Here is a 72,089-nt window from a genome sequence, read left to right as displayed (position 1 = left end):
TGAGATCAAAAGACAGTTAATCAACTGAGTAACCAATTAAAACCAATCGCAGTTGTTTGAGCTACTCATAAAACCTTCTCTGGTAAATGCATTGCTGTTGACACTTTCAGCCTGATGAGAGATGATTCATTACTTTTGGGCTGGCAGCTTCAAGAATCTATTCCCATATGCTTTCTCCATATGGGGGCCAATATAAATTATTAAGGTTTTGTAGATGTTCCAGTTTTAAGCTTTCTTTTCTGAAGTCAGATTTCAGACCTCATACTTTCCATTTCATATTGTGATATAGCTCTTATTATGTCTGGAGACAATGAACAAGTGACATGAGGACCTTTGACTTCCCAACCAAAGGTCAAGAAGCAAGAGTCTCATCAGGCAGAGATGGACAGGCTGTGTCTTCTGCTAAGTACCTCTTAGCTTGATTTTAGGGTTCAGATTCTCTGAGTCATGTGATCACATTCTCAATTATATGCAGATTTTATTTGTTATACTCCAATTTTGTTTTCTTTTTTTCTGGTTAATATCTGAAGCTTTACTTAAGAGCCCTGGTGAGACTGTGATCTCAAACTAGCATATAAAGAACAAAACTTTGATTTTAGGCTACGCCAGCAAAAAACATGCTGGGAGTCCTTTAATACAGGAAATATCATTGGAGACACTGGCTCTTCAATTTGCTGTAATTATTCCTTGTAGTATAAGCCAAGACATATATCTCTCTCTTATCCTGCTGTGGTTACAGCCCATAAGTTTATATGTTTTCATTTTGATTTAGGTTTTGAGTATTTTCTATATTCTAAAGTGTCTTTTTTAGCTTTTATTATCCTTTTATTTTTAACTTTTTTATATACTTAATATTAGACTGTTTGTAGTGAATAGCATGCAATATTTTTAAAATGCAATTGATTACTCAGACTTTTTTCTATATTTTAATATATATATATGTGCTGCTCATTTACAGTTAATGGAATTAATGATACAATTAATTTTGAATATGATCTTATGCTGTGAGTCTTACCTGTTTTCTATCAATTTTTCTTCCTAACTTGATTATATTGATCATTTTCCTTTTCATTCCTCTGTGGAATGAAAAGCATGATTTACTTATCAAATACAAAATGATCTTTCCTTTCTCTTGCATAACACCAGAAACTAGAACACTTTTAACAATCGTTTCTTCTTTTCCTGGTTAATAATTATTTATTGTATGTTTAAAACTTCTTTAATCTAATGAAGTATTACTCTGTACCATTAATATTCCTTCAAAATTGCCTACATATTTATCACCTTTTTTGACTGCCCTGTTTTCTTGCACCTTAGACCTTCTATCTGCTCATCAGAAGTTATACTCCTTCAAAGACATTTTACATGTTTTTATTTCTGCATATAATACTACCCAGCAATCAATCTAGGAGTATTTTATATTAATTTCATAGACTTTTCCTTTATGACAAATTCCCAGCCATGGATTCTCATAGATTTTATTTAAGACCCAGACATCATCTTAAGACCCACCCCTGATTTCTTATGTGTATATGCCCTAGTATGCCAAACTCCCTGATTACTGAAGCTAGCAGTCCATCATGGGGCAGCTCAAGACAGTACCTTTAGTAGCTCTCGTTTTTGAGTTTTTTGTCTCAAGCGCTCAGCTATGTATTGGGGGACTTACTTCTATCTTATTATTTTACATATCATGTTTAACTTTTTCTGGGGTCCAAATTATTTTTTGCCTTTAAGTCATCCAAAATGATAGACTTATAAATTGATGCTTTTAAAAATTATAATAGTTTTATGAGGAGGAAGTTGCAGTCTTCATTATTTAAATTACTGCTATTTTTTCTTAAATATCCTCTCCATGACATACTCAGTAACAGAATATACAGGAGGAGACAATGCAGATCCTCATAATTTTCATAATTGGAAAGCAGTTTTGAAAGAATCACAACAATTTTCAGGGCCCTGTGCTGTTGAATCCTACATTCATAGAGCATTCTATGCACTGTAAATATTTTGTGACTTTGATTTGCTTTTTCACAGCCTATGTAGAATTACTTTATCAAGAAAGCAACAAAATGAGTATCTGATTCGATACCTCCTAACTCTAATTTTATGATGATTTGTCATTACAATTTTTCTGAAATTGGCATGTCATTAGCTTTAAAATGAAAGTCATTTAATAAATGGGGTTAACATACCATTTTTTTATTCCTCTACCAAGACAGAAACATACTTTTTGGCAATGTAAGAAAATGGTAAGGTGGAAATCGTGATGTCTTGAAAGTATGGGAAAGGAGATTCAGTTCCCAGTGCGTAGAGCTTCGTGAGCTTTCAGCTACTCATTCACTTCCTGAACGTTGGTTGGGCATTCCATGCAAAATAGGCCAATGTTAGTTCTTAAATTACTATGTTATTTTACATGGTGACGTTACTTTATATTGACAGTAGCAATACATCGTTTTCACAGTGACTCTTTGCCAGTTGTTATTCTGTATCATTCACTCATCTTCTCTTCAAGAATATAAGTGTATCAGAAGTGCTGCATGGCGCTAGAAATATTGCTATACCCTTGGCATTGACCGCTAACCTTGCTTACTACTTTGACTTAAAATTTGAGCATTGTAGATCGTGTGCTTACATGCTGAGTCACTTCCGTTGTGGGTGACTCTTTGAGACTCTAGCCCATCAGGCTCCTCTGTCCATGGGATTCTCCAGGCACAAATACCAGATTGGGTTGTCATGCCATTCTCCGGGGGATAGAGGGATGACCCAGGGATGGAACCCATGTCTTTTACATCTCCTCTATTGGAAGCCCGCCTGGGAATGCTCTTGTAGATCATGCGATGATCCTTTAATCCTATTTTCCCTTAGACTGCCCCCTAATGCAATACTAAGATTCATACATAACTTTCAATCTTATACCTTTAAAACTCTATTTAATTACTTAGAGGAAATTAAAACACCAATATTAATGTCTTACCATCTTAGTGTCAAACAAAATTTAATACAGTAAATAACTTAAAAATATTACCCTACCCCTTAAATTCCCAGGCTTCCCTGGTGGCTCAGACAGTAAAGAATCTTCCTGTAATGCAGGAGACCCAGGTTTGATCCCTAGGTCAGAAAGAGTCCATGAAGAAGGAAATGGCAACCCACTCCAGTCTTCTTGCCTGGAAAAATCCCATGGACAGAGGAGCCTGGTGGGCTACAGTCCATGGGGTTACGAAGAGTCGGACATGACTGAGTGATTAACACACACACACACACACACACACAATTATTCCACACTTTCCATGAAGTCCTGGAAATAAAAAACTAATCTCTATAACTTTTATTTCTTTTGAAATCATTCTTACCCTATATTCATTGTTTTCAGTGGAAGATATATGTCTGCCCTCCTGAACTGAATGAGTGTAAAGTTGAAAGACTATAGACGCAGAGTTGATGAATGAACACCTGCTGATTGTAGGTGGACAGCACAGTGGAGGGGATTCTCACGTGAATTACCTGAAATCTCTATCACTAGGGAGCTTTACATCTAGTGAAGGGAGATAAACACACAGAAATAGATGTATAGCAGAGAAGTATTGAGATTAGTCTATGGAAGGAGAAGTTGATTTAGAGTCCTTTTGTCTAGTCTGAGAGCTGAACAAAAGTATTTAAAACAGATGGCAATGGATTCAATGCAGACTTGTTGAGTGTAGGCAGAATATGGTTTCTGTTTTCAAGAGTATATGACATGGTTGTATCTAAATATTTCTATTTTTTTTCTTTTTTTTGTTGTTGTTTTTTTTTTCTTTTTTTTTTTTAGTTTTTTATTTTTTAAATTTTAAAATCTTTAATTCTTACATGCGTTCCCAAACATGAACCCCCCTCCCACCTCCCTCCCCATAACATCTCTCTGGGTCATCCCCATGCACCAGCCCCAAGCATGCTGTATCCTGCATCAGACATAGACTGGCGATTCAATTCTTACATGATAGTATACATGTTAGAATGCCATTCTCCCAAATCATCCCACCCTCTCCCTCTCCCTCTGAGTCCAAAAGTCCGTTATACACATCTGTGTCTTTTTTCCTGTCTTGCATACAGGGTCGTCATTGCCATCTTCCTAAATTCCATATATACTGTATTGGTGTTTTTCTTTCTGGCTTACTTCACTCTGTATAATTGGCTCCAGTTTCATCCATCTCATCAGAACTGATTCAAATGAATTCTTTTTTACGGCTGAGTAATACTCCATTGTGTATATGTACCACAGCTTTCTTATCCATTCATCTGCTGATGGACATCTAGGTTGTTTCCATGTCCTGGCTATTATAAACAGTGCTGCGATGAACATTGGGGTACATGTGTCTCTTTCAATTCTGGTTTCCTCAGTGTGTATGCCCAGCAGTGGGATTGCTGGGTCATAAGGTAGTTCTATTTGCAATTTTTTAAGGAATCTCCACACTGTTCTCCATAGTGGCTGTACTAGTTTGCATTCCCACCAACAGTGTAGGAGGGTTCCCTTTTCTCCACACCCTCTCCAGCATTTATTGTTGCAGATTTTTGGATCGCAACCATTCTGACTGGTGTGAAGTGGTACCTCATTGTGGTTTTGATTTGCATTTCTCTGATAATGAGTGATGTTGAGCATCTTTTCATGTGTTTGTTAGCCATCCGCATGTCTTCTTTGGAGAAATGTCTATTTAGTTCTTTGGCCCATTTTTTGATTGGGTCATTTATTTTTCTGGAATTGAGCTGCATAAGTTGCTTGTATATTTTTGAGATTAGTTGTTTGTCAGTTGCTTCATTTGCTATTATTTTCTCCCATTCAGAAGGCTGTCTTTTCACCTTGCTTATATTTTCCTTTGTTGTGCAGAAGCTTTTAATTTTAATTAGACCCCATTTGTTTATTTTTGCTTTTATTTCCAGAATTCTGGGAGGTGGATCATAGAGGATCCTGCTGTGATTTATGTCGGAGAGTGTTTTGCCTATGTTCTCCTCTAGGAATTTTATAGTTTCTGGTCTTACATTTAGATCTTTAATCCATTTTGAGTTTATTTTTGTGTGTGGTGTTAGAAAGTGATCTAGTTTCATTCTTTTACAAGTGGTTTAAAATACTTAGGAATATATCTACCTAAAGAAACTAAAGACCTATATATAGAAAACTATAAAACACTGGTGAAAGAAATCAAAGAGGACACTAATAGATGGAGAAATATACCATGTTCATGGATTGGAAGAATCAATATAGTGAAGATGAGTATACTACCCAAAGCAATTTACAAATTCAATGCAATCCCTATCAAGCTACCAGCCATATTTTTCACAGAACTAGAACAAATAATTTCAAGATTTGTATGGAAATACAAAAAAACCTCGAATAGCCAAAGCAATCTTGAGAAAGAAGAATGGAACTGGAGGAATCAACTTGCCTGACTTCAGGCTCTACTACAAAGCCACAGTCATCAAGACAGTATGGTACTGGCACAAAGGCAGACATATAGATCAATGGAACAAAATAGAAAGCCCAGAGATAAATCCACACACATATGGACACCTTATCTTTGACAAAGGAGGCAAGAATATACAATGGAGTAAAGACAATCTCTTTAACAAGTGGTGCTGGGAAAACTGGTCAACCACTTGTAAAAGAATGAAACTAGATCACTTTCTAACACCGCACACAAAAGTAAACTCAAAATGGATTAAAGATCTAAATGTAAGATCAGAAACTATTTTTTTCTTAATTGAAGTAATATTTAAAATATATACAGATATTTCCAGTTTTGGGGAGCATAAGAACTGTATCAGAAAAAGCTTTAGGCTTTTTAGCTAAAGGGAATGATGGGACATCTGTGAAGTCCTAGGACTGGAAATACTTGGCACACACAATTAGGGTGGTATTTATATCAAATGCGTCAAATACACTTTAACCTACATCTCTGAGATTTTGTAATAGGAAAATAAAGTAATCCACATGGTATTGCTTGTGTGTGATAAGTCACTTTAGTCGTGTCCAACTCTTTGTGACTCTATGGAAGGTAGCCCACTAGGCTCCTCTGTCCATGAGATTCTCCAGGCAAGTATACTGAAGTGGGTTGCCAGTTTCTCCTCCAGAGATCTTCCTGACCCAGGGATCAGCCCTGCATCTATTACATCTCTTGCCTTGGAAGGGGGATTCTTCATAATTAGCACCACCTGGGAAGTCCATGATAGTGCATAGCATAGAATAAAAGGGCTTTCATCACGGGTCAGATGGTAAATAATCTGCTTTAAAAAAATCTGGGAGAAATACAGTTATGCTGTGAGTAAAGAGTATCATTCAACTTGCAGATCAATAAAACCACGGGTATCTTGGTACTTTTATCTGGAGTTGTCATTGAGGGAGAGGGTAAAGCAAGGCTCAGATTTCTCTACAAAACAACAAAGTATAGTAGTATGATAGTTCATTAAAACTTAATTAGCATCCCTCCTGTAATCCAGACGTATATGTGATAGATACAGGTATAAATGAACACAGTGATGCAAAGAGATAACACTGATTTATTGGAAATTTCCCTTTTCTGAAGGCAATCAGCTTAGCTGTCTCTATAAGTAAAACTTGTTGTGTAAACAGATATTCTAGAGGTGTATGTGTGCAGCTTCTGTGTGGTCCTTGTACATGTGTGTCCCATGACATTAGTTGCCATAATTGAGGGCTATCTTCTGAATCATGAAGATAATCTTAGCAACTTAAAACCACTTCCACTTTATAAGTAGAAGAGATCAAGTGCTACAGAGGAAAATATTTTTTCTAGCATGGGAAGGGAATTAATCAACTTGCTATTCATATAAAATCCTATGATAGTTCAGAAGGAAGAGCAATTTGAACATACTGAGAAAATTTAATTGAAACTAGACATAGTAAAAATTTTGGTGATGACTCTTCTAAAATGGCAATCAGCATTTAATTCATAACTTTCAGGTAATACCTTTATTTTGATTATCTGAGGTCTTCACAGTTAAGAAATTGTAATAAAGAGGTCAAGATGTGAAATGCATACTACAAAATTACAGTTACTAGCACAGCACCACATATACCTAGGATCTAAATAAATATTTCTGGATAGAATCTTGATAGATTGCCATTGCTTAATATTGTCATTTATTAAAAGAGAATGTAGGAGTGTAAACAAAAGTAGGTTCATAACAGATTTGAAACAATTTTGTTGTTGTTCAAGTTCAAATGAAAGATTTTGAATAACACAGTAATCAGAAGCTGAATGCAGACTTGATTATTCAAACAATTTAGGGCTTTGTCAATTCTCTTCAAGAACACTCTGATGTGATCGTGAAATGCAATTCAACTTACAATGTTAAATATAAATAGAATATGTTTACAGGTATAAAAAATATGACAGTGTCTCAGTTGGGGTGCTATTTACATGAATGTGTTTGCTTTTGACAATTAATCAGTCTATGCTACATGTTCCTTATTGCCAAATTAAGACTTGAATAAAGTAGGGGAAAGCACTAGACAATTCAGGTATGACCTAAATCAAATCCCTTATGATTATACAGTGGAAGGGAGAAATAGATTCAAGAGATTAGATCTGATAGACAGACTGCCTGAACAAATATGGAGAGTGGTTCATTGTAGAGGAGGCTGTGATTAAGACCATCCCCAAGAAAAAGGAACGCAAAAGGGCAAACGGGCTGTCTGAAGAGGCTTTACAAATAGCTGAGAAAAGAAAAGAAGCTACAGGCAAAGGAGAAAGGAAAGATATACCGATTTGAATGCAGAGTTCCAAAAAATAACAAGGAGAGATAAGACAGCCTTCCTCAGGGAAAGATGCAAAGAAATAGAGGAGAGTTCCATAAAAATATCTATTTCTGCTTTACTGATTATGCCAAAGCCTTTGATTGTGTGAATCACAATAAACTGTGGAAAATTCTGAAAGAGATGGGAATATCAGACCACCTGACCTGCCTCTTGAGAAACCTATATGCAGGTCAGGAAGCAACAGATAGAATTGGACATGGAACAACAGACTGGTTCCAAATAGGAAAAGGAGTACGTCAAGGCTGTATGTTGTCACCCTGCTTATTTAACTTCTATGCAAAGTACATCATGAGAAACACTGGGCTGGAAGAAAAACAAGCTGGAATCAAGATTGCCAGGAAAAATATCATTAACCTCAGATATGCAGATGACACCACGCTTATGGCAGAAAGTGAAGATGAACTCAAGAGCCTCTTGATGAAAGTGAAAGAGGAGAGTGAAAAAGTTGGCTTAATGCTTAACATTCAGAAAATGAAGATCATGGCATCTGGTCCCATCACTGCATGGCAAATAGATGGGGAAACAGTGTCAGACTGTATTTTGGGGTCTTCAAAATCACTGCAGATGGTGATTGCAGCCATGAAATTAAAAGACGTTTACTCTTTGGAAGGAAAATTATGACCAACCTAGATAGCATATTCAAAAGCAGAGATATTACTTTGCCAACAAAGGTCCATCTAGTCAAGGCTATGGTTTTTCCTGTGGTCATGTATGGATGTGAGAGTTGGACTGTGAAAAAAGCTGAATGCCGAAGAATTGATGCGTTTCAACTGTGGTGTTGGAGAAGACTCTTGAGAGTCCCTTGGACTGCAAAGAGATCCAACCAGTCCATTCTAAAAGAGATCAGTCCTGGGTGTTCTTTGGAAGGAATGATGTTAAAGCTGAAACTCCAATCCTTTGGCTACCTCATGCGAAGAGTTGACTCATTGGAAAAGACTCTGATGCTGGAAGGGATTGGGAGCAGGAGGAGAAGGGGACGACAGAGGATGAGATGGCTGGATGGCATCACTGACTCAATGGACATGAGTTTGGGTGAACTCCATTAGTGGGTAATGGATAGGCAGGCCTGGCGTACTGTGATTCATGGGGTTGCAAAGAGTCAGACACGACTGAGCAAAGAAAGTGACTGACTGACTGAGAGATCTCTTTAAGAAAATCAGAGATACCTATGGAAAATGTCATGCAAAGATGAGCACAATAAAGGACAGAAATGATACGGACCTAACAGAAGCAGAAGATATTAAGAAGAGGTGGAAAGAATACACAGAAGAACTATGCAAAAAAGATCTTCATGACCCAGATAACCACGATGATGTGATCACTCACCTAGAGCCAGACATTCTTAGGAATGCATCACTACGAACAAAGCTAGTGGAGATGATGGAATTCCAGTTGAGCTGTTTCAAATCCTGAAAGATGTTGCTGTGATAGTGCTGCACTCAATGTGACAGCAAATTTGGAAAACTCAGCAATGACCACAGGACTGGAAGAGGTCAGTTTTCATCCCAATCCCAAAAAAGACAATGTCAAAGAATGCTCAAACTACCACACAATTGCACTCATCTCAGGCACAAGCAAAGTAATCCTCAAAATTCTTCAAGCCAGGCTTCAATAGTATGTGAACTGTGATTTTCCAGATGTTCAAACTGGATTTAGAAAAGGCAGAGAAACCAGAGATAAAATTGCCAACATCCACTGGATCATTGAAAAAGCAAGGGAATTCCAGAAAAACGTCTACTTTTCTTTATTGACTACACCAAAGGCTTTAACTCTGTGGATCACAACAGACTGTAGAAAATCCTTAAAGAGATGGAAATAACAGACCACCTGACCTGTCTCCTGAGAAATTTGATTGCAGGTCAAGAAGCAACAGTTAGAACTCGACATTGAACAACAGACTGGTTCCAAATTGGGAAAGGAGTATGTCAAGGCTGTATATTGTCACATTGCTTATTTAAACTTCTGTGCACACTACATCATGTGAAATGCCAGACGGGATGAAAAACAAGCTGGTGTATGGCTGATTCATGTCAATGCATGGCAAAAACCACTACAATATTGTAAAGCAATTAGCCTCCAATTAAAATGAATTAATTAATAAAAAAAAAACAAGATGGAATCAAGATTGCCAGTAGAAATGTCAATAACCTCAGAAAGACAGATGACACCACCCTTATTTCAGAAAGCAAAGTAAAACTAAAGAGCCGCTCAATGAAAGTGAAAGAGGACAGTGAAAAATTTGGCTTGAAACAATGCTCAGAAAACTAAAATCGTGGCATCCCGTCACATCACTTCATGGCAAATAGATAGTGAAACAATGGACACAGTGAAAGACTTTATTTTGGGGGCTCCAAAATCACTGCAAATGGTGACTTCAGCTATGAAATTAAAAGACACTTGCTCCTTGGAAGAAAAGCTATGACCAACCTAGACAGCACGTTAAAAAGCAGAGACATTACTTTACCAACAAAAGTCCATTTTGTCAAAGGTATGGTTTTTCCAATAGTCATGTATGGATGTGAAAGTTGGACTATAAAGAAAGCTAAGTGCCAAAGAATTGATGCTTTTGAACTGTGATGTTGGAGAAGACTCTTGAGAGTCCCTTTGACTACAAGGAAATTCAACCAGTCCATCCTAAACAAGATCAGTCCTGAATATTCACTGGAAGGACTGATGCTGAAGCTGAAACTCCAGTACTTTGGCCACCTCATGCGAAGAGTTGACTCATTGGAGAAGACTTTGATGCTGGGAGGGATTGGGGGCAAGAGGAGAAGGGGACAACCGAGGGTGAGACGGCTGGATGGCATCACTGATTCGATGGACGCGAATCTGAGTGAACTCCGGGAGATGGTGATGGACAGGGAGGCCTGGAGTGCTGCGATTCATGGGGTCGCAAAGAGTCAGACACGACTGAGCGACTGAACTGAACTGAACTGAACCATCACTTCATGATAAATAGATGGTGACAAATGGAAACAGTGACAGACTCCATTTTCTGGGGCTCCAAAATCACCATGGGAGAAGGCAATGGCAACCCACTCCAGTCCTCTTGCCTGGAAAATCCCATGGACGGAGGAGCCTGGTGGACTGCACTCCATGGGGTCGCGAAGAGTCGGACACAACTAAGCTACTTCACTTTCACTTTTCACTTTCATGCATTGGAGAAGGAAGTGGCAACCCACTCCAGTGTTCTTGCCTGGAGAATCCCAGGGATGGGGGAGCCCGGTGGGCTGCCATCTATGGGGTCACACAGAGTCGGACACGAGTGAAACGACTCAGCAGCAGCAGCAGCAGCAGAATCACCACGGATGTAGCCTGCAGCCATGATATTAAAAGACACATGCTCTTCAGAAGAAAAGCTATGATGAGCCTAGGCAGTGTATTAAAAAATACAGGGACATCACTTTACCAACAAAGGTCCATAGAGTCAAGGCTATGGTTTTTCCAGTAGTCATATTGTAGACTTATGTCCAGTAGACATTTTCCAGTGGACTGGTTTCTCCAGTAGAGATGTGAGAACTAGACCATAAAGAAGGCTGGGCACTGAAGAAATGATGCTTTCGAATTGTTGTGCTAGAGAAGACTCTCAAGAGTCCCTTAAACAGCAAGGAGATCCAACCAGTCAATTCTAAAGGAATTCAACCTTGAATATTCATTGGAAGGACTGATGCTGAAGCTGAAGCTTCAATACTTTGGCCACGTGATGCAAAGAGCTAACTCACTTGAAAAGACCCCGATGCTGGGAAAGATTGAAGGCAGAAGAGGACAAGAGAGGATAAGATGTTTGGATGACATCACCAACTCAACAGACATGAGTTTGAGCCAACTCTGGGAGATAGTGAAGGACAGGGAAGGCTGGAGTGCTTCAGTCCATGGGCTCGCAAAGAGACAGACACAATTGAGCAACTTAACAACAACTCTAATTATGGGATGGGTCTCTGGCTTTCTCTAGCATCTCTCTCTTCAAAGTAGAAGTGCTTCAGGTAGACACCAAGATTCTGTTTGCAGAATGTTTTTAATCATTTGTAACTTTTATCTAAGGTTGACCCATTGCTTCAGACCTGATGGATGTTCTCATTCCTTGCATTGGATTGAAAGGGCAGACAGCAAGTCATGCTGAGTATTCAGGTCAGGTATACTATTTGGCTTCCCTCTGAGAAAGGTGCTTTTTTTTCAAGATGAATACAAACTCTGTGCTCACACTAATTGTGCCCTACTATTTATGACCCTTTGGACTGCAGCCCGCAGGCTCCTCTGTCCATGGAATTTTCCAGACAAGAATAAAGGAGTGGGTTGCCATTTGCTTCCCCAGGGACTCTTCCTCACCAGGGGATCAAACATGCTTCTCCTTTGTCTCCTGCATTGCAGGCAGATTCTTCACCCTCTGAGCCATTGGGGAAACCCGCCCAACTAGGTACTCTTAAAAATATTATCTATTTATTTAGGTAGATGATATTAAATAATAGATGATATTAGATAAGTAATATTAATTTAGATGCTGCTGCTGCTAAGTCACGTCAGTAGTTTCCGACTCTGTGCGACCCCATAGACAGCAGCCCGCCAGGCTCCTCTGTCCCTGGGATTCTCCAGGCAAGGACACTGGAGTGGGTTGCCATTTCCTTCTCCAGTGCATAAACTGAAAAGTGAAACTGAAGTCGCTCAGTTGCGTCCACTCTTAGAGACCCCATGGACTGTAGCCTAACAGGCTCCTCCATCCATGGGATTCTCCAGGCAAGAGTACTGGAGTGGGGTGCCTTTAGGTGACATCTGTCTAAATACATAGACATGGAAGAGTTGTTGGAAATATTTGAACTTTCATAGATGCTTTGAAATCAAGTGGTTGATACTTATTAAAACATGGCTACTATGTGTTATACACTGGTTTCAACAACTGAACATAAAAGGAAGAAAATAGGAATTGTATACAGGGCCACCATATCCAGTTAATTTTCAGGGGTTACAACATTTTCCTTAGGACACTCGTTATATAGCCTAAGCTCAGATGCCATCAGTGGTGGCACGTGGAAGAGTAATACTCTGTGTGATAAAGGATACCCAGGGTGATAAAGGACAAACTGAAGACCCTAAAGAGCAGATTCAATATTTTGGGTAGATCAAGGTGCCCACTTAGAAGATATAGCAGGTCAGATTCAGTGTGTTGAATAGAAAGAAGCTGGTGTCCAGGCAGGTCAAGACACAAGGAGAAAACAGAAATATAAATCCAAGTATGTGCCACCACCCAGGTCCATATTATAAGCTTTCTCTATGATCTTCCATACTCCGGGTTCATACCAATATCCCCCCTCACTTGTCCTCTCTCTGTTCAGCTCAGGAGACCTCTGAATTTCAACTGAACAAAGGCATTGTTTTTCATACACATTGGACTGTCTGAACTTTTGAAGATATCCATGTGAATATTTCATTAGGGAGTTGGATCTTCAGGCCAGGTGGTCAGGAGGGAGATATTAATTGAAGTTAGACATGAGATGCCTCTAGGAATTGAGGTAGTTAAAAACATGGATGTAAATGTGTTCTCACAGGTCTGTAGATTGTAGGGCAGGAAGATAAAAATTTAAAAAAATATATTGCCTATTCATTCTTTCCCTATGACTATGCTAGACTTCAACCTGTGGACAATTCAAACTAATAAATCAAAGGTCATTAGAAAACTGATTGTCAATAACGTTGGAAAAAAGTTATAAAGCCAGAATTAAAAAAAAAAAAAGTTATCACACCTCTGTTTCAATGTTCAAATCACAGGTCAGAAAAGTCAATGACTACTAACACCTCTACTAATTCCAAAATGTAGATTTTTCTTAGGCTGGTTTGCTAGTTGAGAGCTGGTAAAATTCAGAAAGAAAGGGCAAATGCCAAAACTTGTGAAGCTGACTAGTCCCGTTACACTTTAATTTAGGCAACATTCCAAGCATAATAGACATCACATTAGCAAAATTCTTTTCTTGATTTCCCAGAATACATTTGCAACTCCTAATGGGCTGGATTATTCGGATTAGCAGGGATCAGACTACAAACTTTACAAAGCTTTTGTAAAGTAGGCCCAACCTGGAAGCTTAATAATTCATAATGCAAAATGTTTTGAATTTACACTTGCAAACGGCTATTGTGTGTAATGAGGCATGCATTACAATATAATTTTATACCATTGTTCATATAAGAATGGATTATAACTGATTATAGCAGTATTGAAAATTCAATTCTCCTCAGTAAGACACAGTTCAGTGCCTCCATGGTGTGGGAAGAGGTTCACGGGAATGGGGCCAGGTGGACAAGACAGAAGAACCATGCTCATGATGCTGACGGCTGAGAAACGAAACCAAATGACACAGTGACAAGTTTCCTGAACAATTCCGAAGCACTGCAGTTTCAGGGGCCAATTTTCATTTATTTATTTATTAAATTTAACCAAGATGCAGGGGTGGAGATCACAAATCTCTTAGAAACATTCAATCATGCTGGTTATATCAAGAACATAGGACTTTATATTGACCTTTGGGAGGAGTTCCTCTGCCACAAAGAAAGGTGATAAAGACATCGGTGTGCAGGCCATCTCTGTTCGTCTCCAAGGCAAACCATTCAATATCACGGTAATCCAGGGCTATGCCCCATCAGTAACGCTGAAGAAGCTGAAGTTGAATGGTTCTATGAAGACCTCCAAGAACTTTTAGAACTAACACCTTAAAAAGATGTCCTTTTCATTATAGGGGACTGGAATGCAAAAGTAGGAAGTCAAGAAACACCTGCAGTAACAGGCAAATTTGGCTTTGGAGTACAGAATCAAGCAGGGCAAAGGCTAATAGAGTTTTGCCAAGAGAACGCACTGGTCATAGCAAACACCCTCTTTCAACAATACAAGAGAAGACTCTACACATGGACATCACCAGATGGTCAACACCGAAATCAGATTGATTATATTCTTTGCAGCCAAAGATGGAAAAGCTCTATACAGTCAGCAAAAACAAGACCAGGAGTTGACTGTGGCTCAGATCATGAGCTCCTTATTGCCAAATTCAGACTTAAATTTAAGAAGTAGGGAAAACCACTAGACCATTCAGGTATGACCTAAATCAAATCCCTTATGATTATTGAGTGGAAGTCAGAAATAGACTTTAGGGCCTAGATATGATAGATACAGTGCCTGATGAACTATGGACTGAGGTTCGTGGTGTTGTACAGGAGACAGGAATCAAGACCATCTCCATGAAAAAGAAATGCAAAAAACAAAAATGGTTATCTGGGGAGGCCTTACAAATAGCTGTGAGAAGAAGAGAAGCGAAAAGCCAAGGAGAAAAGGAAAGATATAAGCATCTGAATGCAGAGTTCCAGAGAATAGCAAGAAGAGATAGGAAAGCCTTCTTCAGCGATCAATGCAAAGAAATAGAGGAAAAGAACAGAATGGGAAAGACTAGAGATCTCTTCAAGAAAATTAAAGATAACAAGGGAACATTTCATGCAAAGATGGGCTAGATATGGATAGAAATGGTATGGACCTAACAGAAGCAGAAGATATTAAGAAGAGGTGGCAAGAATACACAGAAGAACTGTACAAAAAAGACCTTCACCACCCAGATAATCACAATGGTGTGATCACTCACCTAGAGCCAGACATCCTGGAATGGGAAGTCAAGTGGGCCTTAGAAAGCATCACTATGAACAAAGCTAGTGGAGGTGATGGAATTCCAGGTGAGCTATTTCAAATCCTGAAAGATGACGCTGTGAAAGTGCTGCACTCAATATGCCAGCAAATTTGGAAAACTCAGCAGTGGCCACAGGACTGGAAAATGTCAGTTTTCATTCCAATCCAAAGAAAGGCAATGCCAAAGAATGCTCAAACTACTGCACAATTGCACTCATCTCACACGCTAGTAAAGTAATGTTCAAAATTCTTCAAGCCAGGCTTCAGCAATACATGAACCATGAACTTCCAGATGTTCAAGCTGGTTTTAGAAAAGGCAGAGGAACCAGAGATCAAATTGCCAACATCCACTGGATCATCAAAAAAGCAAGAGAGTTCCAGAAAAATATCTATTTCTGCTTTATTGAGTATGCCAAAGCCTTGGACTGTGTGGATCATAATAAACTGTAGAAAATTCTGAAAGAGATGGGAATACCAGACCACCTAACCTGCCTCTTGAGAAATCTGTATGCAGGTCAGGAAGCAACAGTTAGAACTGGACATGGAACAACAGACTTGTTCCAAATAGGAAAAGGAGTATGTCAAGGCTTGATATTGTCACCCTGCTTATTTAACTTATATGCAAAGTACATCATGAGATACGCTGGGCTGGAAGAAGCACAAGCTGGAATCAAGATTGCTGGGAGAAATATGAATAACCTCAGAAATGCAGATGACACCACCCTTATGGCAGAAAGGGAAGAGGAACTAAAAAGCCTCTCGATGAAAGTGAAAGTGGAGAGTGAAAAAGTTGGCTTAAAGCTCAACATTCAGAAAACGAAGATCATGGCATCCGGTCCCATCACTTCATGGGAAATAGATGGGGCAACAGTGGAAACAGTGTCAGACTTTAATTTTTTCACCTCCAAAATCACTGCAGATGGTGACTGCAGCCATGAAATTAAAAGAGGCTTACTCCTTTGAAGCAAAGTGATGACCAACTTCGAAAGCACATTCAAAAGCAGAGACATTACTTTGCCAACAAAGGTTGGTCTGGTCAAGGTTATGGTTTTTCCAGTAGTCATGTTTGGATGTGAGAGTTAGAATATAAAAAAGGCTGAGTGCTTAAGAATTGATGCTTTTGAACTGTGGTGTTGGAGAAGACTCTTGAGAGTCCCTTGGACTGCAAGGAGATCCAACCCGTCCATCCTAAAGGAAATTGGTCCTCAATGTTCTTTGGAAGGACTGATTCTGAAGCTGAAACTCCAATCTTTTGGCCACTTGATATGAAGAGCTGACTCATTGTAAAAGACCCTGATGGTGGGAAAGATTGAAGGTAGGAAGAGAAGGGGACGCCAGAGGATAAGATGGCTGGATGGCATCACCAACTCAACAGAAGTGAGTTTGAGTGAACTCCAGGAGTTGGTGATGGACAGGGAGGCCTGATGTGCTGCAGTCCATGGCATCACAAAGCGTTGGACATGACTGAGCACCTGAACTGAGCTGAATTGAACTGATAGGGAAAAACCAAGGCTAGTAACAGGTACACAAAATCCTAAAAGATTTTTTCTTAAGGATTATATCATTCCTATCTTTGGTTATCATGAGGCTCCAAAAATCTTAACTTAGTTTGAGGTGTGTTCCTGTTACCTTTAACCATAAAATTCCTAAATAACAAAAGGAGTGAAAATGTTAGTTGCTCTGTCATGTCCCACTCTTTGTGACTCCACGGACGGTAGCCCACCAAGTTCCTCTCTCCATGGAATTCTCCAAGCAAGAGTACTGGGGTGGTTTGTCATTTCCTTCTCCAGGGGATCTTCCTGACCCAGGGATCAAACCCAGGTCTCCTGAATTGGCAGGCAGATTCTTTACTGTCCAAGCTGCCAGGGAAGCTCCAATATGAGGAGTGGGTGGGGATAAACAGAGACTTTCCAGTTAGAACTCACCAGGTTGCAAATATATCCTCTTCACATGAGTTTATATAAAGATGTGTCTAATTAGAAAATTAATGAGCAGCTCATGGAAATCCAAGAACAGAAATCCTGATACAGGTAGGTCATGTGACAACTGAAAGGAAACTAAATTATCATCAGGCAGCCCTCTCTAGGAGGATCATTTCTCATGGCGCCTGTGTGTCTTTCTGTACATTGAATCCCCTTTCCTTTCTCTCTCAGTTCACTTTTGCTTACTACTTATGGCCCCTGCTCTACTAAACTGTTGGATTGCCTGTGGTCTCCATAAGGCAGCAAGTCCCTTGCTTGTACCTGATACCAGGGATAACAGGAACACAACAGCAACCGCTTACACACACAGCACTTGCCACTATCCCGGCATCCTTTACAGGGGAGACACAGAGACACGACCGAGGCTCCACAGGTCATGCAAATCCACTGGAAATCAGTTACGAGAAAGAACAGAGGAATCCAATCTGCAATCCATTTTGATTAGGATTGTAGGGAGAAGTTGCCCCTGGTTCTATTCAGCATTTTCTGTTTCCAATTGCAGTTCCAGGAATGGTGTCAGCTGATGATAGAATGGAGGGGACAGGCGGTGGTATCTGCGCCTCACTATGTAAACAGCAGACAGGTCTTCATGGGCAAATTCTACCACATGATTCAAAGTTGCTCTAACCCAGAGTTGTCAGTCTTGGTTTACAAAGTCACTCCCAGAGTGCATGTATGTTGCCTGGCCTTTGTAATAATTTCCTTAGATTACCTAGACGTGGTTGCTTTCTGCATTACAAGTGCCCTTAGGCCAAGAGTCGGCAAACTTTACTGTGAGTGGTCAGATAGTAAATATTTTAGGCTTTGCAGGTCATGTGCAGGCAGATTCTTTGTTATCGCTGCTGTCGGTGACTGTTTGGCTGGGCCAAGCGCATGTTTTGTTTTCTACAACCTTATGCTCATGTGTTACGCACTGAAAATAGTTTGCAGTTTACAATCTCTGCTCGAAGCTTGATGTCCTGCTGCTCCTTACCTCAGTGTCTTACTTACTCAATTTCAGGTTGCAGAGAAATTGACTTCGTGTGATCAATGGAGCAAGCTGTTCCTAAAGATGACTTCACAAGCGGAGGAAGGACACTGACGCCAAGAGTTATTACTTGTTTAAGTGCATCACCCAGGGAAAACTTGGACTTTCGTCAGCCTGACTACCTCTAATGACCCAAATTGAGTTTATCCTGCACATCATGTGATGCCTTTGGTCCCCAAGCATACAACTCTGCTTTTGGGACCAAAGTGGAATAACCAGTGACATAAAGTTTGAACATACTTATCCTATCTTTTAAACTAATGAAATAATCCTCAAAGGCCACATTTATAATTTAGTATATGTCCACTAGGTTGGCCAAAAACTTTGTTCGGATGTAAGACACTACAGAAAAACTGGAAGAAACTTTCTGGCCAAAATATTTTATGTCAATGGATATGAAATCAAGCCTAATCAAGGACGTTATAAAATGGAATAGAATTGAAAATAAACAAAAACAAAAAAACAACCTGTACTTGCCAGGAGAAGTTATCAGTGGCTACTGCCGCTAAGTCGCTTCAGTCGTGTCCGACTCTGTGCGACCAACTAACTCTAAAACATTTTTTCCAAGGAATAAGTGTCTTTTAATTTCATGGCTGTGGTCACCATCTGCAGTGATTCAGGAGTCTCAAAAAATAAAGTCTGCCACTGTTTCTACTGTTTCCCCACTTATTTGCCATGAAGTGATGGGACCAGATGCCATGATCCTGGTTTTCTGAATGTTGGGCTTTAAGCCAACTTTTTCGCTCTCTTCTTTCACTTTCATCAAGAGGCTTTTTAGTTCCTCTTCATTTTCTGCCATAAGGGTGGTGTCATCTGCATATGTGAGGTTATTGATATTTCTCCTGGCAATCTTGATTCCAGCTTGTGCTTCTTCCAGCACAGCATTTCTCATGATGTACTTTGCATATAAGCTAAATAAGCAGGGAGACAATATACAGCCTTGACATAATCCTTTCCTAATTTGGAACCAGTCTGTTGTTCCATATCCAATTTTAACTGTTGCTTCCTGACCTGCACACAGATTTCTCAAGAGCAAGGTCAGGTGGTCTGGCATTCCCATCTCTTCAAGAATTTTCCAAAGTTTGTTGTGATCCACACAAAGACTTTGGCATAGTCAATAAAGCAGAAGTAGACGTTTTTCTGGAACTATTCTTGCTTTTTCGATGATCCAATGGATGTTGGCAATTTGATCACTTACTCCTTGGAAGAAAAGTTATGACAAACCTAGACAGCATATTAAAAAGCAGAGACATTCTTTGGCAAACAAAGGTCCATCTGGTCAAGGCTATGGTTTTTCCAGTGGTCATCTATGGATATGAGAGTTGGACTATAAATAAAGTTGACCACTGAAGAATTGATGCTTTTGAACTGTAGTGTTGGAGAAGACTTTTGAGAGTCCCTTGAACTGCAAGGAAGCCAAAGATGGAGAAGCTCTATACAGTTAACAAAAACAAGACCAGAGGTGACTGTGGCTCAGATCATGAACTCCTTATTGCCAAATTCAGACTTAAATTGAAGAAAGTAGGGAAAACTGCTAGACCATTCAGGTATGACCTAAATCAAATTCCTTATGATTTTACAGTGGAAGTGAGAAATAGATTTAAGGGCCTAGATCTGATAGATAGAATGCCTGATGAACTATGGAATGAAGTTCATGACATTGTACAGGAGACAGGGATCAAGACCATCCCCATGGAAAAGAAATGCAAAAAAGCAAAATGGCTGTCTGGGGAGGCCTTACAAATAGCTGTGAAAAGAAGAGAGGTGAAAAGCAAAGGAGAAAAGGAAAGATATAGGCATCTGAATGCAGAGTTCCAAAGAATAGCAAGAAGAGATAAGAAAGCCTTCTTCAGTGATCAGTGCAAAGAAATAGAGGAAAAGAACAGAATGGGAAAGACTAGAGATCTCTTCAAGAAAATTAGAGATACCAAGGGAACATTTCATGCAAAGATGGGCTCGATAAAGGACAGAAATGGTATGGACCTAACAGAAGCAAAAGATATTAAGAAGAGGTGGCAAGAATACACAGAAGAACTGGTACAAAAAAGATCTTCACGACCCAGATAGTCATGATGATGTGATCACTAATCTAGAGCCAGACATCTTGGAATGTGAAGTCAAGTGAGCCTTAGAAAGCATCACTACGAACAAAGCTAGTGGAGGTGATGGAATTCCAATTGAGCTGTTTCAAATCCTGAAAGATAATGCTGTGAAAGTGCTGCACTCAATATGCCAGCAAATTTGGAAAACTCAGCAGTGGCCACAGGACTGGAAAAGGTCAGTTTTCATTCCAGTTCCAAAGAAAGGCAATGCCAAAGAATGTTCAAATTACCACACAATTGCACTCATCTCATACGCTAGTAAAGTAATGCTCAAAATTCTCCAAGCCAGGCTTCAGCAATACATGAACCGTGAACTCCCTGACATTCAAGCTGGTTTTAGAAAAGGCAGAGGAACCAGAGATCAAGTTGCCAACATCCGCTGGATCATGGAAAAAGCAAGAGAGTTCCAGAAAAACATCTACTTCTGCTTTATTGACTATGCCAAAGCCTTTGACTGTGTGAATCACAATAAACTGGAAAATTCTTAAAGAGATGAGAATACCAGACCACCTGACCTGCCTCTTGAGAAATCTGTATGCAGGTCAGGAAGCAGCAGTTAGAACTGGATATGGACTGGTTCCAAATAGGAAAAGGAGTACCTCAAGGCTGTATATTGTCACCCTGCTTATTCAACTTATATGCAGAGTACATCATGAGAAACGCTGGACTGGAAGACACACAAGCTGGAATCAAGATTGCCGGGAGAAATATCAAAAACCTGAGATATGCAGATGACATCACCCTTATGGCAGAAAGTGAAGAGGAGCTAAAAAGCCTCTTGATGTAAGTGAAAGAGGAGAGCGAAAAATTTGGCCTAAAGCTCAACACTCAGAAAACGAAGATCATGGTATCCGGTCCCATCACTCCGTTCGAAATAGTCGGGGAGACAGTGGAAACAGTGTCAGACTTTATTTTTGGGGGCTCCAGAATCACTGCAGATGGTGACTGCAGCCATGAAATTAAAAGACGCTTACTCCTTGGAAAAAAAAAGTTATGACCAACCTGGATAGCATATTCAAAAACAGAGACATTACTTTGCCGACTAAGGTCCATCTAGCCAAGGCTATGGTTTTTCCTGTGGTCATGTATGGATATGAGAGTTGGACTGTGAAGAAGGCTGAGCGCCAAAGGATTGATGCTTTTGAACTGTGGTGTTGGAGAAGACTCTTGAGAGTCCCTTGGACTGTAAGGAGATCCAACCAGTCCATTCTGAAGGAGATCAACCCTGGGATTTCTTTGGAAGGAATGATGCTAAAGCTGAAACTCCAGTACTTTGGCCACCTCATGCGAAGAGTTGACTCATTGGAAAAGACTCTGATGCTGGGAGGGATTGGGGGCAGGAGGAGAAGTGGACGGCAGAGGATGAGATGGCTGGATGGCATCACGGACTCGATGGACGTGAGTCTGAGTGAACTCCGGGAGATGGTGACGAATAGGGAGGCCTGGCGTGCTGCGATTCATGGGGTCGCAAAGATTTTGACATGACTGAGTGACTGAACTGAACTGAACTGAAGTGAAGTGGAAGGAGGTCCAACCAGTCCATCCTAAAGGAAATCAGTCCTGAGTGTTCATTGGAAGAACTGATGCTGTAGCTGAAACTCCAATACTTTGGCCACCTGATAGGAAGAGCTGACTCACGGGCAAAGACCCAAATGCTGGGAAAGAGTGAAGGCAGGTGGAGAAGAGAACGAGGGGATTAGATGGTTGGATGGCATCACTGACTCAATGGACATGTACATTAGTTTGAGTAAGCTCCAGGAGTTGCTGATGGATAGGGAGGCCTGGTGTGCTGCAGTCCATGGGGTCACAAGAGTTGGACACGACTGAACTGAACCAAACTGAACTCTAAAACATAGATGCATAAACAGGTAAGGAACAAGCAAGTAAATAAATTAACAAAACTCCAGGAAGTTTCCAGATTGTTTAAGCCTTATTCTAGCTTATTTTCACTAATCTCGCTTTCACCTCAACACCTAGCCCAAGGGGTCTCCATCTTCCTCAATCACCAGTCAGGCTGATCTGGGCTTGGATGCTAGGGAGCATCACCCTGTTGTTATCCTTCAGCAGGGTGTGGGCAGCATGGGCACCATTAGTCATATCCATTGAAAGAAGGATATTATGGAGAAGGATTTTAGCAAGAGATGATGTAATGACCAATACTAAATCAGCCAAATCAAAGCAAGCCCATCTTGCTTACAGAGACTCAATTAAGCCAGCCAGACCATGGTGGCAAAGTGCAATTTGACATAGTAAATACTGTAATTAGTTAGTTCACTGACATTAAATTATATTTGATTTTGTGTTGCAAATTACAGCCATTCTTTTGTTTCCTAAATGAATAGAGAAGTACAGTTTATAGTTAGGAACAGCCAAGAAAGAAACATGGTTGATTATCCTCTATGAGAAACTGTAAGATGCCTCTCTGGTCTTTGATACAGAAAAATTCTACATTTAGCCATTCCCCACCCCGCCCCCCCCAGCAGTTAAACTCTCTAATGGGAACAGGCTTTTGCCATCCCTTGTCAGCATTCAAGCTAAACTAGAGAACAATTTTCTTTCAGGTGTTTAAAATTGGACACAGTAGAGGTCTTTAATTGCCAGGTCCATCATTCACATTTGATTATTACACATTCCCTGGGAGGCTGGATTTAACTGAGTCTTAGTCATTTAACAGGAATGCTAGCATTTTACACATTTGTGGTTTAGATTTCCATAATTTTACAATATTATGAGTGTAAAAACCTCCAATGATGCCTAGTTAGTTTTCAGAAGAATCTTCAGGGCTTGAGGAGTAATATGAAAATCATTTAAAAAAATATGAGGGGTGAAATGATTTTTTCTGTTTGATTTCAACACCTTTCATCTGAATCCTGTTGTATTTGAGTGTTCTGGGAATTATTTCAATAAAAGAAGAAAGAAAAAGAAAAGAATTTAGCCCAGAAAGTTAACTCTAAGCATATCAAAATCATTGAAGTGAAAAGGAGAAATATAAATATGCTAATATTTGAAGCAGTTGTAATGAAGTAGTTAAAAAAAAAAAAAATCTGTCTGCCCGGGTTCAAATCCTTGCTTTGCCGCTTAATAGATCTACAACCTGAGCCAAAGTACTAAAAATCATACAGATGAACGTATATGAGACCAGGTTTGGGGAGAGAACGTGCACTTCAGAAAGTGCCCATGTGATTCCAAGTACTTAGTGCTAACTCACTTCAGTTGTGTACGACTCATGCGAACCTATGAACTGTAGTCTGACAGGCCCCCAGGTCCATCAGATTCTCCAGGCAAGAATACCAGAGTGGGTTGTCATTTCCTCTTCCAAGGGATGTTCCTGACCCAGGGATCGAACCCGTGTCTCTTGCGTCTCCTGCATTGGCAGGAGGATTCTTTACCACTGAGCACCTGGGAAGCCAGGTGGCTGCTAAATATTCACTATTAATAAGATCCATGTTTTGGATTGTTAGCAGTGACTTCGGATTTTGGTTCCCTGTTACTACTTGTAGTAACCCCATGAATTGCAGCATACCAGGCTTCCCTGTCCTTCACTATCACCCAGAGTGTGCTCAAACCCATGTCCATTGAGTCGGTGATGCCATCCAAACATTTCATCCTCTGTCGTCCCCTTCTCCTCCCGCCCTCAATCTCTACCAGCATCAGGGTCTTTTTCAATGAGTCGGCTCCTTGTATCAGGTGGCCAAGGTATTGGCGCTTTAACTTCAGCTTCAGCGTAAGTCCTTCCAATGAATATTCAGGACTGATCTCCTTTAGGATGGACTGGTTGGATCTCCTTGCAGTCCAAGGGACTCTCAAGAGTCTTCTCCAACACTACAGTTCAAAAGCATCAATTCTTCAGTGCTCAGCCTTCTTTATGGTCCATCTCTCACATCCATACTTGACTACTGGCCTTGACTAGACGGACCTTTGTCAGCAAAGTGATGTCTCTACTTGAGTGATTGTCCTAGTCATCTTGGGTGGCCATAACAAGGCATCATATATTTTGAGGTGGCTCAAAATACATATATTTATTTTCTCACGGTTCTGGAGGCTTGAAGTCCCAGGTCCAGTGTCGATCAGGTTGTTTTCTCCAAAAGCCTCTCACTGGCTTGCAGATAGCTGCTTTCCTGACTGTGTCCTCAGATGGCCTTTTCTCTGAACTACAAATCTGACATATAGATTGTGTGTGTATATGGTGGGTGGAGTAGGGGTAGAAGGGAGGTCACAGGCATCATAGTGACCTGGGCCAAGTTTCTTTAAACCACAGATGCTTCATCTTGATGAGAGAAATAAAGCCATTGTGAGGATAAATATAAATAACTGGCCAGTTCCCAGAAAAGTGGCACAGGTGTGGGAACGTGACCTGTTCACAAACAGCCCTTCAGTCTGGCCAAACTTTGAGTTCAGAAGCCATCGCCAGGCAAATCTGACTAGGAGAAAGTTAAACTGACTTTGAGAACTATTGTTTTCCTTTGGATCAAACAACATAATGAGGACCTCTCGGAGTATAAGAGAAGAAATGGAGTAGAGCAAACTTCTAAAATACTAGCACAATGGCTACAAGAATTCCTCTGTGTTCACCAATCTTTAGAGTTATAGATGTGAGAGAAAACATTAATGGGGAATATATGTCAAGTAGCATTTGTGTGTTTTATCATTCAATAAAAAATCAAAATACTCCCATATTCTTCAAATAAAGCATACTATGAGCACTTGTAAAAAAGAAAATGGCAGTTTTAAGATACATTGCAACTATTTCAATACGGAAAGTACATTGGATTAAATGCGCACGTTGAAAATGTTAATTGTTCCTGTTGCTTAGTCCCTAAGCAGTGTCCTGTTGTTTTGCAATCCCATGGATGAGAGCACTTCAGCCTCCTCTGTCCACGGGGTTTCCCAGGCAAGACATACTCGAGTGTGTTGCCATTTCCTTCTCCATGGGATCTTCCTGATCCAGGGATTGAACCTATGTCTGTTGCACTAAATTCAGATTCCTTAGCACTTGTTGCAAAGAATTCATTGATTCTTTACCTCTGAGCCTGCAGGGAAGCCTGAAAATGTTAATAGACACACAGAAAGTTTCGTGTAAAGAAATAAATCATTAACGTTTCCAATACAGAGACTGTGACTATGAAGGGTCTATTTTATGCTATCCATTAACTACTACCATTATTATTATTTGTCCATACTAGTATATAACCAGATGGAGGAAAACTCTATCTATTATATTTTTATTGAAGTAAAATTGCTGAAGCTGAAGGTCCAATAATTTGTCTACCTGATAAGAAGAGATGATTCATTGGAAGAAACCCTAAAAGATTGAGGGCAAGAGGAGAAGGGGATGATAGAGGATGAGATGGTTGGATGGCATCACCAACTCAATGGACATGAGTTTGAGCAAATTCCAGGATAAAGTGAAGGACAAGGAAGCCTGGCACGCTGCCGTTCATGGGGCTACAAAGAATAGGAGATGACTTAGAGACTGAACAGCAATGAAATTGCTCTACAATGTTGTGTTAATTTCTGCTGTACAGTGAATTGAGTCAGCTATACACATGCATATATCCTCTCCCACACATCTAGGTCATCACTGAGCTGAGCTCTCTGTGCTACACAGCAGCTTCCCACTAGGTATCTGTCCTACACAGAGTCATCTATATGTCAATGTTAATCTCCCAATTCATCCCGTCTCCCCCTTTCCAATAATTCCATGTTTGTTCTCTATGTCTGCGTCTCTCTTCCTGCCCTGTAAACAGTTTCATCTGTACCATTTTTCTTGATTTCACATATATGCATCAATATACAATATTTACTTTTCTCTTTCTTACTTTACTCTGTATGACATACTCTAGGTCCACCCACAACTCTACAAATGACCCAAATGAAATTGAGCCATGTTTAATGACTGAGTGATATTCCGCTGTATATAGGTACTACCTATTCTTAATTAGCTCATCTGTTGACTAGCATTTAGGTTGCTTACGCGCCTTGGCTGTTGGAACTAGTGCTGCAGTGAAACACTGGGGTTTATGTGTCTTGTTGAATTACGGTTTTCTCAGGGTATATTTAGAGAAGGCAACGGCACCCCACTCCAGTACTCTTGCCTGGAAAATCCCATGGACGCAGGAGCCTGGTGGGCTGCAGACCATGGGGTCGCTAGGAGTTGGACACAACGGAGAAACTTCACTTTCACGTTTCACTTTCATGCACTGGAGAAGGAAATGGCAACCCACTTCAGTGTTCTTGCCTGGAGAATCCCAGGGACGGGGGAGCCTGGTGGGCTGCCGTCTGTGGGGTCGCACAGAGTTGGACACGACTGAAGTGACTTAGCAGGGTATATTCACAGTAGTGGGTTTGCTGGGTCATGTGTTAGTTCTATTTTTATGTTTGTAAGGAACTTCCACACTGTTCTTCATGGTGACTGTGCCAGTTTACATTCTCAGAAATAGTGCAAAACGGTTCCCTTTATACCACACCCTCTTCAGCATTGGTTGTTTATGCCTTTTTTTGATGACGGCCATTCTGTCCAGTGTGAGGTGATACCTCAAATGAAACAGAAACTTTATCTTTACTCTTAACCAAATAGTTAGTCTCATTTCAATCCTCCTTTGAACTCCAATTTTATCCAAAACATAGCAACAATGTTTCCAAATGCAGCTGTTTCATGCTTTGATTATCAACAATTTGTTTGGGACTTGTTGTTTTCCAATATCTGAGGAGTAAGCAGCAGTCCCAGATGATTCAATCCTTTGGCTCATGCAAACTTCAAGTCCCTTAGCAACAGTGTTTTTTGCCTAATAATGGTAGAATTCAGGCTTTTTGTGTTTTTCAAGTGTCCCATACATAGCTTTTAGAAGCTGTTCAGTTCAGTCGCTCAGTTGTGTCCGACTCTTTGCGACCCCATGAATCGCAGCACGCCAGGCCTCCCTGTCCATCACCAACTCCCAGAGTTCACTCAGACTCACGTCCATCGAGTCCGTGATGCCATCCAGCCATCTCATCCTGGGTCGTCCCCTTCTCCTCCTGCCCCCAGTCCCTCCCAGCATCAGACTCTTTTCCAATTTAGAAGCTGTATACATCCTAAAACATTTAAAACATCTAAAAACTTACATTCTTAGCTTAAAAAGTGCAAAAAAGATACATTTTACTGTATTGCATTAATATTTTAACCTCAGATTGTTCTGTTAATCTTTTAAATGTACTAAATGACTGTAGATATGATTTTAGTTGGATATCTATCACTAAAATTATATATACATATAGGTTCTTCAAGTATTGCACATTTTTAAATCTCTTTTTTGCTCTCTCTGAATTTTTTCCAGTCTACAACCAACTCATAATTCTTTCTAACCTAACTTTACATTTAAAAGTCTTTTATTGATCACAATATTATATTCTTTTCTCCATAATTACATATATAGCATTTGCATGAATATGCAACAGCTATATACAGTTCACCTTTTAACAACACAAGAGTTCCAGATGCTGACCCTCTCCTGCCAAAACTATAATTAATATTTAGCTTTTCACATCCAAAGCCTTTCAGTTCAGTTCAGTCACTCAGTTGTGTCCAACTCTTTGCGACCCCATGAACTGCAGCACACCAGGCCTCCCTGTCCATTGTAAAATCCTGGAGTCTACTAAAACTCATGTCCATTGAGTCAGTGATGCCATCTAACCAGCTCATCCTCTGTTGTCCCCTTCTCCTCCCACCTTCAATCTTTTCCAGCATCAGGGACTTTTCAAATAAGTTAATTCTTCACATCAGGTGGCCAAAGTATTGGGGTTTCAGCTTCAGCATCAGTCCTTCCAATGAACACTCAGGACCGATCTCCTTTAGGATGGACGGGTTGGATCCCTTATAGTCCAAGGGATTCTCAAGAGTCTTCTCTAACACCACAGTTAAAATCATCAATTCTTTGGCACTCAGCTTTCTTTATAATCCAACTCTCACATCCATATATGACTACTGGAAAAAAAAATAGCCTTGGCTAGACAGATCTTTGTTGGCAAAGTAATGTCTCTGCTTTTTAATATGCTGTCTAGGTTGGTCATAACTTTCCTTCCAAGGAGTAAGCATCTTTTAATTTCATGGCTGCAGTCACCAGCTGATGTGATTTTGGAGCCCCCCCAAAATAAAATCTGACTGTTTTTACTGTTTCCCCACTTATTTGCCATAAAGTTATGGGACCAGATGCCATCACCTTAGTTTTCCAAATGTTGAGTTTCAAGCCAACTTTTCCACTCTCCTCTTTCACTTTCATCAAGAGGCTCTTTAGTTCTTCTTTGCTTTCTTCCGTAAGGGTGGTGTCATCTGCATATCTGAAGCTATTGATATTTCTCCCAGCAATCTTAATTACAGTTTGTGCTTCATCCAGTCCAGCGTTTCTCATGATGTACTCTGCATATAAGTTAAATAAGCAGGGTGACAATATACAGCCTTGATGTACTCCTTTCCCTATTTGGAACCAGTGTGTTGTTCCATGTCCAGTTCTAACTGTTGCTTCCTGACCTGCATACAGATTTCTCAAGAGGTAGGTCAGGTGGTCTGATATTTCCATCTCTTTCAGATTTTTCCACAGTTTATTGTGATCCACACAGTCAAAGGCTTTGGCATAGTCAATAAAGCAGAAATAGATGTTTTTTCTGAAACTCTCTTGCTTTTTCAATGATCTAGCCTTTCATATGAACCTAAATGTCCATTACAGTTCCTCCATATCCATAGTTCTGCACCACCGATCCAACCAACCTCAGATGGTGAAGTACTATCATATTTACTATGGAAGAATGTCCCCCTGTAAATGCACTCATGTGGTTCATGGGTTCAGATGAACCCATGTCTATGTTATACATCTGTTGCTGTGTGCTAGACGTGGTAAAGGGTCCGTCTGCCAATGCAGCAGACGTAAGAGATGCCAGTTTGATCCATAGCTTGGGAACATCTCCTGGAAGAGGGCATGGCAACCTTGCCCTGGAGAATCCCATGAAGAGAGGAACCTGATGGGCTGCAGTCCATAGGGTCACAAAGAGTTGGACATGCTAAAGCAACTTAGCAACACACTCACCTGTATATATATATATAGGTAAAGAGTGAGAGACATAATCTTTAAAATTTCTTGTCACTGCAAGTTGTAAATGTTTTTAAAAGTTTGGATTCCTTTTGCTTTAATTATTTTATCTTTAGGTAAGACTCATTTGTGCCTCATATCAGAAAATACAGATTATTATTTATCATTTTATTCAGTCTTTTATAAATTAAAGGAATAAAAGCTTGTTTACCTAAATAGTCGTAACTGAATTCAATAAAATTTATATGGAAGCTATCACTTTTAGATATCAAAATGTACTTTTAAAAATCAATCAGCAGAAAATTCTTATTTTACTCTCTTTATTTTTGTTGAGAACACCAATTCACACACAAAAAAATGGTTGTCCAGAAAGTTATTTACTTTCTCAATTTCCTTAATGTGAAAAAAAAAAAAAACTTATACTAATGAGGTTATACTAACGATTGTTAATCCTACTCATTCTCTTTTTCTTAGAGGAATCTCATTTATTTAACTGGACACTTTCAAAAATATTTAAGAACATCAGTTAATGTTTAATTCAATCTCATTTGTCAGAACAATCTTCTTGATAATAGGCTTTAGTCTTATTACATGATTTAAGCATATTTTCAAATGTAGATGCGAAATATAATGAGTGAATCAGAGAAGAGTCCCTCCATTCTCAGCAGGAAGACCACAGTACAGAAGGAAGACCAGACAGGTATTTCTATAACGACTTCCTAAACCTTTTGGATATTAGGAATGCCCATCTTGTGATCTGGTTTCATGAATGGAATATATCAATACTATTGCCATATTTAATATATTTGATAAGGGCTCTGTTTAGTTGGTTTTCACAAGCTTTCTCTATTGAAACAAACCACTTACTTTTTGAATACCTAGGAAACTTCCCACTTTGTCACCCAACGTATGATATATGCACATTCTTGGCATTATAATTTGTGAAAAATATTCAATTTCTAATGACATTCTTCGCCAATAACAGAAATATTTAAATGACAAGAAAGACACGGAGAGTATTGTGGGTTCATGGTGCCTTGATTACTGGGAGAATTCCTCAATACCTATATTTGACTTTGGAGAGCAGAGACTTGCACACTGTAAAGTCAGTGTTAATTAATAAGATTTGTGGTCAGTAAGAATTATACTTTCATAAGCTGCAGCAAGGGCTATTGTGGCACGGGAATCAGAATAAGACAACCAGCAAGACAGCAAGAGAACACAGGTGCAACATCAAATTTAGGGAACAGAAAAATGGGAACACACCAGAAGAAAAGGATCTAAAAGGATCAGTCTCAAAATTTCCTGTACACCCACATGATCTTTGGAAAATTTTGACATATCCTTTAGCATATGCATACTGCATTTTACAGATGACAGTTTTAATACAGCCAGAAGTGAGACATGGAAGAAAGAACACAGGCTTTGTGATTGGTCTAACGTCTCTTTGAACAATAGATCTGCAACTTACTAACCTTGTAGATTCCTTATATCCCCAGTGAGTGTTAGTTAGTTTATGTTTAATATGTAAAAAAAGAGATATCGATTATTTGGTTGAGATAAGATTTATATGCAATAACCTGTGCAAAATAACTAGCATAGTGGTCTAGTAGATAATTGGTACTCAAATAAGTTACTTCCATCTTATTTTTCCTGTGCAAAAAATACTTCATTTCCCCAGAACTCACTTTTGCACTGGATGCAACAAAGAAGATTACAAAGACTTCAAATTGTCAATAATTTCTTTTTTACATAAAAAAAGTTTATTGAATGACTACTATTTGCAAAACTTTACAATCTTCATGTGCTTTATGGTCTAGATTACCAAAATAATTTTATGTTGTGATTTTTGTACAGGCATCCAAAATGTAAATTCCATGTTATAAGTATTTGTAAACATTCCTATGGGGAAAAATAATTGTTCCTGTGCCTAGAATACTTTTGTCAGCCTGCTCATCATGGTTTGCCTTCCGAAGTCAAGCTTCATAAGGGAGGCAAACTGGAATATTTCTGGCCAAAAGTGGAGCTAGAACGTGGGGAACTGGGCAGTTGTATGAATTTGTTGCTTAATGGCATCAAATAAAGACATGATCATGCATCTTTATTACCAGAGTTATGAAAGCGTTATCTCTTCTCCATATTAGCAGTTAAATTGTAGATGGGCTTCATCTCCATTTAGCAATGTCTGGACCAAAAATACCATAGTTTGCTTTTGCAATCTATATTCCTTTCCTGTGGGTTTCTTGGGTTGACAAATCAGTGCATCTATAAATGTGTCCTTTTTAGTCAGTCATTATTTTATTAAAAGGCAATTCAAGTTTTATGGGCTGAAGAGTAACTCACTGTTCAGGATATGGGAATGTGAAAGTATCAGTACTCTGATATGATATTTCTATAACTTATGTTTAAAAATATAATGTCTCTAGTTTCCAACTTCTTAAATAGTAGCAACAGTAGCATTATTACAACTTAAAACTATCATTACTTTTCCTATTAAAAAGAATTATTAGAAAGTAAACATAGCAAGGAATTGTACATCCTGACATAATCAAATAAGACAAGTTTGAGGCTTTGTCAGCAACAGCACTTATGATTAAAATTGTCATTGATTCATGTATATATTTCTGTCTGTGAATTCCATTGTAGGAAAATAGTTTATTTGAATCTACATAAGAGTATCATTTCTTTTTTGTTGTTGTTGTTGGCTATGGTCAGCTGAATTAACTACTAAGTTCTTACTATATTTTATAAAGACTAAATCAGGGGAAGACTGACCATCTAACTGATAGAAAAGTACCTAAAAGAAGAAAAAAACAAAAAGAAAAGAAGGTTGTTAAATAACACAAATGGATAAAAAATGAAAAGAAAAAAGAAAACAAAAATTAGTGTTAAAAAAAAATTGCATCCCCAAAAGAATGTTTAATGCTGAAATTTGTGTATGTCATTCAGCTGTGAAAATTATCTACTCAATTTATGGAATTTTTCTGAATATATTTGAAGAGCAAAGCAAAATGATTTGGATGTTTTGAAAATTTAAAAATGTCTGCATGGCCCCAAATTTCTGCAAAGACTAAGCATGTTTAATGCATCTGCTTATTTTTTGACTTTATCTTATTCCATAGATTATTTCAAGCAGCACAGAGTTTCGACTTATAACATGCAGCATATCAAAAAAGTTAGAGCACTTACTCTGGCTTCATCCTGTGAGGGTTCTTCCTGAGTGCTCTATTTATTCTGGACACCAGAATTGTGACTGCATGTGGTATGGTCCAGCTGGCTCAACAGAAGCACTGACAATTGAAAAAATAGAGAAAACCACTAACATTAGAGAACATACATGATGGAACAAACCCGTTGCAAGTTGTTAAACTGTTAGCCTAACCACATACTTTAATCTCAACAAACCATGATTAATAGACTAGCCTACCTACAGCATGGCTAAAAAAAGCTCTCAGCCAAAAGTAAGTTTAAGATTTAGATATGTGTCTGAACCTACTTAAACATTTAAAACATATTTTACACAAAAATCTTATTATCTCTTTGCTAATTCTTTACTGCGATTGTTCAAAATACAGAATTTCAAGTATAGAATATCTACCTGTGTATCTGTTTCACTTTGGGGTTTTTCTGTATCTATTTCTTTCCCAAATCCTTGCAATATACAGTTTTAAATGTTTACAATTTTCAACCCATGCACTTAGATAAACAGTCATAGGAAGTCATTGAACACTCATTGTCTCAGTTTAGTTCAGTTCAGTTGCTCAGTTGTGTCTGACTCTTTGCGACCCCATGTACTGAAGCATTCCAAGCCTCCCTGTCCATCCCCAACTCCCGGAGTTTACTCAAACTCATGTCCATTGAGTCGGTGATGCCATCCAATCGTCTCATCCTCTGTTGCCCCCCCTCTCCTCCTGCCTTCAATCTCTCCTAGCATCAGGGTCTTTCCCAATGAGTCAATTATTCACATCAGGTGGCCAAAGTATTGGAGTTTCTGCTTCAGCATCAGTTATTGCCTAGAGTTGTTATAAAGAGTATCACAACTAGATGTCTTAAAACAACAAAAAATGATTCTCTCTCAGCTCTGGATACTAGTAGTCCAAAATCAAGGTGTCGATAGGGCCATGCTTCCTCCAAAGTCTTCAAGGAGGACTCCTTCTCTCTTTCAGTTTCTGATGGCAGAGGTGTTCCCTGGATTTTGGCAGCATCGCTCCAGTGACCAAAACCATCCCCAAGAACAGAAATGTAAGAGGGCCGAGTGGGTGACTGAGGAGTCTTTACCAATAGATGAGAAAAGATGAGAAGTGAGACAACGGAGAAAGGGAAAGATATACCCAACTGAATACAGAGTCAAAGAGAATAGCAAGGGAAGATAAAAAGGTCTTTTTTGATGAACAATGCTAGCCAATATAGGAAAACATTAGAATGGAAAAGACTAGAGATCTTTTCAAGAAAATTGGAAATATCAAGGGAACATTTCATACAAGGCTGCACATGATAAAGGACAGAAAAAGTATGGACTTAACAGAAGCAGAAGAGGTTAAGAAGTGGCAAGAATGCAGAGAACTATACAAAAAAAAAAAAAAAAGTCTTAAATTATCCAGATAACTATGAATGGTGTAATCATTCACCTAGAGCCAGACATCCTAGAATGTGAAGTCAACTAGGCCATAGGAAGCATCCCTAGGAACAAAGCTAGCGGAGGTGACAGAAATCCAGCTAAGCTGTTTCAGATTCTAAAGGAGATGCTGTAAAAGTGCTGCACACAGTATGTCTGTGAATTTGAGAAATTCAGCCACAGACTGGAAAAGGTCAGTTTTCATTCCAATCCCCAAAAAGGGCAATGCCAAAGCATGTTCAAACTACCATAGAATTGTGTTCATCTCACATGCTAGTAAGGTTATACTCAAAATTCTTCATGCTAGTCTTCAGCAGTATGTGATCCAGGAAATTCTAGATGTACAAGCTGGGTTTAGAAAAGGCAGAGGAACCAAGAAATGGCAACCCACTCCAGTGTTCTTGCCTGGGGAATCCCAGGGACAGAAGAGCCTGGTAGGCTGCCATCTCTGGGGTCGCACAGAGTCGGACACGACTGAAGCGACTTAGCAGCAGCAGGAGCAGAGGAACCAGAGATCAAATTGCCAACATTCCTTGGACTGAAAAAGGCAAGAGAATTCCAGAAAAACATCTACTTCAGCTACATTGACTATGCTAAAGACTTTGACTCTGTGGACCACAACAAACTTGAAAATTCTTGAAGGAATGGAAATAACAGACCACCTTACCTGCCTCCTGAGAAGCCTGTATGCAGGTCAAGAAGCAACGGTTAGAACTGTAAATGGAGCAATGGGCTGGTTCAAAACTGGGAAAGGATTACAAAGCTGCATAATGTTACCCTGCTTATTAAACTAATATGCAGAGTACATCATGAGAAATACCAGATTGAATGAATCACAAGCTGGAATCAAGTTTGCTAGGAGAAATACCAACAACCTCAGAAATGCAGATGATACCATTCTATTGGCAGAAAGTGAAGAAGAACTAAAGAGCCTCTGGATGGTTGTGAAAGAGGAGAGTGGAAAATACTGGCTTAAAACTCAACATTCAAGAAACTGAAATCATGGCATCTGGTCTGATCATTTCATGTTAAATAGATGAGGAAAAGTGGAAGCAGTGGTGGATTTATTTTCTTGGGTTCCTAACTTACTGTGGATGGTGACTGCAGCCATGAAATTAAAAGACAGTTGCTCTTTGGAAGGAAAGCTATAACAAACCTAGACAGCATATTAAAAAGCAGAGTTATCAACATTGCTGACAAAGGTCTGTCTAGTTAAAGCTGTGGTTTTCCCTGCAGTCATTTATGGATGTAAGAGTTGAACCAGACAGAAGGCTGAGTGGTGAAGAACTGATGCTTTGAATTATGATGCTGGAGAAGATTTCTGAGAGTCCCTTGGGCTGCAAGGAGATCAAACCAGTCAATCCTAAAGGAAATCAACCCCAAATACTCATTGAAAAGACTGATGCTGAAGCTGAAGCTCCAATACTTTTACCACCAGATGTGAAGAACTGACTCATTGGAAAAGACTCTGATGAGGGGAAAGATTGAGGGCAAAATGATAACGGGGTGGCAGAGGATGAGATGGTTAGATGTTATTATCGACCAAATGGATGTGAATCTGAACAAACTCAGGGAGATAATGTAAGACAGATGAGCCTGGCCTGCTGCAGTCCATGGAGTTGCAAAGAGTCAGCTATGACTTTGGAGAAGGCAATGGCACCCCACTCCAGTACTCTTTCCTGGAAAGTCCCATGGATGGAGGAGCCTGATACGCTGCAGTCCATGCGGTCGCTAAGAGTTGGACAGGACTGAGTGGCTTAGTAGCAGCAGCAGATATGACTTGGTGACTTTAAAACAACAACAAAAGGTATAGCAGTGATTATGAGATGGTACAAGAGAGCCTTTTACGGGTGTTGATCATTTCTACTTTTGACTTGGCTATTGTTCAATGATGTATTCACCTTGTGACTACTTATTAGACTGTAACACCAATTTGTAAACATTTTTGTATATTAAAAAGAGAAACGTAAGGGGTGGAGTAGTGGTTACAAAGGGAGGTTTGGATTTACACAATGTAAAATTATTGACTTGTTAGACTTTCGATCTCTTTTCTAGGTTTCTGTATATCAGACTTTGATCTCCAGAATTTTTCTAATGGGTGGCCACTAGTGGTCCTAGAGACTTAGATGCTGTTGGCAGTTTAGGCCCAGGGAATCACTTGCTTTAAAGAAAGGCTATATTTCTCCAACATTTCATTTCCTTATCCATCTGCACCCTGCTAAAGGACTTTATTTCCTGATGTAACGTAATAAATATACCATAATAAAGCTTTCCCCCACCAGAGTGAACTTGGTATTGCTAGCTCATTTGATAAAATGAATGCACCTCCCTTGTCCCCAAACTGTGACAGAAATAATAAATAACTTTGCTTTCATTTCACAGAAGGAAAGCTGGACGAAAGTAATTTCAGTGATTTGCTGAGGTTGCTTATGGGGTCACTAGCAAAGTTGGGATGCGGACTCTCAGCTGATATCTCCAAGCGCCTGTGTACCCTGCCAGCTACGGGGATGCTGGGGAGAACTTTTCCCAGGGTAGCACAATAGAATTCACTTGGTGGTTAAGGTCCTTGTTAGGTTGCACACAGGAAGAATGAAAACTGAGTACAAGCCTTCAGGATACACTGTGATTATTATGCTACAGGCTCCAGCGGGTTTACCCAACAGCTGCAAGATCACAAGTTCAGAGGAAGTTAGATAAAACGCCATTGCGCTCAGGGGTTCAAACTTGCAGAGTCATATTTCATCGTGCCTTAGGAAATAAAACAATAATAATAATAACAATAGTATCACCACAACCTAACAGCAATGACCTTCGTGGAGTGGCCGTCTGAGGAAAATGGGAGCAGAATTTGTGTCTTGCTCCAGCTCAACACATCATAAACATTCAGTGCCTCAGCTCTCTCATGCAAATAGGCTGCGGGTGTGACGTCAAACAAGGGGAATGATTTCTGGTGCTGAAAGGTTGGGGAACCAGCCTGGATCTCTCGGTGCACGCGACTGTCTGTTGCATCCGCCATCGGCGGCATCACGCGATTTTGGCACCGGCCTGGAGGACCGACCCACCAGTGGAGTCAGCAGACACTTAACTTCTGCGACACTCGTAGAATTAAATAGGAAATGCAGCGGATTTCTTGTAGCCTTTGGCAATATATTTGAAGTTGAGAAAAGCTTACAGTTGGGAGCCTTGTTCTCTCAGATTGATTTAAATCCTCAGTGTTAGTGTGTTTATGTGACTCCTGCGGGGCCACAGCCACGAAGTACTCAAGTGTAAGAGCTCTAGAGATAGAAAAAATAAAATCACCGAACAGCAAGACCCCTCATTTCTCACAGCCGTGGCGGGTTAGGTAACACTCAGGCTTGTGAAGGGTCTCGGCAAGCGCAGTTGACTGTCACTCCGCGTGTGCTGAGTCACTTTAGTCAAGTCAGCTGCGGCTAGAGAGCTTCCTAATCTGAATTCCAGAGAAGGAGCGATGTGAAGCAATATTAGCTGTGTAAGTGCGGATACCAGAGATTACAACGGAGCAAACACAAAAAAAATCCCAGTTTGAGTAAGAAAGAGAAACAGAGACAGCAAGAGGAAGAAACAAAAAACTCTGCATTTTCTATTTTTAGAGGGACACACATGAATGAGGAAAACACACTAAAAGAAGAAATTGGTATACCCCTAATCTTTGAAATTTAGAATCAGCCATCCTACACAGAGTTTATCTTCACTTTTGGAGTATGAATTAGTTGTCCTTTTGAGGAGAAGATGACATTTTCTTCTGGACATTGAGACAAAATTCCATTTCAGGCCAGGAGTAAGACAAATTTGGGGCTCTGATAAATGCAACTTTGCCTTCCTCACCCAGAGATGCTTGCAGCATAAACATATAAGCACTCAAAATACAAATGAGTATGTATTTGAAAAGCTGGTTTCGAAGAAATCCAGAGACATACTAAAGAGAAAAAAAACTTACACAGACATTGACTGATTTTCAAACATAAACAGATGATTATATCACTCTAACTTTGGTCCTCAATTATCTTTTGAATGAAAGGACAATGTATAAACATTTTCTTCAGAAAACTGTATCTCTTAAATAATAGTCTTATGGAGTGGCTTGGAAATACTGGCTTATCAGGGGGAGTTAGTTTACATTAGAACTTCAGAATCATCTAAAACAGTACCTTGGTTTCCCTCCGGGATGTTGCCTGTGAATTGCATTGTCCAGTTGGTGTCATAGCTCTTGCATCAATCTTAAGACTGAGAAAACAAAATCATATCCTTGAAAACAGTACAATCCACCCAACATCCATCTATTCCAATATATCCTATATTTATCAAGGTCTCAATCTCTCCACCCAAACCTCATTATAGGTCCTCTTTAATACAACCCCATTTACCACACACTATAGTGAAGTTTTCATCCCATTGACATGCCTATTGCTTGTCCAATAGGAACCCCAAAAACAAAGTTATGAAAGATAAGCAGAAAACTCTCCAATTCTCCCTTTCTTTAAAAAAGGTACATGTTCAAATAACCCATGATTTTAAATTATCATAAAAATAAATAGAAAAATATTTTATTTAGAATAACAGTGAAAGTAAAACATGCCAAACATTTTGAGATTCCCCAAAAGTGATGTTTCATGAGAAATGCATAACTTTAAATGATTATAGCGGTAGAAAATAAAGCTCTAAAGTCAATGACCTAAGGTAGTATCACAAGCATCCAAATGAGGAAGAGCTTAGTAAACTTAAAAGAAGGGGGAAAAATACTTGATAAAAGAGCATAAATCAATAGAAAGTCAAGAAATTGACATTATAATTAAATTAACATTTATGCTGTTGCTGCTGCTGCTGCTAAGTCGCTTCAGTCGTGTCTGACTCTGTGTGACCCCATAGACGGCAGCCCACCAGGCTCCCCCATCCCTGAGATTCCCCAGGCAAGAACACTGGAGTGGGTTGTCATTTCCTTCTCCAATGCATGAAAGTGAAAAGTGAAAGTGAAGTCGCTCAGTCGTGTCCATCCCTCAGCTACCCCATGGACTGCAGCCTACCAGGCTCCTAACATTTATGCTACCTGTCACAAGCTCAAGACTCATCATATTGATGAGGTGAGGTGTTAGTCGCTCAGTCGTGTCCAACTGTTTGTGACCCAATGGACTATAGCCCACCAGGCTCCTCTGTCCATGGAATTCTCCAGGCAAGATTACTGGAGTGGTTGCCATTCCCTTCTCTGGGGCATCTTCCTGATCCGAGGATCTAACCCGGGTCTCCTGCACTGCAAGCTGATACTTTACCTCTGAGCTGCCAGGGAAGCCCCATCATGTGGATAGATTGATACAGATATTCTCAAGCTTGCCACACCCATATCAGAGCACTATACCTTCCATACATCAGATGAAGGCTACATACCCTTCCACTCACTTGCCACAATTACTGCTACTCTGTTCTCCTAATGTCCAATGGATTTATTCCAAAATGGTTTGAAACCACTCTCTTCTTTATAATGTCATCTTACAATCTTTTAATGTGAATATACTTTCAGATGACTGCAATCTGAAATACTTTCATTTACGTATTCTGTCTGCTTTGCTTAAGCATAATTCTCTGGTCCATACATCTAGACAAGGCTAATCCATCACAAGTATGTCTCATTAACCAAATTCAGTTTTAGGTATCTTCTCACAGCCTGCAACTTTTCCACTTGTGATCTTTCACATTAATTCATATATACAAATAGATCGTGTTCAAGCTTTTATGAGGCCCATCAGTTCAGTTCAGTCACTCAGTTGTGTCCGACTCTTTGTGACCCCATGAATTGCAGCACACCAGGCCTCCCTGTCCATCACCAACTCCTGGAGTTCACTCAAACTCACGTCCATCAAGTCCGTGATGCCATCCAGCCATCTCATACTCTGTCGTCCCCTTCTCCTCCTGACCCCAATCCCTCCCAGTATCAGAGTCTTTTCCAATGAGTCAGCTCTTCACATGAGGTGGCCTAAGTATTGGAGTTTCAGCTTTAGCATCATTCCTTCCAAAGAAATCCCAGGGCTGGTCTCCTTCAGAATGGACTGGTTGGGTCTCCTTGCAGTCCAAGGGACTCTCAAGAGTCTTCTCCAACACCACAGTTCAAAAGCATCAATTCTTCAGTGCTCAGCCTTCTTCACAGTCCAACTCTCACATCCATACATGATCACAGGAAAAACTATAGCCTTGACTAGACGGACCTTAGTTGGCAAAGTAATGTCTCTGCTTTTGAATACACTATCTAGGTTGGTCATAACTTTTCTTCCAAGGAGTAAGGGTCTTTTAATTTCATGGCTGCAATCACCATCTGCAGGGATTTTGGAGCCCCCCAAAATAAAGTCTGACACTGTTTCCACTGTTTCCCCATCTATTTCCCATGAAATGATGGGACCGGATGCCATGATCTTCGTTTTCTGAATGTTGAGCTTTAAGCCAACTTTTTCGCTCTCCACTTTCACTTTTATCAAGAGGCTTCTTAGCTCCTCTTCACTTTGTGCCATAAGGGTGGTGTCATCTGCAAATGGCCGCTTCCTCTTCCGGGTCCTCCGACCTTTAAGTCACTGTTGCAAAGCAGTCCTATTGTTCATGGCTTTTTCACCCAGATCAACCCTCCATGTCCTTCCCTCTTGATTGTACCTGGTCTGATAAATACTGTCGGAGTAATGTGCAGTAATGCTCCAACCTTCTTCACTATGAATTAAGTCTTATATAAGTCTTTGAAGTGCCTTCATGGAGGCTCAATAATACTTTTAATTGTGGCAATATGCACACGTTAAAACACCTAAAACGCATCCTGGGGTTTAAGTGCCAATTGTTATATCTCTTCTCTAACCACTTTCCCTAATGCTTCAGCCTCTTTCCACGTTATGATACATGTTTTATTCAGATCATGCTATACTTACCACAGCAGCACTTTCAAGTATCTTCTCTGCATGAACCTTGTTTCCTGTTTAATATTCCATCACCTGGTCAACAATCATTCAATCCTAGAAATAATTCTTCAGTACCTCTATGTGCAGAAAAAGCTGAAAGTCAATGTACTCCATTCTCTTAGAATGAAAAAAAAAAGAAACAGATATTTGTAATCTTCACATCATATTATATTAGACAGAGTATAAAAATAAGATTAACAAGAATTATATCTTAGATTAACTTATTATTTATTTTTCTAAAAAAGAAATACATGTTCATATAAAATTCCATTATGTATATTAAAGTGTATAGAATAAAGGATTAAAAGTGTGCATTCTCCAATCATAAATTCATTCTCTAAAGACAAATATCAAATATTGACTATTTGTAACCCTGTAGCAGCTCTTTCTGATACTTATAATACATGCATGGGTCACAAGATAATAGTTTTGCTACTTGCTTTATTATTCTTAACTATCCAGTTTCATTTTTCTATGCAACTACATACAGATAACATTATCTTATTTTGGTAACTGGATAAAGTTTTTGGGTGATTTTGTAAACTGAGATTCAGAAATAAGACAAATCTTTAAAATATGCACTATTATTGACCATTCCATTATGCCTTCCTAGAAAGCAATGTAATAGAAAGATAGTTTCTTCTCTGTGATAATCCACTTTGTTAATAATCTGCCTCTCCAGAGCTGTTAACAATAGTAGCTTTGAAAATAGGAAAATATTCTCTCAGAGAAAGATCATATCATCTTCAGCATAGAGTTCTGATTATCAAAAACACGTTTACAAAGATAAGTTGTTTGTTAGATAACACAATTTGGCCTTAATTTTGCAAATCTATGGCTAATAATAAGCTAGAATGGGTCTAATTGTACTTCAAGAACCACTCAGATTTACTAAAGTTTCTTGGTTCTTCCAATTGTGAATTTCTTGCACATCAAAGATTGATAAAGCCTCATATGATTAATAATCATTCTTAATTAACATAAAAGAATACAGTATATCAGATGCCTCTGATCTTCTAAATTTTATTACTGGTGGTTACAGAATTCTGAAAGCTCACAAAGCGTATAATATAGAAGGCATGAAAAGAAAACGTTCTACTTGGGAAATAAATTTTGAAAAAGTGAAACCTCCAGTTCTCCATGAAAAAGAGCACGTTGCATCCTTGTAGAAGCTTGCATTTCTGATCATACATCATTTTCATCTTTTTATAATGATAAATTAGGACATGTAATGTGAACTTCACTTTTATTATCATTGTACGACCTTTTGAAATCTTCTAAGAATGTCTGGATTCCCTTAATCAAAGGGCAAAGGATTTGAAAGGGAGGGATTTTATTTTCTGAAAGTGATAGAGTAAGTTATACTTGTACTATGTTTACCGCAGTAAATAAATTACATTTTAATAGGTTAACCTCAACTGAGAAAATATGACCTACTTTTTCACAGTGACCATTGTTATGAGACAGTCTTCATCTGTCATGATTATGTCTTTGTTATAATTGAGATCATGCTCTTATTAATGACTAGAAGACAAATGTCCAAGAGAGATGAGCTATTCCCAGCTAGCATTTAAGAAATTGTTACAAAGAGCCAAATCATATTCTCTGCTTGATCTTTCCAGGGTAGTCAATTTGCTGTCACTGACACAAATTTAAATCCCAACACTGAAAGGTCCTGGAAAGTGCTTGCTACAGGATTGCAAAAGAAGCATCAGGGTGGATAGAGAAAATTAGACTGTCAGGATTACAATGCTACCAACATACTTGGCTTTCTAAGAACTGACGCATCCAGAACTTTGCAGATAATATTACCATTGTTGCTGTTAGCTGATATTTACATTTATACAGAGTTGCTGTCGTACATATGTATTTATTATTAATAAAATGCATTAAGTTTATTAACTAAGAAAAAATGAGTGCTTTTGATTGAAATAATGGACAATTTTGGGATCATTTCTGTGGTTCACATTTAATGGATAATTCTTTTTTCAGTAGTTTTCTCTTTATCATCATATCCAACATCACCAACATTACTATAATTACCACTGCAGAAGGTATTGTGTTAAATACTTTTTATACACTATATTATTTAAAGCATTATTTTAGTGCAGTGAAGTAGATTTTATGTTTAAAGCTTGAAAAATGAAGGCAATAAGATGTCATTGCTGCTGCTAAGTTGCTTCAGTTATTTCCGACTCTGTGTGACCCCATCGAGGGCAGCCCACCAGGCTCCCCCATCCCTGGGATTCTCCAGGCAAGAACACTGGAGTGGGTTGCCATTTCCTTCTCCAATGCATGAAAGTGAAAAGTGAAAGTGAAGTCACTCACTCATGTCCGACGCTTAGCGACCCCATGGGCAGCAGCCCACCAGTCTCCTCCATCCATGAGATTTTCCAGGCAAGAGTACTGGAGTGGGGTGCCATTGCCTTCTCCAATAAGATGTCATTAGGGGAATGCAAATTAAAACAGTAATGAGATACCACTGCACACCTATTCGAATGTGAGTTCCTAGACTGTAACAAAGATACCACTCTGGTGGGAATGTTGATGGAGACTGTGAAGAATGAGGGTATATGGGGACGCTCTGTACTTGCTGATCAATTTGCTGTGAACCTAAAACTGCTCCAAAGATAGAATCAATTACAAAAAAGAACGACCAAAATTTGAAACACTGAAAGCACTGAGTGCTTACAAGGAGGTGGAGCAACAGGGACACTCATTCACGGCTGGTAGCAATGAAAATCAGTACACCAAGTGGGAAGGCAGTTTGCAGGTTTCTTCCTGAGTTAAACATACCAATATCATACGATCCACAATCATGTTCCTTAGAATTTACCCAAAGAAGTGGAAAACTGATGTCTATGCAAAATCCTACACACAAACGCTTATATCAATTTTATTCATAATTGTCAAAACTTGGAAGCCAAAACCAAGATGTCCTTCAGTAGGTGAATGAACAAATAAACTGTGGTGCATCCAGACAATGGAGTATTATTCAGCCCTAAAAAAAAAAAAAAAAACCTAACTGTGTTAGTAAGTCCTGAAAAGATGTGGAGGAAGCTTAAATGCATATTACTAACTGAAAGTAGCCAATCTGAAAAGATTGACATACTGTATGATTCCAATTATATGACACTCTGGAAAAGGGAAAACTATGGAGACAGGAAAAAGATCAGTGATGCTAGGGATGAGGGTTGGAGGGATGAACAGGCAGGGCAAGAGGAATTTTAGAGCACTGGAAATAAACAGTATTATAACGATACATACATGTCATTATATCTTTGTTCATACCCAAAATACATACAATAAGAAGAAGGAAACCTAAGTAAACTGTGGACTTTGGGTGATTATAATATGTCAGTGTCTATTCATACTTAGGAACAAATACATCATTCTTGTGACTGATGTTGATAATAGAGGGTGTCATGCATGGCGGGTTGTGGGGGTATTTTAAGAAATATTTTCTATTTTCTTGTAAACTTAAGGCTGCTCTAAAAAATGCAAACTCTTAATAAAAAAACCAAACAAACAAACAAACAAACTTGCCGTTGTTCAGTCTCTAAGTTGTGTCCTAAGACAAGGCAAATGAATTTGTATAATCTGCTTAAGTGGACAGACTTTATTTTGGGGGGGCTCCAAAATCACTGCAGATGGTGACTGCAACCATGAAATGAAAAGACGCTTACTCTTTGGAAAAAACGTTATGACCAACCACCCTGAATATTAAAAAGCAGAGACATTACTTTGCCAACAAAGGTCCATCTAGTCAAGGCTATGGTTTTTCCAGTGGTCATATATGGATGTGAGAGTTGGATCATAAAGAAAGCTGAGCTCCAAAGAATTGACACTTTTGAACTGTGGTGTTGGAGAAGACTTGAGAATCCCTTGGACTGCAAGGAAATTCAACCAGTCCATCCTAAAGGAGATCATTCCTGAATATTAATTGGAACAACTCATGTTGAATCTGAAACTCCAGTACTTTGGCTACTTCATGTGAAAAACCAGCTCATTGGAAAAGACCCTAATGCTGGGAAAGACTGAAGGTGGGAGGAGAAGGGGACGACAGAGGATGTGATGGTTTGATGGCATCACTGACTCAATGGACATGAGTTTGAGTAGGCTCTGGGAGCTGGAGATGGACATGGGCGCCTGGCGTGCTGCAGTCCATGGGGTGGCAAAGAGTTGGACGCGACTGTCTGAACTGAACTGAATCTGCTTAAAGTAGCAGAGATACTAAGTGAAAGGCAAATTAGTAACTGACTTCAACAATGACACTCAGACACAAAACTACACTGATTGGCTCTCTTGTAACTCTTAACATGGAAGACGAAAACAGGAAATACAGGAAGTTTTCTGTGAGAAACAAAAGTTCTCAATAAACTCATGCATCTTCCTTTTTAATATCACCTGCTTATGACATCTACTATACTCTTCTAATTTATATGTTCCCCGCTTTGAAAGTTTCTCCAGGGCTCTCATCTTCTGTGTGACTCTTCCACTTTACAGGTCTTAATAATAACTAACATAGATATTTTAAGGTCAAACATATAATATATCTCATGAAAAAAAATTAGCATGCCTAACAAAAGCATAATGCAGACACTTGTATTTAAAATAGCAACATGAATAATTTCTCAAAATGATGTCTATATTATTTTAGAATAATTTAAAGCACACACTTCCTCTGTGCTCTAAGTTTAAATATAATAGATAACAATTTTAACTTCTTGTAATTATACTTTCTCTTGAAGAGAATATCTTTAAAAGTTTTCAAAGACTATTCACTGTTTCCAATAATCCTAATTTCAATAACTTCTGAGAATTACTTTCATCTAAGGGCTTCTTTCCCAAATAAATCTAGAGTTATGCATGTCTATGTATGAGTGCGTATGTGTGAGCACATACCCACATTATGCCAATGTGGGATGCTATTTCAAAAATATTTTTATTTTCATTTAAACTTTGTTGAGCTCATAGTTGAAGTTTTAAAAAAGCAGAGATTAAAAAGCATAAGATAAAAGTTGCTTATCTCACCAGTAGGAAAAATTATCTTTGATAATTTATTGAACAATTTCTTACCTTGTTATGCATATTTGAAGTATATAGAGATACTAAATAAAAACAAACAAAAAAAAAGGGACAGAATCACACACATAGAGAAAAAACTTAACGGAATTTTATTGATGTATAGCTGTTTTCTTCTTGTATTATTTTCTCCTGTACAACTGGTTCACTTTGCTGTACAGCAGAAAATAGCACAAGTAAGGCAACCAAACCATGCTTTTCAGAGCAGGTTGGGGGTGGGGTGTAATCCAGGAGTGGGGGAGGGAAAGGTGCAAACTATTAGATATGAGATAGGCTCAAGGATGTGCTGCACAACGTGGGTATAGAGCCAACCATCCTGCAATATCCACAAAGGGAAAGCGACCTTTAAAAAGTGTATAAAAAGTTAAGAAAATTCAAAATAAAATATATAGTGGTTGTGATGTATATGTAGTAATTTGGCCACTGCGTTTATCTTAATAGTGTATGATTTAAAGATAATTTTTATTGCTATAACTTTTTCTATTATCTATATGTCTTAAGACTTTTAACTAAATCCTTATTATAAGTTCTTGTTATAAGTCCTTATCATATATCCTGTAAATAATATTTATTTTCAGAAAATAAAATAGAAATAATCCTGCAATTTCAGCAGTGAAATATATCTTTTATCACCTAGCTGCTTATGTTTTAAGAAGCTAATAATGATAGCAATTGTAACAGCAGCAATAACATGAATGATTAGATGCCATTTATCAAGTGCTCATTACGTCACTTGGTAAGTATATTGTGTCTATGACCAGACTGGATCCCCACAAAGCCGTCATGAGAATGAAAGACAGGTTTCTCCATTTTACCGTTAAGGATGTTTATTTTCTTGTCTTCCATGTTAAAAGTTATAAGAGAGCGTGCGTGTGCATGCTCAGTTGCCTCAGTTCTGTCCAACTCTGCAAACCCGTGGACTTTAGCCTGCCAGGCCCCTATGTCTGTGGAATTTTCCAGGCAAGAATACTGGACTGGGTTGCCATTTCCTCCTCCAGGGATCTTCCAGACCCAGGGACCAAACCCACATCTCCTGTGCCTCCTGCATTGCAGGTAGATTTCTTTACCACTGAGCCACCGGGGAAGCCCCAAGGATGTTGAGGTTCAATTCGATTAAATAACTTTGTTAAAGTCTCACAACTACAGTTTGGACAAGCTCCATCCTGGACCCACAGCTTCACTCCAGTTGCCACACAGGGGAGAGCAGCAGAGGTTTTCAGATCCTCAAAGTCAGGCTGGGGGCTACACAATTTGTGGGCTTAAGGCAAATGGAAAATAAGGAGGCTTTTGCTCAAAATGTGCTGAGCATTTCGAGATGGTGACGGCAGAACATTAGAATGAGCGCAGGTCCTTCTAAGCCAGGGGCCCCATGGCCCCAGGTCACACATCCACGGAGAAGGAACTGCTACGGCTGCGCAGGAAGACGTCTCTCTCAGCGGCTTTAAAGCTACTGTGTTGCCTGTTTATGTGTGTGGTATCCAGAAAAACAACATTCCAGCGCCATTACCAACCCCTATACTGACTTCTTTTACCTTCTAGTTATTAAACATTTTATGTTTTCTTTTTTTAAGCTTTTGCTACTATTCAGCAGAATTGTTTGAAGTCTTTTACCACTAATGCTGATATTGGATTCTAATTGAGGAGTTTTCTCATTTTCAGTTCCGAGTCGTTTTATCAGACTTCCACAAATGGGTGTTGGGTTATTAGTTTTTTGTTGTTTTTTTTTAAATTCAAGACCTATTTAAATAATCATATAGTTATTGCATGTTTGATACATGGATATGATATAATGTATTAATGGCTTTAATAATATTAAGCTACCTTTGTATTCCGTGTTTTAGGAAATGCTATTAACTTTTGATGTGTTTTGCTATTGTAGGGAGCAAGGGCTGCCAAAGTACATTTTCTCTTTCTTTTCTCTTCTTTCAGGAAAACGGAACAAGCCTGGAAAATAAAGCAGTCGTTTCTGCCTCCTCATCCCCTCTTCCACTTAACTCAACAGTTCTTCCTAGTTCATGGTGTTTTTAAAGAAAATACCTTTACAGGTATTGATAAAAAAGAAAAAAATCATCAAGGAAACAGGGCAGAATGAATCCATGGATGATGCAGGAGAAGGGTATTGAACAGGAATAAGGGACTGGCTAGACTGTGGATTTGGGCAAAGGGAAGAGAAGGTGGATGGTTTCTTTCAGGGATTGCAAACTTGCTTCCACACAAGGATCATGGAAGAGCTACAGACAGGGGTGGTTGCTCAGTAAGTACTGGGATTCTGTGGACCACAGCGAGGTGTTCTGATCTCAAGTTATGTGTGGCTGAGGGTATGTCTTAGCTGCATGAAGCATCAGCATTTAGAAGATGCTCAGGGCTACTGTGCTATAAAACAGAAAGTGCAAGAGAAAAGAATGAAGATCACTGAACTGGGACAATGGTGACCATTCCTTCCTTCTCTCAGAAGTCGTCATTGCTGGGCTATGTGTGTGACACCTGGAGACAGTTGTGTGTGAGCGGCAAGGGTCAGGGGGATGGAATGACTCAGTGGAACACGAAGCCAGCCTTCATTTAACTTAGAAAAATAAAGAAATGAGATAATTCTCACTCCTGGATATTGAATGGCAAATTCACATCTGTTTTGCCAGCATATAATTTTCCTGTATTATTAACTTAACATATTTTGAATGTTGCTTGCTAGTCTTTTATTTAGGATTTCTGCATCATAACCCACAGAGAATGGAGACTTATAAATCTGTGTTTGAAAGATAATATATGCAAGTGTGTGTGTTTCTGTATTTCTACTATCTGTCCAAGTTTCTATAAGGACTATACTAACTTCATGTAAGAACCTGGCTTATTTACAAAAATTTTCTAAGGCTTTTGCAAATATTTAAATTATATGAAAATTATTTATTCTATGAACATTTCAAAGAACCAAGCTGCAAATGCATCTAAGCCTATATCATTTATTTCTCTTGTTTTTTTTTTTTTCTTTCTTTCCATTTTGCTTTGATAAGCTGTCTCTTTCTCATATGTGTTATCATGGTTATTGTTTAAAGAGATTTAGTATTCATTTATTTATTTACTAATTGCATTTCTAGAACAATGCTTATTTTGGTGAATATGTCAGTTTGGTAACTTACAAGACTAAAATACAGAAGCTGTTTGTTGTAAAGACTCTTTGTATTCAAATTTCAGCTCTGTCATTTTCCAGCTGTGTGACTTCAGGCAAGTTTACCTCAGTTTCCCAACTTACAAAAATTTTGTAATTGGAAAAAATATGACATCTACTGCACAAGGGTTTTAATAGGACTAGATATTTGAAATATGTGGAGCGTGTAGCATCAGCGCCAGTCACAGGTCATGAGGACCAAAAAGTAGACAACTGTGTTTTTATCTTCTATTCCGGCTTTTACTCTATACTAAGAGCTGTGCTCAAAATGAAATCCATATCCTATTCTTTTCTGGTTTCCAACTGAGTTCACCCAAGCCCTAGACAAACAAGCTAGAGAGTTATGCTTTGAGTGTGGTATTTTTTAAAGTAAATTAGAAAAAAAATACAGTGAGGTATTTTTGTAATTATGCACAATTAACTCAGTAATTGTCTCACTAAATCACACTAACGATAGAAAGAATTGGGACAGATTTTTCAAGGTTACATGAAAATAAATGCCTTTAACAAACAACTAAAATAACAAAAGCCACAGTTTAATTCACAGATATATTCAAACATGTTTGGGGGTTTCTTCTGAGCCGCAAAATATTACATGAAACCTATAGAAATGTTTTCAGAAATATTTCCTATGTGTCAAACTTTAGTATGTATAACGCACCATTCAGGACTGAGGATAACCTTACTCAGCTAACTCTCCCTAAAAATCCTTCAAAATAAATATTCTGTCCTCATTTAAAATATTAACTCATACATTTAAATGTTTGAACTAGGAAATATAGTCAGGCGTGCCTGCTCAGTCATTTAGTCGTGTCTCTCTTGTGACCCCATGGGCTATAGCCCAACATGATTTTCTGTCCATGGGGTTATCCTGGCAAGAATACGGGAGCGGGTTGCGAGTTCCTCTTCCAGGGGATCTTCCTGACCCAGGATCGAACCCTCGTCTTCTGCAATTGCTTCATTGGCAGGAGGATTCTCTGTCACTGTGCCACCTGGGAAGCTCCAGGACATACAGTCAGGTATACCTAAATCTGAATCTAACTATTTTTGTATAGTTTTCCACTTAGTAACTTTGTTAGTTATTGAAGATGGACACACCCAGATAAATAAAGCGTCTTTTCTGCTGATAGAGGAAAATATTTAAAAGAATGTGACAATGAAGTTCATTTTTTTTTTAGGTTGTGTACATACACAAACATTTATTTTCCATGGAGAAATCAGGAAAGGCTTTGGCGCGAAGTACATATTAGGTCCCAGGATGGAAAAGCTGATGAGGCGAGCAAAAGCATCTGGGAGTGGAGAGTGGGAGGGAAAAGAGTGAGGTTACAGGTGAGAGGAACAGGGGCAGTGGAGACACGGAAATGCAGCGTCCACGCAGCCTCCCGAGTGTACTTCTACTAGAATAGGACCAAGTCTCCTGTAACTCTTTTCTGAAGGACAGCTCTGCAGACAGAACAGGACAGCTTCAATTTCATAACATAGCTCACCTCCTTGGTGGTAGCTTGTTCGCCATGTTGTGTCCATCCCTTTGTGATCCTGTGGACTGTGGCCCACAAGGCTCCTCTGTCCATGGGAAATGCAGGCAAGAGTACTGGAGTGGGTGGCCATTTCCTTCTCCAGTGAGGCTTCCCCACCCAGGGATCAGACCCACGTCTCCTGCAACTCCTGCATTGCAGGTGGATTCTTTACCAACTGAGCCACCAGCAAAGCCCTAGCTAATCCCTTTGTGTTTTCTTAAAAAGAAGAAATATAGATACTGTAGTAGCCCCGCTCTTCAGCTGCTTCTCATATTGCTCACCCTACCTTCCCTTGGGAAAGCATTCCCACAGAGCTGTTCTTTTCTCACAGTGATGGAAAGAGCAGTGCTCACTTAGAAATGAATTGCAACATTTCAAGCAATTAGAATCAGCAGACACTCTTAGAGAACCAACCTCAAACTAATGTACATGCCCTGTGCTCTGCACATTATGGAGAGAGTTCCCATCAAATGATGATAGTAGAAGCAACATGCATTTACATGGACCTTTCCAATTCATAAAGCTGTGTGTGTGCTTTAATACTACTCCATTCAGGTCAAACAGGAGAAACCAGAACATGAAGCTGGGAATTGGATATTTCCTCCCAGGTGATCCTGTTATCTCCACATAGAAATGAATTCCCTGAACATTCCAAGGGTTCAGAATCAGAGATTATCAGGATAGATTTTGTATGTATTTAAAGAACAATATAAACGAGTTCAGAAAGACAACATTCTGACAACTGTCTACACTGTGGCGACATGCCTCTTTGTGTCTTTATCCTTCTTAGCATCATAACTTGGATTATCTGAAAGATAACTTTATCCACCTACCTGAATATGTGCAAGAGTTTCTGAGTGCCTCATATGCTTCAGCTCTCCACTCTGTAACTGATTTTGGTCTTAACGAAACCATCGTCTCCTCTTCTACTTTTCTTTCTTAGTGGCTTTGCACAAGCACCTTGATCAAATGTATTTCACTGACTTTGCTCATGAACACGCCCTCTGTTCTATTGCCAGGTGCTGGCACCACAAATGGAGAAGGAAATGGCAGCCCACTCCAGTGTTCTTGCCTGGAGAATCCCACAGACAGGGGAGCCTGGTGGCGTGCCATCTATGAGGTCGCACAGAGTCGGACACGTCTGAAGCGACTTAGTAGCAGCAGCAGCAGGCACCACAAAAGAGTGCAAGTAATGGAACTTGTGCCCCAGGAACTCACTCCAGCAGAAAAGCCATGCGTTTATCTAGTCAGCAACTATTTCTTAATCTTCTCTGTGAGATTAACTGCATACCTGAGATGCAAGAGAGGTTTTTACAAGAGTCTCATGGCTTGAAATTACCCCTTCTTCCATTTGATCCCTGTCTCTTTAAATATTATGATCTTAATGATTGCTTTGCAGTTGTCCCCCTCTCTCAGAACCTTTCTAATCAAATAATGTTTATAAAATATTTGTCATTTCTGTTAGAGTTTAGAAGCATTCATCTTTCTCCCCTTGAGAATTATTAGGTAAAGCTGTTCTTTATCTTTCTGGATTTATCAGCCTTAAAGTCCAGTTAGACAATATTAACTTTGTAATTTTTTTTACCTTTGTAATTTTTATGATCCTTATTTTGAAACTTTGTTGACACTACATTTGATGGTCTACTTACTCAAAGGAGGATTTGTGGTTGGTATAGCTCAGTATTTTAAGCTGACATAATTGAGAAACTGATTAAGATGTTTTAAACAAGTATTTGAAAAGTAGAGGTCATCATACCCTATGAGGTTGAACTTGGGAAATTTCATTATCTAAAAGTTTCACTGAACTGCTTTCAGAAAGCTATTAAGCATAACATTGCTTTCCTGAACCACCACGCAGGTCAGCCACAATGCCATAAATTGGGAGAAAAAAGAATACAAGTTTTTCTTCTGTATACACAACTATGCATCTAGGTCAATCCATGTTGAACAGAAAGATCTAAAGAGTATTCTATTAAAGGGAATGTGGAATTCTCTAGTCCACTTTAAAATGTAGAACTTTGAGCCTGTTACTGCTTATCTATTGCACTGAAAATCCCTAGTTTTTCTCCTAATGGCCTCTGGAAATGTTTTATAATGAGAAGCAGATTTTGGTAATCCACATTGTGATCAAATTACTTTTGTCAGTGTCTTTCATTTAGTAATTATTAAATATACAAAGCCTAATTTGATAGATGAAAAATATTCCTTTCTAAGCCACCCTGATTGTCAACTGTCAGCCACTGATATAAAATGACTCATTGTGGGAACACAATTAGAATTTTAAAATACTAATGGAAGCATGCATAAATGGAATTCAAGGGGTTTTCAGTTCCATTAAATACACCAAAGCTTGCTTATAATGTGCCTACACTCAATGCTTTTCTATACAATAATTGAAATAACTGAAAATTGGAAAATCCTGACCAATGGCCCAGAAAGTATTATTTCCTGCGTTTCGCATGTTTCTCTCTTCTTCATTCATTGCCTTTCAAAAGGCTGATATAAATTAATCTATTCCAACCATTTCATGGATTTCTGTACAGGGAAAAAAATATGTTAACAGAATGAAGCTACTAATACAATTTAGTCTGTTAGAAATGGAGAACGATAGGACAAAATCCACAATATACGGACCTTTTTACCTCTATCAACCTTAAGGCTAATGGCCTCTGTCTCAAATTGCTTCTGAAACCACAAAGGTGGAAAGTATTAGTGATCACTACCCCTCACATTCTGAAGAGAGGTGATGGATTTTTTTCGTGATTGACTTAAGAAAAGGGAGCAGAGCCCACCCTGTAACTCTCAGTTTTCATTAATGAACAGAGTCGGACACGACTGAAGTGACTTAGCAGCAGCAGCAGCTGCAAAAAAGAGAAAGTGATCCAGTCAAGTGACCGTGTTAGTCACTCAGTCGTGGCTGACTCTTTATGACACTTTGTGACTGTTTGTGACTCTTTGGACTGTAGCCTGCCAGGATCCTCTGTCCATGGAATTATCCAGGCAAGAATATGGAAGTGGGTAGCCAATCCCTGCTCTAGGAGACCTTCTCAACCCAGGGATGGAACCTGGGTCTCCAGCATTGCAGGCAGATTCTTTACCTTCTGAGCCTCCAGAAGAGTCGACAATGTTATGATCTATAAGCCTAAAGGTACACCTTCTTTCTCCCTTCTCTTTGAAGAAAGAGAGAATGAAGTGTCTTACATTATTTAGGTTATCTATTTAAAGATATTTCTGTTACAGGTGTTTAGGAGAGAATGCTTCAAAAAGGAGGGTACTAGAATAGAAAACAAAACTAAGAGTTCTTTCCATGCAAAGGTTTTTTTTTTTTTTTGCAATTCTATTTTTTTTTTAATTTTATTTTACTTTACAATACTGTATTGGTTTTGCCATACATCAACATGAATCCACCACGGGTGTACATGAGTTCCCAACCCTAAAGCCCCCTCCCATCTCCCTCCCCATACCATCTCTCTGGGTCATCCCAGTGCACCAGCCCCAGGTATCCTGTATCCTGCATTGAACCTAGACTGGCAATTGTAGCATTAGACAAGGACATGATGGGCTAGCCAATCAACGAACCTTCAACAACACTTCTTTCCAATCACGTGTATACAAAGTTGATCCATGGAGTGAAATACAGTATTGTCATCAATAGTTCAACCTGAACATTTTTGAAAACATTAAGCATACTGAATGATTACATCCTTACCAAAAAGAAATAGACATATTTCTTAAGATTTAGTTAAGAGATTAAGCTGCTTATATTAACTTGCTAGCTATTGCCACCATATGACTTAGTCTGAGTTTTTCTACTAGTAAAAGGCTTAATATTTTTTTCATAATTGAATAAGTAATGAAGTAAACATGGATAGTAACTCAGAATCATTTTATCCATTGAAGAACTTGAAACAGTTGCTTTAAATTGCTTTTTTCTCCTCACCCACTGTCTTCTTTCCCTCCTCCCTCTCTCCTTTCTTTCCCTCTCTCTTTCCTTTCACGTTATTGGTATCTCTGTAATCATTAGTAAAAATTTTATCAAAAATTACCACTTGTGACTCTTTTTCCTCCTTAAACTTCCCTTTCCCCAACCCTCTTCGAATTTGACTATGTGATTTTAGGTTGGATTCGTAGGGTTTGGGTGGATCAAAGTTGACAACCATCCTTTGAATTCTTTCTTACATGAGTAAATAGGAGATTTTAAAACCCTCTCCAACTGAACAACCTCATTAGACCCTTCAGTTAGCGTCCAAAAATAAATAAAATTTTTTCATTTTTCTAGATTATTATTATTTTTTTTTTTTGCTCTGAAGCATCAGAGGTATAGAGTTAGTGCATTATCAAAGAAAAACATGAGCATTGATAAATGTGGAAAAGCTACAGATTTATCTTGGGAATTATTTTCTAGAAATGTGATGCTGAAGTATCCATTTTGGAATATTGATCTTTTATTCATCACAAAAGATGCAAAATCAGCAAGCAAAGCAGTGCAGTATCTGTCCGGCCTTCTTATGAATGCAAGCATATAAAGTGGGAGAACAGCAGTCTTTGGATGTGAGCTCACTGGAATTGAATCCTGGGTCTACATCTATCCTTCACTGGCTGTGTAAGTGATCTTCCATTTCCTTATCCATCAAGTGTACGTAATATCTAACAATATCTTAATTGGTTTTGAAATAAATGAACATACTCCTGAATGCAAGTAAATGTCCTGGAGCAGTATTTGGCACAACGTGGATGCTCAAGATTGCGGTGATGATATTAATATCAATAGCAGTGATGACGGCAGTGGCAACCATACAGTAGAAAGAGTAGGATAAAATACATGGCATATCCTGAGACATCCTGACAATGAAAAGTAACATCTCTCATGAAGCACGATAGGTTCCCTTTCCCATTAGCTCTACATAGCAATCTATGATCCTCTGTGGTCACTTCTATACCAGGAACTGCACCTTCAAGACTATGCAGTTCATAGAGTTCAGAGTCAGAACTTAGTCATAGTTCACAGCACACACAGAGATGGAGTCAATGGCCGGTGACTCAGCAACTTTCCAAAATCTGTTGCTTAGTTCCTCCTCACTTTCTGCCATAAGGGTGGTGTCATCTACATATCTGAGGTTATTGATATTTCTCCCGGCAATCTTGATTCCAGCTTGTGCTTCTTCCAGCCCAGTGTTTCTCATGATGTACTCTGCGCATAAGTTAAATAAGCAGGGTGACAATATACAGCCTTGACGTACTCCTTTTCCTATTTGGAACCAGTCTGTTGTTCCATGTCCAGTTCTAACTGTTGCTTCCTGACCTGCATACAGATTTCTCAAGAGGCAGGTCAGGTGGTCTGGTATTCCCATCTCTTTCAGAATTTTCCAGTTTATTGCGATCCACACAGTCCAAGGCTTTGGCATAGTCAATAAAGCAGAAATAGATGTGTTTCTGGAACTCTCTTGCTTTTTCGATGATCCAGGGGATGTTGGCACTTTGATCTCTGGTTCCTCTGTTTTTTCTAAAACCAGCTTGAATATCTGAAATTTCACGGTTCACGTATTGCTGAAGCCTGCCTTGGAAAATTTTAAACATTACTTTATGGACAAAAAGAGAAATGTGATGTGTGCATTGCTTGGTAATGAATGTCACCTGCTCAGTTCTCTGAGAGTATCTTTAACGTAAGGAGAAACAAAGACATACTAACTCAACTAACAAAAATTAAATATAAATAAAAATATTAACAGCAACAAGGGAAAAAATAACAAATAATGTTAAAGGGAATCCCCATAAGTTTATCAGCCGATTTTTCACCAGAATTTCCGCAGGCCAGAAAGGACTGGGATGATATATACAAGGTGATACAAGGGGAAAATCTACAACCAAGAATATTTTACCCAGCAAGGCTCTCATTCAGATTCAAGGGAGAAAGTAAAACCTTTACAGACAAGCAAACACTAAGAATTCAGCACTACCAAACCAGCTTTACAACAAATGCTAAAGGAACTTCTCTAGGCAGGGGAAGGAAAAAAAGTGACGCTTGTCACCTGGAAGTGCTAAGGCATTCACTATCATTCTGAAGGTGTTTGTGTATGTGCATGTGTGTGTGTGTGTGAAAAAAGATTTACATTTAAGACGTAGCACATTGGTTTATACAAACCTCATTATGAAGAGAAGAACCATCTTGGAATCCTATTTACATGACTATCAATGGGTTTTTAATGGTGGTAAGAGAAACTATCTTGTCTCAAATATTTTTCCTGATAGTCACTCTTCCATGTAATTTTCTTCTCATTCATCGCTTTTAAATGCTTTGATTACACACATTTTAGACATGTATATGTGCTAGGCACTCTTCAAGTGGGTGCTGTTTTGGAAATGAATGAAAAAGACTTAGCAGATGAGTTCCTAGCTTTTGTATTCTTGTAAGAATAACCAAATGATAAATAAAAGAAACAGACAATATTAGGGAGTGACCGATGGTATGAAGAAATATAAAGAGGGTGAGCAAATAGATCTCACCAGGAAGGGGAGATCTGTGTTGAGCAGTTTAATTGAGTGGTCTCTCTGAGATGTTTCATGATAATGCCTAAATAGGTGTTATTGCAACTGTTTGAAACTATTTTACTCATGGTAACAATGTATATCTCATCTGATTCTTGCTGCAAGGGCCAAACCCATTACTGTAATTTTAACGTTAAGGAAACCAAGACTCTGAAGACTCATAAATTAAATCACTTCCATTCAACGACTCTTTACACTTTGGTTACTGTGTGCCTAGAGCTATTGTAGGTGATCAGGATACAATAAAAATAAATAGTTAAGTTTTCTCTCTTTTGTGAAGCTCGTTGTCCAACATAAAAGAGAAAGAGAGAGAGACAAACATAGAAATGACTCTGAGCGTATGGTGTCCTTATGGAGTCATGTACACAGCGCTAGGAGGACACAGATGAAGGAAGAGTCACATTCCCTGAGGGTCAAAGGACAAGCGCACGCACGCAGCGCGGATACAGCAGCGCACCAGCGGAGACCTCAGTGAAGCGGAGGAAGCGCGGAGGAGCGAGCCAAGTGCGAACCGAGCGCTCCTCCACAGGCCGGATACCGCGCTCTCCAGCTCCTCCAACAACCCTGTAGGCAGGAATTAACATCCCCATTTTACGGATCAGGAAATGGCATCTGAGAAAAGCTAATGAGCTCACTGAAGGCAACAGACGTGGGAAGAAGCAGATTTTGGGTTTTCTTTCGGATCCGTCTGGCCCCTCTGCCTCCTTCCACTGCTCTGCCTGTCTCACGGGGCTGCGACTCTTCCCAGAGTATCAGGAGGGCAGGGAGCGGGGAGAGGTGGGCTTCGACTAGGTCCGCGCTGCGGACACTGCCTGCTCTGAACTTCTGAGCCTTTGACTGATCAACGCCTCAGTTCCTCAGGAGCACAGTTTTGTTTTCCAAATAAAAAGAGAGAGAAAAAACATGAATCTTGAGGGCTTAAGTAATAATCTCTGTAAGACTTTAATTTTTCATATAATTATTGTGAAATCACATACGTTTATGAAAAATGTCAGTGACTATGCTTTAGTCTCTTAATTCTCCCCCTCCCAATATTGCGTAAAATAGGGAAGTTATTTAATTCAAAGAATACTTTTATGTAAAAGTAGATGTAAAGCTTGGTTACATAATGCAAAATGAAGCTTGGTCACAAAATGAATGGGCCTTTGGTATCGTTATTGAAAAATGTTGTGTGATAACCAAAGAGAAAATTTAGCCATCAGATAGAGCTTCAAGTAAATCTTACTTGTAATAATGTATATTAGCAAACACTATTTCTTGAGGCAGGGTATTAACAGGCCTAAAAACACAAGTTCTACAATCTGAATATTTGTATTTAAATGGGTTTAATCACTCATAATCTTCTTGAACTTGCAAAGTGCAAATTTTTGGAAACTCAGAGTTTAGTAGTTAAAAAAACAAAAAACAAACTTCAAATTCATACAGATTTATTATTCTGGTTCTGACTGCTACTCGATAACTATGTATATCTGGGCAAGTTATATTCCTTTTCTGTACCCTAATTTTTTCAAGGATACTTAGAGTACCCATTGCATAGTTTGTTGAATGAAACACATGTTACATACTATGAATATTTTGAGGCACATAATCACCATTAAATAAGTCTCTGCTAGGAGAATATATATAAGGCTTCCCCACTGGCTCAATGGTAAAGAATATGCCTGCAGTGGAGGAGAATTACAAGAGATCCTTGGGTCAGGAAGATCCCCTGAAAGAGGAAATGGCCTCCCACTCCAGTATTCTTGTCTGGGAAATTCTATGGACAGAGGAGCCTGGCAGGCTACATTCCATGGAGTCTCAAAAGAGTTAGACACAGCTGAGCAGCTAAGCAAAAGCAAAAGGACAGTATATAGACACATCTCTCTCTCTTTTTTTTTAATAAGTGAGCTTAAAAAAAAAAAAAAAACACTTCTGTGTCAATGAGGAAGAAAAGTAACTTCGGAAAATAAATCCAAATCTTGTCCTTTAAACAGAAAACACAACCTGTTATTACAGTTATACCTAAACTCATATTAAATTCATATTTCAAATGTTTTCAAACAGAGAAGGAAGAAGCAAAAAAAAAAAAAGAATAGAGGTAGGCAGGCAGATGAGAAGGGAAGAGAGAGACGGAAAGGGAGGGAGGAAGTAAGGAAAGAAGGGAGAAAATTGAAGAACAAGATCTGGTCAGAAACGTTCTTACCACTGTAACAGGTCTGAGCACATCATTCCAGATGTTTGATTATAAAAAAATCTACTTTAAAAATATTAACTTATAGCTTCCCCATATGCATTCGGTATGGTGCACCTAAGACATAAACACATTCAAGACCAGGGATGATGTGAGAATATTGAGAAAAACAGTAGCTTTCTCATAAAATTTTACTCCCTTAAAATTTCATGGTGGCTCAGACGGTAAAGCGTCTGTCTACAATGCGGGAGACCTAGGTTTGATCCCAGGGTTGGGAAGATCCCCTGGAGAAGGAAATGGCAACCCACTCCAGGACTATTGCCTGGAAAATCCCTTGGACGGAGGAACCTTGTAGGCTACAGTCCATGGGATCGCAAAGAGTCGGACATGACTGAGCAACTTCACTTTCACTTTCCGATTTGTGGATGTTGCTGTTTCTGATAAAATATTTCTGATAGTTCTATTGCTCAAATGGGGGATCAATTATATGTAACTTAACAAGTACTACAGTACTGGGCAAGCCAAAATCAAATTAATTTTCTTTCCTATTGTTAATTCCCACTTATTTAAATGAGCTAAGTCTTGGCTAATGCCGGAAGGTATATGTCTAATGATGTCACTTATATTGACTGCACATATTTAATTTTAATAAATATGTTTGGCTAATCATAAATGTTGAAAGACAATAATTGTGAAATTGCTAAGTGTTTACAAAATTTGACTGAAGAGATCAGTCTAATGTTGACAGCTATGTAATGTTGAAATGCCAGACAAGTTTACCAAAACAGAGCTGCTCTTAGAAAACATTAACTAGATGCAGAGAATCCACCTTGGATCTTATTAGAAATTTGTCTACATTCTCAGGAATGAAATGAGCAAACATATTGAGTAAATGTTGTATGCTGAGTTTGTAAGTATGTTGTGGAGACAGAGAAGCAATCATTCCCTTGAGGTTAAGAAACCAATGTCACTTGATGTCAGAGGCAAGAGAAGTTGACATTGTCTTAGTACGATTTCTCTTTTCTTATGAGCTACTAGCTTCATGCTTCTCATCACACTCATTTGAAAACAAGCTGCTTATACATACAAAAAATAAATACGAGACTGAACGTATTTAGCAAATTAGATACAGATATTCAGGATCAGGGCCTGTATGCTGCTGATATTTGTATCAGATTTTCAGCACTTGCTTTCTGCCCAAGATAGGAGTCACAGTATAACACTGATAAGATATCAGTGTGTGCGTGTGAAGTCACTTCAGTTGTGTCCAAATCTTTGTGACCCCATGGACTGTAGCCCCCTAGGGTTCTCTGCCCTTGGGATTCTCCAGGCAAGAACACTCCCGTGGGTTGCCATGCCATGCCCTTCTCCAGGAGGTCTTCCCAGCCCAGGGATTGAACTCGCGTCTATTACTTCTCCTGCCCTGGCAGGTGGGTTGTTCACCATTAGTGCCACTAGAGAAACCCAAGATACTGATGTAAAAATATACAAACGTAATTTCTACATAGTTAGTAGTGGAAGAATTTGTAGGAGAAGTCGTGATTAGAGCAACCATTAAAATTAGGAAGGACAGGATTCCCAGGTGGCGTTAGTGGATGGTATGGAGAGGGAGGTGAGAGGGGGGTTCAGGATTGGGAACACGTGTACACCCGTGGCGGATTCACGTTTATGTATGGCAAAACCAGTACAGTATTGTAAAGTAATTAGCCTTCAATTAAAATAAATACATTTAAATTTAAAAAAATAAAAATAAATAAAAAACTAAAAAAAAAAAAGAACCCACCTGAGACATGGGTTGGATCCCTGGATGGGAACAATCCCCTGGAGGAGGAAATGGCACCCCACTCCAGTATTCTTGCCTGGAGAATCCCCAGGGACAGACAAGCCTGATGGGCTACAATCCATGGGGTCGCAAAGAATCAGCCCTGACCGAGGTGACTGAGCAGAGGCATGGATCAGGGTAGGCTGAGGCATATTTTTGGAGTGCAAAACTAAAAGCACAAGTGAGTATTTGGGATAGAGAGAGTGAGAGGGCTGAAACGCTGGCCTGTGAACTGGAGCCGTGGCATGTGGGACAAGGCGGAGAGAGACAGCATGTGGAACAACTTGCCTCCTAGTGTTCAGAGCGGAATTCCCGTCGGTCAGTGGATTATATGGCTATTTAATCCTGAGCAGTGTAGACAAGTGAGTTGATATTTATGTCAGCATATTCCTCTGTGCAAAAGCTGCTAACCTTCCTCGGCTATACTGAAGGTCTAATTAAAATCCCCCCCAAAATTGGAACGCATGCTCAGCCTGTAGACTCGGGCACATGTTTTCCCTCTCAATCCCTCCCCCACTTTTCTCTTTTTTTTTTTTTTTTAAAAAGGAAATTAGAGCACCCAGATGATTATTTTTAATCTTAAACACTAGCAAGACAAAATCTTTTCTTAGGTGGAGAAAGTCTAGTTCTTCTCCCTCGTCTTATAGTGTGTTCCCAACTATTTGGAAGAGTTATCATCGCCAAGGGACTCCTATCAATCATTAAGGTGCAGGAAAGTAGAGGGGGCAGGAGGTGGGGAACCAATAGCCATGGGGTAGAAGTGAATGGTTAGTCTTTCCTGTTCTAAATGTCAACGTGGCAGCAAGGTTGGGTGAAGAACTCAACAGGAACCTGTGTTTCTCTACAAAGGATGGAATTTTCATGATTCATGCATGATTCTACTAAAGCCCTGCATTGATACAATTTTATATTTTACTTTTCTCAGCTTCAGCCTAGACAAAGAGAAGATTCTCCCCAGCAAACAAGAGAAGTATTTAAGCGGTGAGGAACCAGTTCCTGCAACGAATCTTCTCATTCTTGCTCCCTTACTTTCTCCCACTCTTAATAAAGAAATTTTTTTTTTTCCTAAGTTTGGATTGGAAAGTGAGATGCAGCTAACTTGAAAATACTTTCTAAGTTGTGTGTATGCTCTTTTTCTTTTCTTTTCTTGTAATGCTTCTTAGCCCAGGATGCCTTCAGTCCCCAGGAGATACTTGGCAGGGTGTGCAGACACTTTGATCATTGTTACTGGGGAATTGATAGTGGGGTCTAGTGGGTAGAGGACTGGGATGCTTCAAGACCCCCTACCGTGCACAGGACAACCAGGGAAGGAGAACTTATCTAACACTAACTGCCAGTGGCATTGAGGTCCAAAAAACTGTTAGAGTGAACAAACTCTCTAATGATCAAGACATTCAGAACCAGTGGAAGCACTAGAAAGCGTCCGCCCTGTCTGCCTCACATTCTTGGCTGGGTGATCCAGCTTCCTCATTTTAAAAGCTTTTCAAAAAAACTATGTTGCAAGTGCTCACTGAGCAAATTGAGGCGTAAGGCAGTTCCACGAGGCAGGAACTGACTCTGACACACTTCACAGGGCTGGGACTGAGTTTGTCTGTCACATTATCATTAGATTTGAAAGTCTAAGGCGGCATTTGCATTCGGATGCTGTGTCAGCTGCAGAAATGGTGTCTGCATTTCAGCGACTCACAATCCAAAGGCCATCAGGATGTCCCTCCTAGACATGGCAGTCCATTCGCAATAGACGGTGGGATTGAAGGGGTCCAACAGAAACTAAAGATCTTACCTTGGCAGAATTGCTTCGTGTGACAGTCGTGCACTGCTGTTCAAACTGAACATTGCCTGAGCAGCTTCCTCCTTCTTTAAAAAGTGTGACAGGCTTCCTCCCCACTCCGTGCCATATTTTGATTTTGTGTCTGATGTGGTTCACCATTATTCCCCTGCAAGCATTTGCTTCATAATGAGACTCTGCCACATCATAATATAAAACCCGTGTAAACGATTCACAGTAAATAAAACACTTTACATAATAACAATAGAAAAGTGTCTTCCCCATGGAGTGAGGAGAGGTTGGCTGATTGAGATGCTCCAGGATAAATTGCTACAGAGACATTCAGGCACACTGGCATAGGGGTTAGTGGAAGAAAATGATCCATTACCACTGTGCATGCCTTGCTGAAAGCAGATTCCCTGAAACAATGAGGAAGTGATGAGAAGTGGGGAAGCTAAGTCCTTGATTTATTAAAAACATCTGTCTCCGAAAGACACAAATAGGGATATTTCAGTTCATTATGAGTACATAAAAGTGGTTTCAGGTAGGCTGGGTATGAATTTTGATATGTTAAAAAGTAGAATTTTATATACTTGCTTGCAAGGGAAGTTGCTTCGGCTATGTCTGACTGTTTGCCGCCCAACGGACTGTAGCCCACCAGCCTCCTCTGTCCGCGGGTTTCTCCAGGCAAGAATACCAGAGTGGGTTGCCATGCCCTCCTCCAGGGGATCTTCCTGACCCAGGGCTTGAACCCACGTCTCTTGTGTCTTCTGCATTAGCAGGCGGGTTCTTTACCACCAGTGCCACCTGGGAAGCCCGTGTATATATGTCAACCTTGCTTCCGCCTGATGCACCTCATGCAGGTTCACAGCAGAGGTGCGACAGTGACAGCCTCTCAGGGTTCCTTTCTGCTCCCTTGCTCTTCGTGGGAAAACACGCTCTTCTTAATGTTAAGATCTGAAACTGTCTCAAAGTAGAATCAAGTATCTTTTTTGGCCATGGTGAATTGAAAGAAAGACCCAGGTTTTCCTGGAGGGGTGCAGGTGGCAGGAAGCATGGAGGCAGCCAGCCTGAGGCAATGTTCTTTTCATTAACTGGGAGGCAGATAGACGTTGCTCTTGAGAACTAGGACATCCCTTTTGACTTGGTATTTTCATGTTTTACCCCCTCACAGGGCTTCCCTGGTCGCTCAGCTGGTAAAGAATCTGCTTGCAATGCGGGAGACCTGGGTTCCATCCCTGGGTTGGGAAGATCCCCTGGTGAAGGGAAAGGCTACTCACTGCAGTATTCTGGCCTGGAGAACTCCATGGACTGTATAGTCCTTGGGGTTGCAATGAGTCGGACACGACTGAGCAACTCACTTCACCCCCTCACTGTAACCTTGAAAAGGACCGAGTGTGCTGGTGAACGAGCCCTTCCTGCTCTATGGGTCCCATCCTGTCTTTGGGAAATGTTTAGTCATAGTCATGAAAAGCTGGTGATACAGAGAATCAGCCTCTAATCCATATTGTGTATTTTTGTTAATTTTAACAGATCCAGTGTTTGCAAAAAAAAAAAAAAAAATAGAGGGTAAATTCTGGATCCTTTTATAACAAGAACTTTTAAATTAAAATAATAATATGTTTAGCAACAAAGCTATGTCTAGTTTTGTACTAAGTAGTATAGATTATGCCAGGATTTCTCAAGTTCAGTAGTTGACTCCTTCTTTGCTGAGGAGAGAGGGTGTTCTGCTATAGGGTGTCTTGTTGCAGGTCTTCAGAAGCATCACTGGTTTCCACCCACCAGATGCCAGTAGCTCCTCTTCCCATAATGCCAATCCAAAATTCCCAGTTACCCCAGTGAAACTGGTGATGCTCATCTAGGACATGTTTTGAAAATGTGCTGTATTAAAGGTTAAGGGGGTGTGTGTGTGTGTGTGTGTGTGTGTGTGTGTGTGTGTGTTACTCGCTCAGTTGTGTCCAAATCTTTGCAACCCCGTGAACTGTAGCTGGCTAGGCTCCTCTGTCCATGGAATTCTTTAGGCAAGAATACTGGAATGGGTTGCCATTTCTCCTTCTCCAGGGGATTTTCCCAATCCAGGGATTGAACTCAGGTTTCCACCATTGTAGGCAGATTCTTTGCCATCTGAATGACCAGGGAAGCCCATATTAATTGCTATTAAGATTAAAAGAATCAGTGGAATAGAAAAAAAAATGCTTTGATACCTATGTAGTGTCAGATCTGAGATTAAACAGATGGGGGGATATGCATTAAATTTTATAAAAATATATTGATGTTTACATGGAATGCTCCTGGTATATAAAACAGGAGCTTACTGTTGAAAATAGTTATAAACATGAGTATTGTGGGCAGATCACATTCAATTTAGGTTTTAGGAAAACTATCAAGAATTCAGAACTTTATTGGAATCCAATAAAGGTTGACTATAAAATTAATTCTCTAAAATTTTAAAGGCATGTTCTTTCCACTGTGATTTAAACTGTAGTTTACTCTCTACATTGCTTCTGTGGGAGAATTTTCATTAACTACACTCTCAAATTATCTGCATTTATTTAATAGGGTAGGAAGGCATATACCTAGATGTCTTGAACTACGTGTAACTCTTCAAACAGAAAAGAGTCTGTGTCTAACAGGAAAGAACCTACATATAAAATTTCGTGCAGGATTTGCTATTGCTGGGAAATGATCAAATTGTACTTCAAGATCTGCTCATCTCTTCATTAAACGGTCTTTTTGCCTTGAAATTCTCCTTTTGTTCATAGTTATATTTTCATAAACTCTGAATATTTGTCTTGTTGCCCTAAATCCACTAGAAATTAGTTTGCCCTATGCTGGTCAATGCTGAAGAGTTGAATAAATGACCAAATTTCCTTGATATGAAATATTGAAAAAAGATATCTCCCTTCTAGAGGATTCTATGGTTGTTTGGTCTTTAAGCCACGCCCCACTCTTTTGAAACCCCGCGAACTATACTCTGCCAGGCTCCTCTGTCCATGGGATTTCCCAGCCAAAAATACCGGAGTGGGTTGCCATTTCCTTCTCCAGGGGATCTTTCTAACCCAAAGATCGAACCTGCATCTCTTGCACTGACAGGCACGTTCTTTACCACTGCGCCACAGTGAAGCCTCTTTAGAGAACATGTCCAACTTGAGACTGTTGGCAGTGACTTCAACAGCCCTCTTCTCTCTGCACTTCCTTTCAGTTTATTAATGCATCTTTCCACCCAGTCATCAAATGACCTCACCCCCCGTTTATGGGATCACAGTCTTATCTCTTTGTTATTCATTTACTTATTTTATTTGACTGTGCCGAAGCTTAGTTGCTTCATGTGGGATCTAGTTACCTGACCAGGGATTGAACCTGGGCATCCTGCCTTGGCAGATCAGAGTGTTAGCAACTGGACCACCAGGGAAATCTTAGCCTTAGTATTTCTTAAAGCTTCTGTCCCAACCATTGCCTGTGAAAAATTACTCATGGGTCTTCTCACTGACTGCAACCCAAAATGCAGTTGTAATAAAGTTAAACAAGTCTAACCTCTTATCTTTATCAAATTTAACCATTTCTAACCCAACCCACTCCAGTGTTCTTTCCTGGAGAATCCCAGGGACAGGGGAGCCTAGGGGGCTGACGTCTATGGGGTCGCACAAGAGTTGGACACGACTGAAGCGACTTAGCAGCAGCAGCAGTAGCAACAACAAGGCATTTCCCTGGGATTTTCCTTTACAAATATAGTGACTGTGTATTTTTCTGGTCTCGTTTGGTTTTCTCAGTTCTTTTGTCCTCATGGATACCTTTAAACCAGCCATATTCTGTTTATTAACCTTTCTTTCCTGGAAAGGGGTTCTATAAGATTATTTTTTAAAGAATAACTCATCACAATAGCAATGTCCTGTTCATTTATATAGCATTCAGTTTTAAGGCTTGGTCATACTCTGTTTTATCGTGTTATTTACTGTTTTGGGTGTGAGTCTTTTCTTTTCAAAAAGACTGAACTGGTCTTGATCGAGGGCTGTATCTTACACGTATCCTTCATGGGGTCCTACAATCTGAACAGTTGTGTTTAGTGAATATCCAGTAAATTCAGTAAACACAATGCCCAACTATTTTGCATAAAACATGTTCTTTAAGTGGGTCAGATGCCAATAATCACCAAATAAAGAAAGATTTTTTTAATCAGAAATTACTCCTGAATAACGTGAAATCACAACATTGAATATATTTGTATAATAATGATGTGAAATCACAGAATTGAGTCTATTTGTATAAGACCCTGGGCTTCCCTAGTGGTTCAGTCAGTAAAGAGTCTGCCTGCAATGTGGGAGACCTGGGTTTGATCCCTTGATTGGGAATATCCCCTGGAGAAGGAAATGTCAGCCCACTCCAGTATTCTTGCCTGGAGAATTACATGGATGGAGGAGCCTGGCAGGCTACAGTCTATGGGGTCACAAAGAGTTGGACACAAGTGAGCAGTTAACACTGTATAACACCCTGGATGCTTATAAATTATTCTGATTTTTTATGGCATTAATGATTTGCATTTCATATAGGATAGAGCCTCCCATCATCTTTAATTTCTTAGCAGTTAACTTTGTGGTCTGGCTTGAGTCTCTCCTTACTTTTTAACTCAGTTATTTGTGTGCATTCATATGTGGTTGTGCAGATGAGAAAGAGATAAAAGCAGAAGACAATTCAACATCCAGGGGAGATTCCAGAAATATCTGGATTATAAAGAAGAGCCTGCAAAATTTTGTCTCATGCAGATCAGGTTCAGAATTAATGAGAAGATTTTCCATCTAGGATTTACTGGCTTTCAGAATCATGGGGGACTTTATTTTTCAGGCAATGAGTTATCAGACCAAGAATGATTATCAGATTTATTACAAATATTATTCTACACAAAAGTTAGGAATTGGAGTGGAACGTCATCCAGGGCTGGCTTTCTGCTGGCTGAAATGAGAGTGATAATGAAGAGCATGTTTAGCATTTACTGCTGTTTGCTTATCATCAATGCTTTCTGAGCAGAGAGTAATAGGAGAATCTGTCTCAGAGCTTCTCCTGTAAATGACTGCTCTGGAGTATTCCTTTGGATCCTCAACATCATTGGTGGCAACTTTCTAAAAAGGGAATATCAATTTAAGAAGCAGTGTGGTGTAGTTTAAAGACCCCTGGAGTAAGAGTATTTCTTCGGCTCAGTGGTGAGATGCCTCATTGCTCTGGATCCGTCTCCTTTACCTGCATCCTGGGACAGTCCTAATGTAGGGCCTGTCAATATCAGTCTCTTTCTAGAATAATCAAGGATAAAGTCTCTGGCTGTGCAAGGAAATTATGTATTTACTGTTAGCATTCATTCATTGACTTTCCCGATGGCTCAGTGGTAAAAGAATCTGCCTGAAATACAGGAGACCTGGGTTGGATCCCTGGGTTTGGAAGATCCCCTGGAGAAGGGAATGGCAACCCACTGCAGTATTCATGCCTGGAGAATCCCATGGAAAGAGGAACTTGATGGGATACTGTCCATGGGGTTGCAAAGAGTCAGACAGGCCTGAGCAACTAACACTTTGACTTTGCATTCATTGATGGCCTTTTTAAAATTAGGAAATAATATCAGCAGACAAAAACATTTGTCAACTCTGATTCCTAATGTTTGTGTAGACTCATCTGTAGAAGTCATCTTGGTGAAATAGGAAGTGATTAAGCAAGGAAATCTAAGGATCCATGAGCTGGGTACTATATGCAATTCAGCCTCTGGGTCTTCACGAATAGAATCTTCTCCCAAGCACAAACTGCCAGCCAGAAGCTCTTTTGACACAATTCTGTTTGGATTTGACAGCCAATTTGAAAGTGACTACCTGAGAGTCCCCTCCCCAAGTGTAATTACCGCCGTACCTGTTGTGAGGCAGTTTGTGATGAACAAGCTGCCATTCCTGTGCTGGTATCGAGGTTGTTGCCTCCCCTTCTTTATCCTCAGGCAGTGGCTTTTCACGCAATCTAGCCGGTCATCACACTCAAGCTGTTACATCCCCGCCATGCTTCAACTTGCAGCAAATGCTGATCTCTGGCTGAAGCAGAAACCCAGGGACCAGTGGCTGTCTCACAACTACCAGTCTCCCTGCAGGAGCAGAAAAAGAACAGGCGCAAGGCAATTTGTGATTGTGTCTGTGCTAGGAACTCACAGAAGATTTTCAGTTATCAATACAACTGCAAACTCATCATGAACATTTTGCAAATTGCAAATTTAGCACCTTGACCTGTGAAAGAATATGGCTCTCTCTCTCTTTTTTTTTCCCACACAGGCAGTTCATTATTTTCTTAATAAATATATGTATGTTGAGCAGATATTTAGGGATTCTATTAACCTTGGTTTCACATTTACTGGTACTATTTTATATTTTCCATTAAGGAACACTTGATCCCTTAGACTGTCTAGTGCATAATTTAGCTACAGATGCCATATATTTTGCAAAGCTTTCTTATTAATTTGAAATTAGTACTCAATACTAGGGCAAAGTTCACTAAAGCTGGAGTCCTCTTAAGATTACCCAGAAGTTATCATAAGGATCCTTATTTTTAGCCTTCCTTTAAAAAGAATTTGAAACAATGAATGTCAACATAACCCTGCATCAAAAGGCAGGCAAAAAGAAAATGAAAAGAAAGAAGAAAAGAATGGCAGGAAGGAAGGAGAGGAGGGAGGGAGAAAGGGAGAAAAAGAAAGAAAAAATAAAAGCAAAAGAAAGAAGGAAGGGATGAAGGATACATCTTCAGGGTATGAAGTGAAAGTCATTTTCAAGGGAAGAATCATTCCAGGGAAATAACAATTCAGGTGTGTGTCTGTTGTCCTGCCGCCTAACAGAAGATAAACCATGTGCCAGAGTTGTGGTCCTTCTCTGTGTATAGTTTATATGATTGTCATAGTAAACCTCCAACATGATGTTGATTACCAGTTGAGAGAATTGGAAAGGGAAGCTAGGGAAACATTCACTTACCCGAGCTGACACACATTCACAGATTGCAAATTCATAGCAAATATTAAGTACAAGTCATCTCTCTCTCTCTCACTGTCTTTTGAGTATTTTACACGCACATTGAAGAGGGGTTGCATATCTGTTCCTATCAACTAAATTTTATTTATTCTTTGAACCAAAAATAGTTTTAATTCAATTTTTGATATATGAAGAATTGAAAATGCTTAGGCGTTCCTCCATCACTGGCAGTATTACAAAGCCAACAGGAAAGGCCAGGTGTTCAAGGCATGGTGGTTTTTGTTCCTGTGAAGCCAAGTACTGCACCTCACCTTGGACATTGATGTCCAAGGGAAGTTAGAAATGGCAGCAAGACCAAGCCGAAGTCAATTTTGGCTATTTACGAAAGCAGGATGGAAATATGTTTAGCTTTATCGGGGGCCCAGAGGAACAAAATATATATATATATATCTAATTTAGAGAACTTCTTACATATATATATACATTATATATTATTATATATGTATAATTTAGAGAACTTCTTATCCTAACAAGAGTTTGCATGCTCTATTTCTCTTTAGAAATTGATACACTCATAATATTTTTATATATTTCCCATGTCACCAAATTCTTTCCACCAATACATTATGTAGTTTATAAGAATTCGCTCATTGCACATGGTACTCTGTTTGCATACCAGGAATTGAAAGACAGTCACCCCGGTGCTGGTTTAGATAAAATATCTTGAAATGAAATCAGATCCTGTGAGTTTATTTGCTTTCTCTTCTGTTTGTCAAATAAAGTGGTAATGCTCTGTATTTTATCTGCAGCACAGTCTAAAAGTCCCATTTGTCTGCTTCTTCTTATAGTCATTTGTTCCTCAAAACATATTGTAAGTAAAAAAGAATCATTACATTTTCAAAATTTCTATCACCAATATCTCCAGTGATATGCTGGAAAACTGCAGTGAAGAAAAAAGTCTAAGTAAGCTAGACTTTTTGTTTATTTTTTTTTAAATATTTAGTCATTCAATTCGGTTCAGTCATTCAGTCATGTCTGACTCTTTGCAACCCCATGGACTACAGCACGCCAGGCCTCCCTGTCCATCACCAACTCCCGCAGCTTGCTCGGACTCATATCCATCAAGTCGGTGATGCTATCCAACCATCTTATCCTCTGTCTTCCCCCTCTCCTCTTACCTTCAATCTTTCCCATCATCAGGGTCTTTTACTCTGAGTCAGTCCTTCGGATCAGGTAACCAAGCTATTCGAGCTTCAGCTTCAGCATCAGTCCTTCCAATGAATATTCAGGGCTGACTTCCTTTAGGATGGACTGGTTTGATCTTCTTGCAATCCAAGGGACCCTCAAGCATCTTCTCCAACACCACAGTTCAATTTTTAGTCATAAGGCCCCTTAAAACTATTGGGAAAGTATACCACCTCATAGCTACAGGCAAGAAATTTAAAGTCAGGTAGAACTGGGTTTTAATTCTAGCTCCTCCAATTACTAAGAAGTCTCAGGCAAATTATTTCACCTTCCTAGACATACATTTTACCTCCCCAAATACATGGGTTTGAGCAAACTCCAGGAGACAGTGAAGGCCAGGGAAGCCCGACATGCTGCAGTCCATGGTGTCGGAAAGAGTCAGACGTCACTTGGTGACCAAACAACAAAACCCTCTTTGGCACTTGTTGAAGAGAGATGCTGCTCCTTTTTTTTTTTTTTTTTTCAATATGGTGCTTCATAAGAATTATATGAGATAGTATAGAGAAGGTGCAAAGAAAAGTAAATTAAGCAATCCATAAATGTGCTTAGGATAACGGTAAAATTTTCTCCAGTTAGATGACTTTGGGGCCTGGGGTAAGAGAT

Source organism: Capra hircus, chromosome 10 (assembly GCF_001704415.2).
Source record: "Capra hircus breed San Clemente chromosome 10, ASM170441v1, whole genome shotgun sequence".
Classification (NCBI taxonomy): Eukaryota; Metazoa; Chordata; class Mammalia; order Artiodactyla; family Bovidae; genus Capra; species Capra hircus.
The sequence above is the reverse complement of the archived record's forward strand: the minus strand, read 5'-3'. Positions refer to the sequence as shown.